Raw genomic sequence first — 64,613 nt, 5'->3', positions numbered from 1 at the left:
GACACAACCAAGAGAGGGATAAAGGCCAAAACTTATTTATTTTGGTCAAAAAAGGTTAAATTGTTTTCTTCTTCTTTTTTTCTCTTTTTCCAGCCCACTTCCTAGCCGTCATAGTCAAAGGCACCTTTCAACGGTTTTATACCGTTCCCCGCGCGATCTCCGCTAAATGTAGACCAATATGCCAAAAGTCGTATCGGCGAACGCTTTTTTGGCGGGAAATTGCATGATCAGCTACGTGTTTGAAAAATTAAACTGAAGACAACAGCAAAACAATCCTTTGTGTTTTGTGGGTATTTTTTTAGCTTAATTCATGTTAAATTACCTCGTAATGTCAACGAAAATGGGCGGAATTATGAGGAAAAGAGCGAGAGGGAAAACGAGAGTGCAGGCGACGGGCTGCAAAGGAACAAAGAGAAGGCGGGAGAGAGGAAAGACGGACTACGCTTAAAACGAGGATCAAAGAGAGCATGTTTAAGTTTATAGACGAGAAGATAAAGGAAGGCTACCTTAGAACAACGGGGGAAAGAGAGAGCACAAAATGTTGTAGGTCCAACAGTAATAGTAAGTCATGTTGCATCGCTGACCTTAAGTACAACAAAGCTTTACTTCTCCTTGAAGTCTCCTTGACACTCCTTCCCATTGACGGCTCCGTTTCAGCTAGAGGACTCAGCATCTGTGAGGAGTCTCTGAGCGTTTTTAATAACTCTTCTCGTCGACCTGTATGTTTTGTTTCAAGTTATAAGTGACCAGTTTAAGAGTTAATAAGACAGGCTTCTAACACCTTGGCCCCGTAAAACGAACTAGCCACAAAAAAGACGATTTAAACAAGTAAGTCGGATGATAAGTTTATCATCGGGGATCATCGGCTAGAAATAAAGAAGGTCATGCGAGGCACACTTCTTGTGTCCCTTCAGTGTCAGTAAGCTTATTAACTTAGCAAGCCACAGTTCAGAAAGCTAAATAAATAGGTTAAAAATAATTTCAAGAGGAGTTTGTCTTAGACTGACGGATGACACCTTTCTCAAGCGCATTTCACTGAAGGACGAGTTGAGTGGTTTGAGGAGTCTGTCGTAACTCGTAATTGGGAATGATTTAATCCTTTTGTTTTTTATCACACGATAAAATTTGAACTGTTGTGTTTCACTAAACAAACCTTCATTGATGGTTTCGTTTCGTTACTTGAGTGCGAGGGAGATTTTTTTTTACCTATAAGTGCATGTCAGTTCATTTTCAAAATCAACTCTCCAAGACGAAGGTGTCCTCTTCAATAAGATGAGTTGTAACTCGCTGAAGCCTGATGCTTGAACCGTGTTTGTCAAGTTACTTAATTTAATTGTGTTTTCAAGACCAACGAACCGTTCCCCAGTTAGCTTGATAGCAGCTAGGGCTCTAAGCAACTTCAAAAAGGGCAAAAAATATATAAGATATATATAAAATAGAAAACAATCGCGTGAAAAAACTAAACCTCAGTACATACTCTAATGATTAGCCATCGCCACAAATTTCTCATTTCTCAGGCTACTTTACGTGATTATTCACGAAATTGGGAGTCACACTGAGGCCTCTTCCGTTGACAAATTTACCCCGCCTTGCCCACGCCCATTCGATCCGCCCTCCACCGTTTATTTCCCTCCCTAATCCTGCCCACGCAGATTCAAATGTATGATTGGTTTACTTATGATCACAAGATCCCTAGCTTAACCTGATTGCAAGGGTTTTCGCCAGATGAGAAGTTTTTTTTAAAATAATGACACAAACACATTCGGAGAGGTGAAAAATAATGCTTGTCTGTTATGTATTTTTGTATATCATCATTTAATTGCCATGTCGTGCTGTATCCATGTATATTTTAAAGGGGTGAAAACTGAAATCAGTGTTTCGCAAAAAATCAAGCGCAAACAAATAGTCATCACTATGCCCAGTGACGACCTTACCTTTCGTTTTGCCAAAATAATCTTGTATGAATGAAAAATGTACTTTCCATGGCTGCTAATGTTATCGGAAACACATAATTTAATAATAATTACATGTATGCTGACTACATTTTCCACTGCGTCATGTTGCTGAGTATTTATTCAGCCCCTTAAGGCTGCGTGTAATTAACTTCCAGCTTTGGTTGTTTTTACGCTACTGATCTTTAAATTCAAGTCACGGTTATCCTACTGAGCTTCAATTAAAGATAATTCTATGTAACTTAACATTTTTGTGGTATACCGGTGCTTGTGTCATACGGTATGTTGAGCGAATTGAAGACCGACTTAGTGGGATTTGGAATGGTACCGCAATAACTATTCAAATTCAATAATTCAGATTTGAAGGCAAAGGTAAAAATATAAATTTCCCCCTCTTTAGAATAATTTTGAAGACGAGAGATTTGGCCCTAGAAAATTATGCAAAATACAAATCACAGTTGCCACTTTTTTGACTCTCAAGTTCATATTAGATTCATACATATTTTAATAACCTCAAAACCACATGCTATCTATTGCATCCAATATAATCAAAATATAAGATAAATCGGCAGATTGTTGAGATTTTTAAAAAGACATAGCAAAAACACTACTGATTCTTTACCTTTTTCCTCTTGAAAGCTCCAGGAAACAACGCATGCGCCTTTCAGGTGCTTGTTAAACTGAGGGAAAAAGAACTATTTCGATATAGTTGGTGTAATTTTCTTATCCACGGACATGTAATACAACGTTACAGTAACTAAGGCCATCTATGTGACTGGTTTTGTGAGAAAATTGTTAAACATAGGTCTATGAGATATGTACAGTAAACATTCTTGTCTATCTCTAAAGAAATGTTTTGTCTACCGTTTGGCTCTCGAAGAATCCTTTTCGTCTCAGAGGTTGTTTAAAGCTGCACTAGTAAATAGCTTTTTGACATTGACATATTATTATTGGAATTCCAAAGCTCTCAAGGTCAACTGAAGATAGGGATTGGATCGATAACAAAATACGGGGCATAATGCCGAATTAGCTCTCGGCTTATCCTTACGCTACGGTGGCTTAATTATACTTTCCAAGCAGTTTCGGCTGTTAAAGAAGCCCCCATCAAAGTGAATGCACATTAAAAACGGCGCAATTATCAGGCAGATGAAAAGAAAATGCTTTCTCCACTCAAGTATTGTAAACAAAACCCCGTCTCACAATACAAAAATAAAGAGCATTGTTCAAAATCTGCAGGAGATGCGTTTTTAATGTCTGAAATATTATTTCGCTTATCTCCCGTTACTTCAGGATCCCGTTAGAAGGCGAGCCTACATTGAAAATTTAAAGAGTGGGCTGTTTGTCAATGGACGCGATGTGCTCTTTCCTCTCGGTCATAACTAAGATCGCATGTCTGGAAAAGCCATCATATTATGGATGGAAGCCTTTGATATTTAAGGAATGTATTAAAGTTAATTGTTTTATGTCAAAAAAATTAGACGTAAACACGGAATAGGAACCGAGACAGATCGATTTGATGTTTCCTGCCGGGGAGTCGAGTCCCATTACCTCTCTCTCACTCAGTATCTGATGGGAAAAAACTATCGCATGTGTAATTCTCATTCTTCAGGTCCACACTCCGTGACGATTTAATCCCTCTGCGATGTTGGCCGTAGAATTGAAGATGTTTTTTAATTTCTCTAAAACAATATCGTTTAAAACAATCCCGCGAGAACAATATCCCATAAAATCACAACGTAACTGACTTGGCGCGAGTGTCAAATTTTAATAGTTTCCTGAACCCTTGTTGGCTGTCGCACGGTTTCAAACCACTCATCTCGTTCAAAATGCATTTTTAAACCACGCACTCTTTTTCCTTCATTGTAATTTCAAATTGAGGTTTTTAATAGGTGAACTCTTCGTGAGTGGGTTGGATTTTATGTAACCCACGGAAATTTTTTGATCTCTCCCAGTTTTGTTCTGACAGGTGGTGGAAGGTGCCAAGCGCGCGCTGCATCTTGGGATATTCGCTGCAAGTTTGCCTCATGAGCTGTGTGTATCTTGTTCTTTTGCGATTGTCAAGCGAATTATCGTCTAAAATTGCGTGAAAAACCGTTTACAACTCTTTTCAGGATATTAAACGTGCAAACAGTAAACGAAGGATCGTCCATATCCCGCAATATGGTGGAAGAATGCACGGATGACAGATTCCATCGGCTGTTTTTGCGCTAGAGGAAGTGTGAACCGGTAACCTAGCGGACATGTAATTGGACGTGAAATCCCTGATTCCCGTCATCTGGTTTTGTTTGGGACTCGGCATTTCGTTCCATCGCCAAAATGATGTGCGATATAATGCCTACGATCTCTGAGGACCCGCCAGAGATTAATTATGGGCAAAATGAAGAGACGAACTTCGAACAACTCATGGTTAATATGCTCGATGAACGGGACAAGCTTATGGAAACACTTCGTGAAACCCAAGATTCGCTTGCTCTCACGAGAGCCAAATTAACGGAATGTCAAAAAGAAAAAGATGGGCTTATGAATCACTTGGAAACTGTGCTAAATAATGTAAGAATCTTTTAAGCTGTATTTTTAATATATATTTTTTCTCCTTAATCTGAGGCCTGACCATTCATTCTTTGGCTTACTCAAATACGCCATGTTTGATCTGCAATTGAATGTCATTTCACCGACCAAGTGTTTACATATCCACAGAACACGGGTTTTACTGTACACGAAGAACAGTCTCTGCAGTATTGCAACAAGAAGCTATATCGATTAACTACATTCTCGTTTATTTTCAAGTAAAGTCGCATGGTAAAAATTCCATAATACGTCAAGAATCTTTAAACTGTCGCTCAAGCTTCCAAGCTGCATTCCTGTACATGTTGTCCAAAAATCTTTCGTAGTTTACAGTCTCAAGCATTATTTTCAACCGAGTAAGATGATAATTTGAGTTTGCGGCTTGGGAACTTCTAATTTGCCGATGTGTTTGTGTTATTTCACCAAAGATCATGCATATTTATGCCTCTCCAATCCAATTCGTTTTGTCACTGCTGATGGAGACTATCTCCTTCATTAATCTCACACGTGTTTATAGAAATTTCTGATTTCATTCGGTGGTATTTCTTTTATTTTTAGGGTGATGATCAACTTATTGAAAGACTGGCTGGTTTGGATGGAATTATCAGCGATGCGGGGAATGATCTAAAACAAGATTCTGATAAAAACAGAGTTCGTGTTTTGGCCGAGGTGTGTGGAGAATTCTGTCATTTTTTTAGCCGCTTGTTTTAATAACACCACGAAAATGTAAAGGAATTAGTTTAATTAGCAGTTCCTTGGTTTTCTGTGGAATAATTCACCCCAGAGAATGAATTTTCACTGTAGAGTTTTGCTGTTGCTTCCAAGGTGTTTGTAAACAATACTGGTGGGAATCTATTGTGAATGCTGTGATCTTAATTTAAAAATTTTACACAGATTAAACGGAATTAAACTTGTTTTCAGCTATATAGGTTGTTTTCCACTAGCCTTCAGGCATAAAAATCAAAATAGAGAATAAAGTTATTAGACTATGGGATTTAACAAGTGCAAAGCTCGAATATTGAGTAATATTCTTCATGTTTGACCTTTTTTAATCGAAAAGAACAGTGAAATCTTTTTTTGCACGACTGAATTCCACTATGAGTGTGATGACGCTTTCATCAACTGTTAGCAAAGTACAGGTCGAGTTTCAGACCACCAAACTGTGATGATTGTAAAGAATGTTTAGTTTTTTGTGGGTAGAACAATTGTGTCATTACAATCTGCATTTAATCATGTGTCCAGTATCATCGATCACGTTAGCGAAAATCACGATCGTGCCTTTTATTTTCGAACATTTCTCCCAGCTTGAGGAAAACATGGTGCTGGAGATGTAGTTTGTCTCTTTGCATAGCTATTGAAGTGCCCGTAGTGTGTAATTTCCGGTGAATACACTATGTGGTATTTTATATCGTACCACATAATTGCAGGTTCGATGCGAATACTTTTTTTTGTGTTCATGGTCTACTGAAACGATCAGTTGCAATTTGGCTTGGAATATTTAAGCGGTTGTGTGCTCAAAGATGGTACTATTTACTTCTTGACACCTAGCCACGGAAGATTTTATTAAAGCCCTCAAATTATCAAACAAGTCCATTTTACCACTTGACTTAACTGCATAAAGAGCTTTACCTTCGAATACTTTCTGTTTTTCTTTTCTCGCGTTGGAGAGGAAATTGCTTGCATACAAGTTGTGTTTCAATGTCATAAACGTCTCGCGAACTGAAGGAAAACCTTTTTGTACAGACAGTAGTATGTTTGCTGAACTCTTTAAGTGTAATTTGCATGAGAATAATTTAGTGATCGGCTTTTGTTGAGTTAGAACATGTCGACCGATTCGTGAATGTTTCGCTCCGTGATATCTGTCATCTGTCCCTCTGCAATCAGAACCTTGTTGTCTCTGTAATGTTGCACGGATATTGATATCTTGTTGATATCTCACGATTAGAGAATTCCGTTTTCGCTTGGTGCTGACGAGCAAGGCTCTCCGCTGGACAACTGGCAAGTTAATACGTTTCCCGGGTTGTGTGCGGCAAACAGAAATCGCTTGATATGTAAATATAAAATGACACAAGTTACGGTGTATGGTTTTGATAAGTTACTTGACACTACTTGTACACTTGGTACATTTATTAACTGACAAAACATCATGTGAAAGGTCTCGGTAATTCTGTGGTGAGAAAGTCGACAAAACTCACTTAAATAAAATAGCACAAAGTGAAAGCCTCTTATGCTAACAGACTACCCGTTAGTTCTAATTGTAGTGTTTATTAAGCTTGGGCAAATGTGTACGTCTTTTATTTTACTGCATGTACTTCGTTTTTATATAGATGTGGTGAATTTTAATTTCATTTGATTCTTACTTGTTTGTGATAAGCTGGCCTTTGTGAGAAAACTATAGATTGTGCAAGGCAGTCAAAGACCTGGATTTCTTTAGAATCAATCTCCTTTCATTTATAAAGTTGTAATTTTGGTCAGTTAATTAAGATTTAATTTCTGTTATGTTAATTAATTGTCAAAACTGGTTCATCTTGAGGATCATGTCTGTAAAAGGATTTTTGTTAAATTTATCCCATTTTGTGTTGTCAATTAAACAAAATTGTGAGTGTGCTTTGTTTATCTAAATTATGAATCTATTAAAGCAAATAAAAATAATATTAATACTATCCTGTCTTGCTGATGGTCAAATTTTAGAAACATTTATGCAATCACAAATTTCATGATAACAAATAAGCTGTTTGATTGTTTTCAAATGAACTTTTATTTTGAATATCTATTCAGAAATTTATTTTGTGAAGCATAGATATATATTTCCTCACTGTTTTCTTTTCCTCATAGAATTTAGACAAATTCTGAAAAATGGAAAGAGATTTTTATTCGAGTTTAGGTGGAGTGTTTAATTTGCTTGTTAATCTCTACTTTCTAGCATGTTTTATCGCTGACCTGACTTTACTTATTAATCAAGGTACAATTACATTCAAGTGTGAAACAATTATTAATAATTCGTCAATCTGCATTACTAAAAGAATCATTTAGATACTCATTAGTTCAAAGTGTATGATATACAAGAATTTTTCAGCAGCAAAAAACGTGATTTACAGTCCACAAAGAAGTGCAATGTTCTTTTTAACATTCATTGTTTTCTTAACTTAATACATGTACATTATAGCAATATTTGGTTCAAAACAATGTGGTTATCGGTAATAATAATAATGTTATCAAAGTATGATATTGCCTTGGTGCAATGCTGTTTTTACCAGAATGTTTTGCTAGTTATCAACAACAATATTATTCTTTGATCATTTTGATTTGGTTATTCTTAGCGGTGCCACACTCTATGATGTTTCAAAATTCTCTTCTGTATGCTGTGAATAAACCAAAAGAATAAATGATTTGCGACAAAACACAGTCAACCTCCACTAATGCCCACCTCTCCTACAATGGCCACTTTTTTGGCAAACAGTCAATGACAGCCACCTCTCCTACAATGGCCACTTTTTTCTGTCCCCAGGGTGGCTGTGTGGGGAGGTTCAGCTGTAGGTGCATATGTTTCTGTTGCCTTGCCTTTTTTGTTGGTGAATGGTTGTGTATCAACATTTCACCAAATTTTATCTCACATTTGTCTTGTGGAAAGTGAACTCCTTATACTGATAAATGTGTTTCCTTAGCAACAACTAGACAAGATGATATTAACCTGAATTTCACATAACACTTAGAGAAGGAAATGTCATATTAATGCACTGTTAAAGCATTTCGTTATTAGGATGTAGTCTTGAACTTTTAGAGACACAAACATGTTACTCAATTAGCTGAGTAAATATCTCGAATGATGATTTTGCATTTGTATTATACCATGGTTAGCCAATAACAGACAACAGTGACAGTGTTTTAGTTATGTTGCAGTTAATTTTTGTTTTTCCTTTGTTTTCATTAGCACACATTACCATACCCAAAAGCAATGGATAAATAGAACTTCACTTAAACAAAAAGTTAACTGCAACGGTTACATAGCCTGCTTGGCAGGTGCAAAAATCCGATAATGTCAACAGTCAGTGCGTGACCAATCACAAGTAGAGGGCTTCTCGGCATGGTCCGAACTTAATTACTTTGTTTACCGGAGACGCTTTTTTCAAGTGATATCATAATGAAGCGAAATAAAACATTTTTACTCTTCTGGATTCTAAAGCAAATAGGACAAACACAGACTACAAGCAGTCTCTCTTTCTTTACTCCTTGCAGTCTACAACAAACAATGATCAGTTTCTTGTGAATACACAGGGCTGTCACTAAGTTTTTAAGTTGCTGGGTAAATACAATGAGTAGGCAGGGATTTCTTTGGCCTTACTTCATCAAAAACAACATTTGTGACCAAGAAGTGAACAATTGCCAGCCTGAGATGCGAATAATGAAAGGAGAATTATAAACATTTGTGAAAATCTCAATGGATAATTTTTACCAAAGCTTCAGCTCTCTCTTTATAAACCATTTAGGAGTTCATTCAAGACGGTATATGTTTTTGCAGAAAAGGCAGTCTTGTGAATATCGGCATTACAAATGTCTGGCAAGAATTGCAATCACCTTGAATTGCAACTCAGTGTTTGGACAAATCCAGTATTCAAAACCTCCTGGGCATCTCTGCCTGCTAAACAAGCTATTACAGTTGGCTCTAGTTCGAGTTTTAATGTGAAGTTGCTACAAGTGATTGGAGTAATTTTGATCTTCCAAAGCTTATGCCACATTTCCTTGATGCCTGCATCATGTTTGTCTCTCACTAATGCACACCAGGATATACCCCAATAAGTTACTCATTACGGCTCAGCCAATCAGTAATTTGCGGGCACCAGTGTCCACAGAAATGAGCAAAAGGAGGTTGTTATAGCAGGTATCCCTTACCCTCTCTCCCCAATCCCCCTCCCTTTTCCCCTTCCTGCCTATCCCTTACCCCTTTCGACTGCTACGCAGGCTATGGTTACACATAGTACTCAACTTCAAATAAGCACATCCCTCAGAGCGAAAAATATTAAATAGGTGCCCCCTTGGCCCGCTACCACATCCCTCCTCTTTGAATATACCACAATACAGTATGCGCACATGTTTTCAATGAATATAGTATAATATATACACGCACTAGGATGACCCATTTAAGGACATCACAGTTGAAGACACAGGTGCCATAGGACAGCAACAGGGCGTAGTGAGAGTCAAGTATATGTGTTGCACTCACACAAATTTGGGTTGTAAAAGAAAGAAATATCCAGTTTACTTCTTTATTGGGGCCAAATTCCAAAGAATAAAATAAGTGCCCTATGGAAATAGGGCCTCCCGATCTCTCAACCCAGAAGATGAAATTAGTGCTATAGTTGGTACTATTTTTAAGCGTTTTTTGTAACCTCGTCAGCATTCTATTTTCTTGTAGGATTTTGCAACAATGGTGAAGGAACTTAACCAAGCCAGAGAGCAACTCCTAGAAAAAGATGAAGAAATTAGTGAACTGAAGTCGGAGAGGTGTAATACAAGAGTGAGTACTAGTGTAGGCATAATGATGGGCTTTAAGGTCATTAGGGTTTCAGCTGTAAGCCACTGTTACAGATCATACGAGAATTGTGCGAAAGGTTTTTTTGCTTATGCCATTTATCTTTGTTTGTTACAGCTTCTTCTTGAGCATTTAGAGTGTTTAGTAGCACGGCATGAAAGGTCATTAAGGATGACAGTTGTCAAACGACAGGCAGCCACAACAGGTGGTGTATCATCTGAAGTAGAAGTTCTGAAGGCTCTAAAGTCACTTTTTGAACACCACAAAGCTCTGGATGAAAAGGTATTAAAAATGTACTTAAAATCAGGTTTGTAGCCTTCACTTTAGGGTATATTTTATAAATTGAACGAGTGTAACAGACTCAGTAATGTCCCAAAATTTTACCTCGACATAATCTTGGAATAAATGTGTGCCTATGCGCTAATTCTTTCAATGCAACCATACCTTCATGATTTGTCGCTCTCAGTTACAAGTACAGATGACAGTTTAAGCAAACAATAAAATTATATTGTCACTATTGCTGCCTTTTGTGTGTCAAAGATTGGAAAATTGACAGGAAATTAACTAGAAAATGATTTTAATCTAAGACATACTGCAGTGTATCTAACAGGAAGTGTTCTCTTTTTTTGTTTTAGGTGCGTGAGAGACTCAGGCAGGCTATAGAAAAGGGTAATGCACTAGAAGGAGAGCTAGAAGAAACAAGGGAAAAGGTGAGGACTTGTCAGTATTTTATTCTTTATTTGCAACTTCTTTTATCACTAAATAATGATGTTTGCATTGTTTTTGTTTCTGCAGCTCAGAGAGCTTGAACAGGAGAATGAAGATATAAGACTTCGGAATCTCAGAAGAGTTAGAACCGAAGAAAAACTCCACACTTCAAGTGAAAACTGTGTAGAAAATGGTGATGAAGGTTCTGATAGGGTGAAGGTTAGCTTTTCATGACTCTTACAGGGTTTTTATTAAGAATTCTAGTTAGGTTGTAGCAGGAGAAAGGTGTAGTGTTACAGGAGAATATTTTGAAAGAGGCTCACCAGAGAATTCTCCAATCTGCAAGGCCTAATTAACACCCTGCTGTTGTACAGGTCATACTGTATGTTTGTTAACACATGCGACACTTGACATCATTCTGTGTTCCAGTAGAACAGGGGATGATGAAAATGTATCACGATTTTACAGTGCAGGTAGCTGTGCTGTTCTCTCTGTGTGTATTTCAGCGACTGTTTTTGACCACACACACACACACACAAGGGGACAGGGAAATGTAAGACCAGCTGTGTAGATGGTCACTGCATGTTTATACTCCATGATATGGTTCCTCGTGGATCAATAAATTTATGATGTTGGTGGATCTTGTTTGTAAGAGACCTGGTATCCAAGATAATAATTATTAAGCCCATAGGTTAGGGTAAGGAGGGACAAATGCAGGGATTTTAAAGATCAGCACAGTTAATTGTATCATTGTAATGGAGTTTTTGTGGCAATATTGCAAAAGGGATTTTGCAGCACAGTAAGGTATCCAATTGTCTTTAAGAACGTGGGACCCGTTTCTTGAAAGTCTTGGTTATCAACGGCCCCTAAAAGCCATTTTTGTTTACATTCAAGATAGAGGTTAAAGTACCGGTAGTTTTGTGAATAACAGGGTAAAACTATCAGTTAACAAGGCAAAGTGCACTGGTTTGTTAGCTAGGATCTGCAGTCTTATTCTTTATATTTTGATTTCAATATCTGATTTTGGACCCACAAAGTCTTCAGGACTTTTGAGAAATAGGCCCCAGATTCAAATCCTGCCTACTTAAATTTATTTTTATTTTGGCTTCTGTCTTGAAGTGGGTGTAAAACAAAATTGCTATGGCATTGACCCCACTGTTCTCCAAAATGTCCAAAATGTTAGTGTTATTTAAAAATGTTGTTGTTATGCATGACATCTATTTGCTGATAATAACTGACTGGTTTGCTTTTTAGCATCTCTCCAATGGTCCTGTTAGTCACGATATAAGTGCACATGAAGAGCAAATGGAAGAGATGCAGTTTGTTCTTGACAAACGAGCCAAGGAGGTTGAAAGGGTAAAACTTTAACTTATTGAAAATAACAGTACTGTAGGCAGTCAGAGTAAGAGGAGGGAGAAGTGCACCCTTTGTTTCTCTGGGTAATAATCTATCGCAGGGGCTGTGCTCTAGCACCACCTGTTAGCCTCTGGAAACTTGCTTCTCCCTTTGGGTGACACGAAAATTTTAACGTTTTGCACAAAACTGAAATACTGGACACCCTTTTGTTAGAGCACGTCCATGGGGAAGTTCTTGGGAGTGTGTTTCACTCACAGACCACTGTTGGAGGGGGCGGGCGAGCATGACTTTCCAGAAAAGAAATGGTAATGTTAAAGATAAAACCTGTCAAAAATTATTTGACCATATATTTTTTACATCTTATTATTGTACAAGATATGCCAGCAGACTTTTAGTGTTAGGTTGGATGGCAACCAGCTTTTATCCAGATGGTGACAGGTTTTTTCAAAGCTGTGCTGTGTTTGTTTTCTTTTTAGCTTACAAGAGAAAATAAAGACTTAAAAGAGAGATGCACAACTCTCGAAGAAGAATTAAGAATATGTAATAAACAACTTGATCGAGGAAATACCTCTATACAGAGACTGGAAAGAGATTTAGATGAGGTATGTTTGCTTTTTGTAGACTTCTAGGCCTAATTATGGAAGATGATTTAAGAAATCCTGCGGTGTGCAGTGTTAAAGTAACAAATTTATTATTACTTACTTCTATATTGGGTAATTATAAGACAATAGACTTGACTCACTTCAACAACAAGCTGGTGTTCTGAGTAATGAAAGCATTTGCAACTTTTATGATTATAGTATTTGATTATGCTAACTTTTATTGTAAATAGGCAGCAGCACAGAAATCAGACATGGAGGATAGAATAACAACCTTGGAAAAGCGTTATGTGAGACTTCAGCATGAGGTTACAGCACTTAATGATGATAATGAACGACTAGAAACCGAGTTGGCAAGTAAAGAAAGTGAACTTATACAGGTTAGCAAGTTACTATTGACAGTGTGACATGTTGTTATGTAAACTACTAGGTCTTGGTACTTAACTACAGTCAAGTTTTCCTACGTTAGCTAAATTATTGTAGATGCAATTTTGAATTTGCTTTATTTCTCCCTAACATTTAGGAAGGGATACAATCTACAGTTTTCTGTTCTTTTATGTCTTTCTAGGCAGAGGAGAAGATCCGGCTACAGCAAGAAAGACTGGAACTTGCTGAGCAGAACCTTAACCAGTCCTTGCGAAAAGCTGAAGCATTGCCAAAAATTGAGGAAGAACTAGCTGTCCAAATGGCTGCTTTGAATGAGGTTAGGCTTCGATGAGGGACATTTTAAGTAAAGCACTTCTTTCTTGTTTCTATACTAAAGACCAGATGTGGGTGGAACTTTTAATTGCTCCAAAAGTGAGATTTGATTCTTTGTGTCTTTGTAATCTCTCCTCCCCTCCTCCCCCCATGCAATTACATGACAACACAAAGATTGGTGGTGTAAGAGATGACCATTCTACCTTTTACTTTCTCAAAGGTTTGGCACTTTTAATCTCCTATTAATCTCAAACTCCCATTTACTCCCATTTTCAGTTACTGCATTTTATTGTATTCCATTTTTATGTTGTTGTATTTTATTGTATACCCTGCGAGCAGAGGTTACATTTTCGCTGTGTGAGCTGGCATGCGAAAAGTAGCCTCTGCCGACAACCATTCAATTTTCTATCGGCATGTGCGAAATTCGTCACCCAATTTGCAAGCAAAATTAATCGTCAGGTCTGCCGTCAAATGGCGTGAGTTTCGCGGGAATAAAAAAATTGCATTAACTCTGATCTGCTATGCAAGATTCGCGCAAGACTTGCGTAATGCTCTAAACCGGTCAAGAACAGGAAAAAACCCATTTTTTAAATTTATTTGTCCAGATTTCCGGACGGATTTGAACGTTGTCGGCAGAGGCTACTTTTCACACACCAGTTAACACAGCGAAAATGTAGCCTCTGCTCGCAGGGTTTTATTGTACTTTGTGGCGCTAACATTTTTTATTTGATATTGTACTGCATAAACAAGTTTCAGCATATTTGGTGTTTTGTTTCCAGGCTGCCGAGAAACATGTCTCTGCTGAAGAGACTTTACAGCAGCTGCAAGCCCAAGTTCAGGATCTCCAGGCAGAACTCAATAGGGTGAGGCACTGGAGACGTGACTACATTCTAATAAGAATCTTCTCTGTACATGACTTTCTTATCAGGCAGTAGAGTATGCAAAGACCACACCACACCCCATTTCATTTAACAGACTTTGGTTGGGAAGGGGCAATTGGGAATTTATCTTTGTGAGTATTCTAATTACACCAGAAAAAAAAATTGGTATAAAAAATTTACTAGACAAAATTGATCTGTACTATGGACAGTATGTAAAGATTCCTAATTAATTTCTAGAGGGTTTAAGTCCTTTCTGAGCTTGCTTCAATATCTGCCTTGAATTGTGAAATTGCTGGTTGTACCCGGTGTTGCTGCCATTTATTTACAGGAGAATATCAATATCTTTGTAGGCACGTGAAAGAGAAAAAATGAATGAAGATCATAATGCTAGGTTATCAAACACAATTGACAAACTACTGGGTGAATCAAACGAAAGATTACAGGTTCACCTCAAAGAGCGAATGGCTGCATTGGAAGAGAAGGTATGAGTATGTGCCCTATACTTAACTCATGCTAGTTACCACTTTGTTCTTTTTGTATGTACACAAAACGGGCTTCTATGTTTACTAACTTTGTTGTAGGCCTTTACCGAATAAAATACATTTGTTCTTGTTTAGCTTTGTTATAAACTAAGTACATGTCACTGGAAATTGTTTAAACTCATGATGGTTCTTAGTTATGTGTAGATGACAATGATCAAGCTTCACTTGTAGTACTGCAAGTGTATTCCCATTTGACTATGGTTCAGTAATTTATTTAAGCATTTTTTACCTTTACTGGGTTGTGTCAAGGAATACCTTCCAACCAAATTGGTGAAAAAAATCCTAATTTCCTTCCAAATAATACTGGTGTATTCAACAAAACATTTTCCATTCTCTTTGCAACAGGCTGCTTTAACTCAAGAACTTACTGTAGTAAAGTCACAAGTTGAAGATCTCCAAAGAGAGAAGGTAAAAGGTGGTTGAGATTATGGAATGGTGTGCTTTAACAAAAAAAATAGTTCTGATCTTATGAAATCCTGGTTGCCTAACACACAAGTTGTACCTAAAACCCATTCAACCTGTAGCTTACAAAGATAAGAACCTTGAAGAAAAGCCAACCCAAATAATAATCTAAGTAATGATTAAAACTGAGAATAGGATTTTACTTACATTTTTATGGTAAGTTTTGTGTAAACATAGTTTTTTTTGTCACCTAAGAGACTAATAAGAGTGAGCTGCTATGACTCACTGGTTACTGCTTACAGCTAGTGCAAAACACTGATATTTTACTCCAGTGCTATTCTATTGTAGTTGGGAGATTTTCTGCTTGAAGCTATGTTAAATGCTCTCATGTCTAAGTCAGTAGTTTGAATTTTTTTCCTTTCTAGGAAATATTAGCTCTAGAACTGGGAAGGCTGAATGAAGAATTTGAAAAGTTAAAATCCAAGGTATAATAATTTATATATTTTTGCTTCCCATGAATATTAAGGTCAGGATAATTTTAAGAACTTTGGGGATTTGCTTTAATCAGTAAAATTGGAGTCCAATAGTGCAATCCATCGCTGATAAATGAAAGTCATTCTTAAAAAAGAGCAGAATACCTTGATCAAAAACATAAACATATAAACAACTAAAACCTTTGGTGTGACAGTTTGCTTTAATGACTGTCAAACTTCAAAGATGGTTATGTTTTGCAGCCTTTTAGAACATTTTTTTTCATCATGTACCCATGCTCAGATGAAAACTACAACTGTACTCATACTCAATCCTGTACTCGCAGCCGATTCTGAAGGTCCTAAATACATTAATAAAGCAAGTCAAAGTGCATAAACACAATGAATGTCAAGGCAACCATTTACACCTTCTATATTGTATTTTTGTTCTCTCTCAAATCAGGGTGTCATTGATGCAACTGTAAATGGTCCTGTTGTGCACTTCAGGTAGAGTACCAAAGTTAAGTGAAATGAATAAATATGGTACCATGTGGAACTGATCATTGCAGAGCAATAATTGTTGGAGAAGACTTTTTAGGGACTGCGAGTTGGTTGTCCTAATATTTTTGTTGTAAATACATTATAGTGAACCCGTCAAACGAGAGACAAAAGGTCGTGCTGGAATAGAGGATTCACCCAGTCGAGTATTCACGCTCAATGAACAGGAATGGCAAAAGCTTGAACAGGAAAGTGTGCTAAAAAATGTTGCCATGGCATTTGACACAAATCGATTGTCTGACATTGAAAGTGATGCTGGTAGTGAAACATCAGAGGACAAAGGTGTAGGCGGTGATGCACAGACACTGGCATCATTGTTACAGCAGCAGATAGATGTTATTAACAAGGAACTCAGGTGAGTTGTAATTGTGCTATGGCTTTTAGCCCTTAAAGCTCAAATACTGACCAAGTTTGTCCCCTTTTCAGTCAATTACAAGAGGAGCACAAGTCAACAGAAAGAAAAGCCCAGGTCCTGGAAAGATCTGCAGTAAAAACACCTATGCATAAAGATATGTATTCAGCTTCTCAACAAGTACATGTAAGTGTAATATCTTTCGCATTCAATAGAATATGTTGAACCATATGTCGGTGAATTTTTTAAACCAACTTTGTGTTCACTTTGACAGCTATGCAAATGTTGCCAAAGGTGATAGATTGAAAACTTTATGTCTGACTGCAAAACATGTAACATTTTGTTTCCAAATCATCATGATATGGCCATGCACACACTGAAGAACATTAGCCAAAATACTTAAAAGGGGGAAGCCTTTGTACGTGTATAGGGATCTGCATCCCTAACTTCAGGAATCATGTAGTGCGTGACACAATTTGATCCTTGTGAGATTGAGCAGCATTGTAGTCATCAACAACGAAGTATCCATCCTAGAATCTGTCATATTGAAATGTAGTACATCTTAAACATGCAACATGAATCATGTTTCTAATTATTTAGTCAAGCTGTGTTGTTTTGTCTTAAATGTTTTCAGGAGCTGGTTGCATCATCTACATCTTTCCCATTTCCTCCTCTTGATCCAATGGACACAACACCAATCTGGGTATGATCAGTTCTTCAGGCACATTTTAAGTGTTTCTAACATGAAACCATTCAGAACTTGCTTTGTATTTGATGTTCATGTTTTACATTTTAACTCCAGGTGAGATCAAGTAAGGAGAATTCACTTAATACTCTTGAAGATGCCCACACGCCACCCACACCAAGCTCAACTGCATCTGATTCAACAGAGAGTTCTAAACCCAGTCAGTCAGGCATAACGTCTAGTTTATCACCGGATGATGCTGCAAATACGGTTCCTTCTACAAATGGCATAATCAAAACAAGGTAGGAAACAGACACAGTAGCAACTGTTTTGTTCTCCTTGGCTATGTAACCTTATCTTGAGCAATGAAATTAGACATGGCTTACTTTTATTATTATAAAGACTCTGAAGTTTAAATGCAAGCTTTCTAAAATGTCACACAGTCAAATGTCATTTTATTGGGTTAAAAGGGTAATTTGTTTGGAGAGTTCCAACCATACTTGCAATCACATCAACAAGTATCAGACCAAGCTGCAAAAAAGAAAGTGACTACTTGGATTGATATACTTTGGTCATGACTCACAAACACAACCTTTTGACTACCTTCAATTAAACACTTTAAAATTGTCAATAGGTTGTGCTTTTGGGTGAGAAACAAAGTATTTTCCTGTGTTTCTTTAACCCATTCGCCCCTGAACCGCCCGTAACCGCCCGTGCGGATCCAGGTCCTTTCTACCCATTGTGACATCATCAGTTTTAACGGTCAAGGACAACTTTCTTCGCTAACTTGTGCAGAGTGAAGAGATCTTTCAAACCATACCAGAATGAGCACAATTTAGTCAAGGACACCGGAGAAACAAGCAAAAAACCACGTGACATTGACCGGAAAATCTCCATGAAAATCTTGTTCCATTACCCACCTACATTTCCTTTCACCTAATCCTAAGATCCTAACAGCTTTCCTAAAAACTCTTCCCACCAAAATGAAGCCTACTAAATGCCCAGCAAGAGATAAAAAAAAATGAGGCAAGAAAAGCGAAAAAAGAAGGGAGGAGAGAAAGCGAAAAGGAAAAGTCAAGACTGCTGTGTCACTTTTAAACCCAAAAACTATCTCGAAATTTTGCTTTCTGCGCGTGCCCGAACTTCGCAAGCTGATATTTTGCATCTGGATCAGAAGGCCGCGAAGTGTACGACCTGTAAACCGGTTTGTGGTAAGTTTTAGCTCTTTATAGCACAACAGTGACCAGAAAACCACTCGACTAGCTTCAAAACGCGTTTTTCGGCAAAATCTCCAGGAGCGAATGGGTTAAATATAATCATCATCCCTGAAAGGAGTGACAGTGGCATTTTATTTTTTAAGTTCAAAGCGTACTTGTGTATAAGTTTCTGTTACTCGTGTGCAAAAGTTGGTATATATCTCAAGTCAATTCAAATCCTCAAATTTTTCAGGGATAGTTCAGCAGACTCTTTGCCAAGTATCACTAGTACAACCAGTAGTGCAGAATCATTATCCAAGAACAAAGCACATAAAAAGGGGATCAAAGGATCTTTTGGGCGTATTTTTGGCAATAAACCAAAAACTAAGCAAAAGGACTCTGGGGAAGTCCCCACAGACTCTTACTTGATGCCTGGTGAACCAGTTCCAGGAGGTTCAGGGCAGCGAGAGTTAGACAGGAGAATAAAAAATAAATCACACCTGTTAGCGGAGGCATTAGCAGCTGGTACACCTTTTGCTTTATGGAATGCACCCACTGTTGTGGCTTGGCTAGAGGTGAGTTGGTATGCTGTGGTCTGCATTTCTGTGCAGTGAGTTTAAACTAGGAGTTACTGATGATTCACCACATTTAACACATGCATAATAATTTTGGTGGCAATCAGTTTACCTAATGTTTATGATGCATAATTTAGACATGAAACTGCAAGTCAATGTTAGAGAATTCTTGGGCCGTACATATCCTTTCTTGGAGAAAATGTTTGAAGGAATTCATGCCTCTTAAGTAAACATTTCCCTCTCTGTTACAATTTCAAGAATAATATTAATGTAATGCGCTTTTGTTTATCACTTTGTTGAGCCGGTAAGTCGATTTATTATTAGACTATAGGAATTTATTGGAGATTGTTTTTTCAATTGTTGTAGTTGTGGGTTGGCATGCCTGCTTGGTATGTTGCTGCTTGTAAAGCAAATGTGAAGAGTGGAGCAATAATGTCGGTAGGGAGTCACACAGTTACCTGTTTTTTTAGGCAGTACAAAGCAAAAGGAAAGACAATAATCCTGTCCTGTTGAGCTTCTTATATTTGTACATTACCAAAGTGCAGGAGAGAAAATGTGTATCTGATGTTTATTTATACAGATGTCGCGTTGCTTATAGCCAGACAAAACTACTGGGGACCAGCCATTAATGGTAGGCTGGGCTCTGTTTAAGTAATCGCTCATCTTGTCCAACAACAAAAAAATGCAACCCGAAGGGTTCTGTGCCTCATCTATTCATTTATAACAGAACCAATTCCATTTCCCAGATGCCATTATGAGAAGTCAGAATAAAACATTTTTTTCTTTTAGGCTTTGTCAGATACTGAGATTCAGCATGAGATTGGGATATCCAATCCTCTACATCGACTCAAGTTACGACTTGCCATTCAAGAGATTGTTACTCTTACAAGTCCATCCTCACCTACAACTAACAGAAATGTAAGTTTTGAAATTGTGTAAGTTACATTTTTTTTGTGCTTGTTGTGCAGTCTGAGGCCAGGAAAATTGCTCTTAGCTTCTGATTGGATGAGGTATCAGAAAGAATACAATATTATTTAATGTTATAAGAAGAAGTCACACTGTTCAGCTTCTTGCTGTAACCAAACTGCTCAGCATCGTGTGTAGAAATGATGAGTGAGATACATGATGTGTGTTCTGATTAGTCATCAGTAAAATTTTTTTCACAAGAAGCCTCGTCTGAAGAATACTATACATGACCAGTTGAAATGTTAGGATTTAAGTCCCTAGTGACCATATATGTTGTGATACATGTACAAACAGTAAAATGATTATTACTTTTTATCAAAACCCCTGACCTCCTGGTTATTTTGCAGTCATTAGTCTATGGTGAAATGAACCACGATTGGATTGCCAATGAGTGGCTTCCAAGTCTAGGTCTTGCTCAATACAAGGTGAGTAAACTCCCTCCTGACCAATTACAGGTGTTATCTGATCACCTAAAAATTTCTTACATTACTGGACTCAACTAAAGATAGAAATTGGGTTGTATAGAAATAAATTACTTAGTGACTTAGTTTTATCCTTTGTTCAATTTTTATTATTATTATTATATTGTTTGTTTGTTTTTATGCTGATGAGTTAAGGGAACCAAAAGGTGTTATTGTTCTTTCACTAAAATCCTACTGCGATAATAACATTAACCCTTGTATGTTGTCTCCGCAGAGCTCTTTTCAAGAATGTTTAGTAGATGCAAGAATGCTGGAACACATCAGCAAAAAGGAATATCAAAAATATTTGAAAGTAGTTGATAGTTTTCACAGGTTTGTATGATGATGCCTAGTCGATGGACTTATTTACTGACTGATGCTTAAACTACTGATTGTTGACTGTTTGGCATTAGTTGGTGGTAATTTGCAGTTGTTATATGTGAACTTTTTGTACATGTGCTGTGCTTTTTATACCTCTAAACATTTCGGTAGGGTTTTCTCAACTGGGCAGGGTAAGATAGCAAAAACATGATAAACAAAAATCTTGACTTGTCCCTTTCATTATCCTTTGTTGGCACAACAAAATCAATCATAGCATCTTGTCATCTGTAAATGTAAATGACAGAATGATGTGCACTTTAAAACGTAATATGTTTTTATCAGTTTCACTCATGAACTTTTTCAACATAACAACTAACAAACCTTTATCCTCTTTTCAGGCACAGCTTACAGTGTGGTGTTAAATGTTTAGGATTTATGAATTATGATAGGCGGGTAGGTGTTTGTTTCTACATTGTAGTAAACCAATGCAAGTGGTTGAGTAGAACAATATCATTATTACATTGTGGTCTGCTTCTCATGAGTCAATGCTAGATTTGACACTTACGTTTTGCACAAGTATATTATTTTTTGTAATATATATCACTTTGCATCTTCAGTAAAATAATGCTTATGAGTGCTTAAGTTAGACAGCTCATGGCAAATTGTTGATAAATGAGACAAAAAAAAAAAAACACACGGTCCAAGTACTGTAGGGACTTTTTGAAACTCCTGAGTTGACAGATCACCAGTCTGAGTTTCTACAGATAACAAGTCTGATCTCTTCACCCCCCACCACCAGATATAAGCCCAACAAAAACCCCTTGCAGCATATGAGATGCCCCTTAAAGAACCTTCTAATAGACGACTTTACTGGATGAACTGTTTTTTCTTTCCCTCGAGTCATTTTGTGATATGAATTAAACTCTGTACCCAGCTACAGTATGATGGCTCAATAAATATTATATCTTTAATTGGCTACTGTCGGTTGTAATTTAAAGTAATGAATAGTGAAGTAGAAAAGAAGCAAAAAATTGTATGTATTACTTAACAGTTTAGAGATATTCTTTTGGCAAATAGATGATAAATGTCTTTTTTATTCTTCAAGTTGCTAGAGAAAAGAAGACAAATGTGTGCAGACGAGTCAAAAGGTAAAAGCTAAACTGGAAATTATATTGTTAACAGTGCCTGCAAGAGTTTATCCCACTGACTCAAAAGAGAATTGCAAAATTGGTTTTAAAAGCAGCAAGTTGCCCGATATGTAAATTGCACTGGCTGCCAACCGTAGTAACAAACTGATTTCTTTAGCTTGTTTCTGCATCCTGAACCATACTAGAGATTTTTTGTAGCTTATAGAGTTCACGCTGGGACACCATTCAAAAACCCTCTTAGCCTGTCACCTAGAGTAAATGTTCAGTGATTGTACCAAAGCGATGTTATGATCATCATTTTTCAGATGTACTTGTCTGGAGTAACGATCGTGTAATTACATGGCTTAAGAAGATTGGACTGTCAGAATATGCAGACAATCTTCCTGGCACTGGAGTACATGGGGCAGTTATTGCTTTGGATGAGACTTTTGATCACAGTACTCTAGCGTATGCCCTACAGATACCCAGTCAGAACACACAAGTAAGGCTTCTACGTTTTATTTCTTATTTAAGCTAAGGTTTCATTCTCTCTTCTTCCATGGTGTCTTCAGTCTCTGTTAAATGTTATTTGGTACTGAGTTTAGTAATGTGGTTTTCAAATGAATAATGCCATATTCCACACAAGTCTTATTTTTATTTTTGTTGTTGTCGTTCAATAGGGTGTTTATCATTTCTTTTTAGTTCTCACTTTTTGTGCAAATTCTATACTCATGTAGAGAGATGTTATGATGTATGAGTTCACACGATAACACCCCACATCTCTCATAGGGTGAACACCATTACTTTGTTAACCATCCCCTGAGCAGAACCACTGTAATACCCAGTTAGCAGGATTATGGGAATTGTGCCCTCTTTCTGTCAACTTGACCTTGTTAATAATAATAATAATAATAATAATAATAATAATAATAATAATAATAATAATAATAATTCCTTCATTTACCGACGGCATTATTTACAGCACTAATGCTAGTGGGACCGAGCAAATGCCTGAAACAAATAATTCAAATTGAACTTAACAGGGTTAAGAATCCCAACTGGCCAGAGGCAAACCAGCTGGCTATTTACAAGCATGGCTGAGGATTTCAACTTGCGGCTACCTAGAACAAATCCAGCTAGTGGTCGAAGCGGGACTTGAACTCGGGGCCTCTGAATTTCAAGTCCGGCGTTCTAACCACTTGGCCACGCTTTTCTCCTGGGTACTTCATGATGCTGAAAACAGAGATGTGTGGGTGACATCATCTCCAACTGTGCCTTTAGTGTTATGTACGCCTTTCCGGTTTTCATGTTAGTACTTAGTCTATGTAATTGATGTTGATTTATTTTGTAGACACGTCATGTTCTTGAGCGAGATTTCAACTGGCTCTTGGCAAATGCCACTGACAGGGAAATTGTAGATGAAGTAAGTTTTGCCATTCTCTGTGAATTTTCGTCTGTTGTGGCTAGTTTTCCATCAGATCTTTTACTAGAGGATTCAACTGAGAAAAAGAGGGGAAGGAGTGGGAGGGTGGAGAAAAGCCCCCCCCCCCCCCCATCGCATCCTCCCAATCGCCCACCCCTATCGACTAGATATAGGCTGGATATGTGAAATCATCTGGCTCTTTATACACAAGTTTCTCACTTGAAAACTATTTGATGCATTTTGTTACTGCAGTGTGTTATTAAATTTCTATGTTAGAAACAATAAAATCTAACTTAAGTTACTTTGCTGCAGCTTGGCAATGGTGGTGAGTTTAAACGTTCCAAGTCTTGGCGAAAGATGTTTAAGCAGCGAGATAAAGGAAAAGACAAGACCAAAGAGAAGGAACCTGTAAGAAAGAACTCCTCTGGATCTGAATCATCACTCAGTCAATCAAGTGTCACTTCATCTCCAAAGACATCAGCAAAAAATACAAAGCATGGTGTAGCAAGTAATGACAGTAAAGCTTCAGGTAAAATATTGTTTTATGTAAGAAGGTGTACTGGCATTCATTAGTGGCCAGAACTAACTCAAGAAAAATTGTTAGTTTCATTTTGTCAGTGCAGTTGAACAGCCATTAAGTCACCACCCTTGCTACTTAATGGCAGTTGGCCGCTCATAAGAGGTTTGTCAGAAATTAGCACAAGTCACTTTATTGGTTTGAGAAAACTGTTGCACAAAAATAAAAACATCCCTTCAAAATGTTGTGATGAAGTTCTTCCAACTTGACACAAACAATACCATAAACTATGGTGATGCCAAAAGCTGACTATGGCCGCTTGGTAGAGGTGGCTGCAGTAGAGATTTAATTTACTTCTACAATAGTATAATGAATGGATTTATTTTAGGACTGTTTACTGTTTCAGGGTACGTTTTTGCTCATGTTATTGAAAATTCATTTTTCCCTTCATAATTAACGTATTGGCAATTGCATACACTGCATAGTTTTTAAATAGTTCTGTGTTTATATAATTAGGGAGACCTTTTCTAACGTCAATTTCTTCTGCCTTAGATGCTCTGATTACAAGCAGCAATCTTGCGTAGCAGCAGTTGGGCAATTGAAGATGTGGCAGTTCGGTAAGGAAGCATTAAATAATCAATTACTCCACAATGATATGGTTAAGGTGCTTAATACGAATATCTCTCCCTCTACAGAGGCTACAGCTAGAATTCTAATAAAGATTAACAAAATGGTAACCGCGGGGAAACAATGGGATGAAAGAAAAGGCCGCCCATCATCCCCCTGCTTTTTTTTTCCTTTCATCTTAGCCTCCTCATGAAACAAAGAGGCCTGTGCGGAGGCGTGAAGCTAAGCTTCGTTAGCAAATATTAACACCAAGATATTTTTCTTCTTTTTTTCTTTCCAGATGTCAATTACGTTGGCTCATTAACAATAATAAATTGTTAATCAAGTATGCTTAAATTATAGATACAAAATTTATTTTTTCAGTTAGACAGGGTTATTAACATTGCCCAACTACACTAGTCAGTTGTAGTGCTTAATTTTATGGCATTGTAACAAAAGATTTATTATGCAAAGGAATTTGCGTGGGGTTAGTGGGGACCAATATTGGTCTCCTCCAATGGTTAAAAGGTTTCCATGAATTTCTATACATATATATATATATATATATAAAACCTATCCGACTTGTGAATATTATTAATAATGTTGGGTATGAATTTAATTGATGAGAATTATGCACACCCTACCTGGGTTTTATGACTTGCGGTTAATTCACAAAAACCCAGCCTCGCCATCAAATAACTCGCCCACAAAAAGTTAATTCGGGGCGAGCTTTCTTTCGTTTGGGCGAAGTAACCAGTTGTCATTTTCCAGATTTCCTCCCTTGATGTTAGCCCTGAAAGGAGCGTGACCTTGAGTATTCGAGAAACATTTTTGTGGTTGGTAAAATAGCCAATTCTCGATTTATTATTTTTTATTTGCAATATTCGTTTCCTATATTTCTTTTCCTTTTTGGAGAGGATAGCTAAGTATTCTTGTATTTAATTTGTTATTTTTATAAGTGTTTGCTAAGTAATTACTTAAAGTTATCCTGCCAACCAATTTGTTTTGCAACAAATTATCATAATTGTTGTTTCTTCACTATGTCTGCATATTGGTAGAAATCTTTTTTATCAACCGTACAATTTATAACTACGAAAGACGTAAACTGGAAACGCCCCCTTAATTAGGTTTGTTGTAAATCAAAGTAACGCTCTTTATTTTACTTTGCCAATCAGACAATTTGCGCATTCTCTGTAAGAAGTTGCGACTAAACTAACTTGTTGTCAAGCAACTTCGTTACCAGGGTTTCTCTTCTTTCTGTCCCCTGAAGAACTACATTGGTTCCTTGCCTCGATTGCAAACTAGTTCCAGGTCACTGCCGAATGTCGATGTTGTAGTGCGTTACCAAAGTACATCCGTTTATTAGTGAGATCTTTATGTTGTTAGTAGGGTTCTAAAACAGCTGAGCCAAGTGCAAAGTTTCCGCCAGTATCTGCAGCCGAGTCTTGGCGTGAACGTATGCTGGTTTTAATTTGAGATAATTAGGTAAATTAAATTAAAAGGGTAATTGTACTTTTTCGAAATTTAATTGAATGAAAACAGTCTCTCCTAATGAATCAAAGGGGGAAAAGAATTATATTGATAAAAAGTGTGACCTTAAAACGCCCTTCACGTGGTCATTATCAAGTAACAGGCATATTTGTTCTATGTACATGTAAATTGCGCCGCGGGTAGACTGAGAGTAGGGGTGGTGGGGCTGAAGCTTGTACACGGAATTTTACGCCATTCTTTTTTTCAGGTGAAATCCTATTGTAAACACTTAAGGCGCAAAACTGAAACCTATCAAGATAGGCGAGAAGTGATAAACACTCGAGCTACACTCATTACTATTTCCACGAGGGAACTGGCTGGTCCGCGTTCGTGGAAATAAAGGGCAAGACTTCTTGGGGAATTCCCTGCTAAATTTCCCCCCTTACTTTAATTTACGGAGAGATTGTGGAGAGAGAATCCTAGTGTCCTTTACCCGTCAGAATTGGTGCGGGGCCTGGAAATGGTAGGGGAAAGCAAATCGAAAACATTTGCTGATCAACAATTCTGGTTGGTAGTTTGAACTACTCTCCAGTTCAGTGCAATCTCTCATGGCGGTTTACTCGAGTTGTGTATCTTCTCGTTGATCTTTTTAGGTGTGCCCTGTTCTTTGCAGAAAAGATATGTTGACCATTTCAGTGTTGAGTGAATTTTGGTCATACTTCTAATTTGTACAGAAACTCTTTGAATATATAGACAATACAAGAATAATTTTGATAACAGCAATTTGTCTACTTCATTAGCTGGCTTTTTCGTAAATTATTGAAGGAAAATTGGGTACTGAATATAACACGGCAAGCATAGTATCTTCAATTCCTCAGAGGACTGACAGTAGATATGGTTTACTATGTGATTCCATCTTATTAGCTCTCCAAATGTGGTAATTAAAGTAAGTCCGGCTTGCATGCGAGACAGCGAAATGTTCGTGGTCTTTTACGACTTCTCTAGAAATACTGTATGTTTTTCCCCTGGAATTGCGGAAATGGTATATATTGCTAAAAATCAAAGGTCTTTGATTACTTAATATGGAAATAGGACGAAAAAGATAACAAGCCGTCACTGGTATAAATTTTAAGTGCTCTACAAATTGTACTCACTTTTAGAAAGAAAACAAAACCACAAATGTCAGCCCCTTTATATAATGGTAGAATTTCCCACTAATCTTGGCATTATTTTTTTTAAAAGCGCTCCCTACGTAGGAGCCACTTATATGTCCTTTCGTGACTGTATTTATTCACAACTGAGAACAGTGTTCTTTTGTTTTTCATTACTGCTGTACATCAGTTTGTAACATACAAATAAAACTTTGTTATCTCTAATGTATATGTACCCAAATATCAAGAACTTGAAATACAGTTATATTTTCTTACAAGTGACCTGCAAGTATTTTGGGGAGGGGTTCGGGTAAAAGGGTATCGTAACACTACAGAAGTGATTTAATACAAGTGACTTGCAATAGCCTGCGAGCAAGCTCTCCGGGGCGCTCTGTCGGCGGGGCGGGAAAAGGAAAGAGAGCTTGCAACTACGTCTCTGGAATTTGAATATCTGCATCGAAAAGTCGACTAGGCTAGACTTGCAAGTACTATATTTGAGAGAGGGCGTTGGCGCTGGGGTGGAAGGGTCTGGTAATACTGTAGTGGTATAGCCTGCGATCATGCCCTCTCCCTTTATCTCTGTAATCTGTGTTCGGGGGGAGGGCGTTAATTTTTTTTCCTCTCGAGCCAAAGAAGCAAAAAATAATAATAATAATAACACCTGATCTCAGGTTAGTAGTGGTACGGTATTCAAATGTCAATACATGTATTAATTTCCCCTGTGGATTCCACAAAAAAGATTTACAAATTCCCACTATATAATAATCAAGTTTTTAGCCGTGAATACAAATAGTAGTAACACTCTTGTATGATATAACGCTTTACTGTTCCCTTAGGGAAAATCATTCTTTGCGGTTTTTTGTCCTTTCTTACAGATGCATTTGTACAAACGAACAACGTGATTAAGATTATTAAGCCAAGTCGTTTAATGCCAGCTCTAGTCGGCAGAAGGTGTTGTTCGTTGCCTCGGTCAGAGATTCCAGACTTTTACGACTGATCAGGTTTCTCCTCAATTTAAGGTTTTCCAGGTTGCAATGGGGGCTGCGGAATGCATGGGGCAAACGGGAAATACCTTCATCGCCGATGTCATTTTGATCTAGAGTCAAACTGTGAAGCTTGCAGTTGTGAATCCGGAGTGATGACAGTAAATCCGTGGCACCTTCGTCACCAACTTGATTGCCTTGCAGATCTAATCTCTGCAAGCAATTGCGTTTCCGGATAGCTGCAGCGAGGAACTTGCATCCTTTGCTGTGGATTAAATTTCTACTTAAATCCAGTTCTTGAAGGGTACAATTTAAGCTGCACAAATTCTGTGAAAGAATTTCCACTCCTTCATCTCCGATCTGATTGCGACTTAGACTCAAATGTTTCACCTTACATGCTGGAGAATCAAACGTTCCTGCGAAGTTTCGAACTCCTTCGTTCGTGATGCTGTTCCCTGCGAGACCTAGAACAGTTATTTGGTTTGATGAGAAAGTTAAAAGTTCGGTGCAGTGTGTTAGTCCTGCGTCTAATAACTTGCAGAAGTTAAGTTCAAGGCGTTTGATTCTGCAACTTGGTGTCATCAAGCAAGGTAGCATTACTTTCAATCCAACACCTTCAATGACATTGCCACTCAAATCAAGTTCCTCTAGGTTTGTCAAAGAGTGAAAGAAAGAGGCCAGGGATTTAATACCTGTGATGGTTATATTGTTCCATGCCAAGCTGATACTGCTTTGACGAATCGACTCCAAACTTGCAACTCCATTATCTCCAATGTTGTTCAAGCCGAGGTTTACTTTTGAGAGTTTAGTCTTCTCTTTTTGAAGAGTCGTGGCTAGCTGCGCTACGCCTTCACTGCAGATGTCGTTACCACTTAGATTCAGTTCCTCTATGGAAGTGTTCAAGTTAAGGGCTGAAGAGAGTGATGAAACACCAACGCTTGTGATACAATTTTCGGCCACATTTAGAATCTTTAACTTGCATTCCCTCTTCTTAAGAGCTTCGGTCATTTCCTTTATACCCTGGTCACCCAGCATGTTTGTTTTCACGTTAAACTCCTCGGTTGGCCCTTTTCCTGGAAGCAGTAGTTTCTGTGTTAATTGTCGTATGCCCATCACTCCTACTTTGTTGTCCGATAAATCGATGCTTCTTATTGACGCAAAGGGAGAGGCACCTAGTACATTTGCAAGGGCGGAGCACTCGGGAACACCAATGTCACAGCACGGAAATTCGACGAAAGGAATAAACCTGCTCGCTACCTCTCGATAAAGCTTACGATCTTTGACCTCCACAACGCACTTCGGCAAGACAATTTGCAGTTCCTTTTGTTTTCTTTTGCATTGCTGAGGTCCATTATCTAATTCAACTGTGACAAGATGAATTGCTTCTCTCTTCGTCTTATCCGAGGCCTGTGGTAATTGAAACAAAAGGCCACAGGCAAATTGAAGCACTTGGTCGCGCTTTCCAGTTGAGTCCTCTTTGACTTGTTCAACCAAGCTCTGGAATTTCGTCAGCGGAATAATCGGAGACGGTGAAGTAGGCTGCTAAAAATTCTTGAAAACAACCCCAGCGGAAAGAGAAACGTGTTTCTTGGTCATCATTGTTCAGCTCGATAGGGCGAAAGTAAACTGGAATGTCTTCCTCTGACAATACACAACGAAGTTCGTCAATGGTAAAGATGGCCTTACCTTCATCGATACTTCTCATTGCTAAAGAGCATGCGTGGCTGTCAATGTTGGCCAGACCAAGTTGAGTATTCTTACTTCCTGGAGATTTTGAACATTGGTTTGTGCAATTTGATAACTGTCCCTCATCTGGTTGTACTGAACATGATGGTTGCTCCTCCTTCAAGGAAATCATTTGAATCACTTGAATGTACAACTGTGTGAGAGATTCTGGAACTCTCTCTCTCTTCTCCACAACAGATGAGTTATCAAGGCGTCGGGGCCACTTTAGTAAAGAGCACATGTAGAAGCAGTTGGATGGAACACAGCAGATGGAACAAGCATCGTCTGTAAATTGGTTTAGCAGTTCAAGTGTGTTCAATTCCACATCTGCTCTGTCGAAATACTTATTGATATATTCTTCGACTGACTGCGGAAGAAATCCCACGATTTCGGCTTGACTCTCGGCACCTACCAACCCTGTATAGCCGCTGTATAATAGCCTGGTCAGACCAATAACTGTAGCGCCCTTTAAAAGTTTTCCGATGATAAGTTTCTCCAACATAACTGAAAGGGGCATTTCTTCGTCTAAAGTATCTGCAAAATCGGATTCTTTAAACTCTATATTCAATTCACCGACGTTGTCAATAATAATTAAAGTGGAACCGGGATTTCCTTGCACAAAATCGTTGAATTCCAAGGGAAATTGGTTGCAAATTAATTCCCTCAGGCAAACAGTTCTCTTGGCGCCTTTCAGAAGTTTAAAATCAAGAAACAAAACAACCTTGATTTTATTCGAAAGCCATGATTCTCCTTTCGCCCATTGCCTGATTATCTTATGAGCAAATGTAGTCTTCCCTGTTCCTGTCATTCCAGTTAACAAAAACGTAGACGACAAATTCTCTTTGTTTTCCGCCAACTTCTTTTGAACAAAATAGTTCTTTGTAGCAGATTTGGGGCGTTTTACGTCGGTGATGACCGGTTTGATAAAAATGTCATCTAGTTTTAAGACCCCACCTTCGGGTAAAAGAAAGTTGTCCACGTATTCGGTTTTTTCTAAATAAAAGTTTTTGATGTCCTCAAAGTATTTATCCAGTTCTTTTTCAGATTGGTTTTCAGGTTCGCGTGGAAGGTCAATTTTTCTCACGTGGAGGCTAAGTAAGATGAATTGTGTGTCGGTTGGTATTGCACAAACGCACAAACATCCGTTATCAAGATGTTCACGTTCATTATTTTCTTCTCCGACAAACACCGTTCTGCTTCTGGACCTCGTCATATTTAAGACGTAAACTAGTTCTACTAAAGGAATCAAAGTCAACACCGCTAGGGCAGTTGTTAGCGTGGTTTGCATGACTGACTTTTCCACACGGTATCTTTCGTTACAACTGATGGTTTTTGGCTTCGAGTAAGGATCAGTAGTGTTCATAAGAGAACAGTGAAGACGCGAGGGGAAAGAAAATTGCACTTGTGTAACGTAAATGAAAAGCATCACAAAGTGGATGAGAAGCTTGGAAAACAGTTGTATGAAATACGCTGTGTAGAGACCACAAAATGGTCTAAACACTTCATGCCTGCGAAATTTTCGTAGCCTCGGAACTGAGTAAGCGGTGTAGAGAAACCAGATGGCAAACGTAAGAACCCCGTAAATTATCGTGAATGTAAATCGGTATTTCTGGGGGGAATTGTCGTAATCTGGACATACCAGCTTGACATTTGGCTGTTTCAAGGTGTAGTTACAGTTTAGGTTGTTATCCATAGAATGAAGTATTTCCATTCCCATCAACGTAGCTAAGTAAGACAGGAGCCATAAGCAGACATAAAGTTGGCCAAAGTATGTCTGTGATTTCCAAACCACCAAAAGGAATTCCCTGAGTTTGACAGCTTCCATGGAGAAATTCCCTTGCTTAAAAAAGAGAAAAAAGTGTTTTGTTAGAGACTTGCAGCTATTTAACCCATCATATCAAACCTGTACTTAGCTTTTAGGGTCTCATTTGCTATCCATCCAACATTCACCATTTTCACATAGACCATAATGCGCCTTGTTTACCTCCCCAAATTTGTCGTAACCATTGTCTTGGATTTCTCTTGGGAGGACTGTAATACCCCGGAGAAATTGGAAACATGTTACCATGTTGCGGATTTTCACATTCTTCTTCCACCAACAGGTCTGAACCATTGAAGGTAATGGTCCATTTGTTTGTTTTGTGACGCTCTAGACTCATATTAGGCGGAAGGGGTCAAAACCTCCCCCTTTTCCTGGCTTCCCCTCTTTAGCCCTGTAAGGTTTTGTTGCGAAAGTTCCCCCTATTTCTCCCACTTCTCACCCCTTTGATCTTCAGATCTCCCACCACCCACCTTTACCTTGTCCGCCCCCAATTCTCCCGAACTACCCCCCCCCCCCCCCCCTCCCAACTATTGGGTTGTTTACCACATGTTCTTAAGAATATACGAAGGAGTTATCAAAATATGATTTTAACGCTGACAAACGTACCTAGTCAACTATCTAGGTAGTCGCATTCTTATGGTTTGGGGATTTTGTTGGATTTACCTCGGAAGTCTGCAAAATTCAAAATTTAACACCCGATCAAATCATAATATCGCCATGTAACAGCATTGTCCATCAAAAGTGTAAGTGATGCGGTGTGTTGATGAAGGGGCCCAAAAATGTTTTAAAAGGTGACCAAATCATTAGAGAAAGCTTGTAATTATGTCCTCCCTCCCTCCCTCCCTCCATACTCGTAGCTGGTTACCAAATCACATCCCTGAGTACAAGTGCCCGCTCTTCTGCCTCGACACCTCCATAGACTACGAGAAGTCTCTCTTTTTTCTGTAGTCCGTCGAGCAAAACGCGAGACACGCAAATGGACACGCGCGTGACTGATGGCGCGAGACGGGAAAGGCACGCTCCCGCGCGCGTGCATTGCTCTCACTAAATCTGAAGAAAAAGAGAGACTGCTCGCAGTCTAACACCTCCAGGGAGGTACTGACATATCAGATATTGCCTGCGTGCAGACGTCTCCTATTTCCTTGAGACGTCTGCACGCAGGCAAATCAGATATGGCATACAGCTGCTAAAATCTTTATCAGTTTAGCCGCCGGAGATATCTTGTCACAGAATGATTTGTCACTTGTGTGCACACGTACAACATAAGGCAAACAAAAGTCAATGTAAATTTAAGTAGACAGTTCCTAACATTGCAACCGCTTTCTTGTTACATCGTTTGACAAAAGATGATCATGACATGTATCGTGACCACTCATGCTACGAAAAATACTTTAACCCACGGCAACCGTGATATGAGAGTTATCTCCCTGCCTCCGACAGGATCAAACTACCCCTTTTTCTACTGCAAGATCATCGTGGGCTGCTGTTTTTAAGAAGAACTCTTCGTAAGACAAACCAAACACTTGAGATGAGGGGATGTGACAGTTTGAAATGTTACTCAACTTTTTTTTTTTCCGGCTAGACAGTATTCAAATGATTTTTCGGGTGTCAACATTCATCATACTGACGACTTCCTTACTTACCTTATTGGTCGAGCTTATTGCTTTGTCGCTTTAATTGCGCATGTGTGCGGGTGCTCCGACAAGGAATCTTTATCAAACCGATGTGGAAGGATAACTTTAACGTTAAGTTAACTTCTACTTAAACACTGTCTGCACAGCATTTGAACCAAGCGACGCTAAACACGTTCAAGCAAATGGTTTCAAATTTCTTAATTTTTATTGAGATATAAGTAATTTAACATGCTCAATTATTGAAATGTATCCTGGTCATATTATTGGAATGCGAGGAATCCTTCGTTTTATGTTTGCGGAGTAGATAAGGTAGCCGATGACCGATGCAAACAGTCCGTGTATCGCGAGAGGGTAAATGGGGGTCAGCAAGTGGTTAGATACGTGCTGTCTTTGAGATGAATCCGCAGATATATTTTCGCAAAAAAATCAGAAACATAATTTTTGACACGATTTGCTACCGTTTTCATTCTGCCCTTGATTCTCAGTTCGATGGAGTACTGTTCGACAACCAAGAACGTGCGTATATTAAGACAGGCGCACGTCTTGAAGAAATACCTGGAATACCGGCGATTCTAGATGCGTGGGGGTACTTCACTGACTTCTTCAATGTTTGGCCCCGTGCCACACAAAAGTTAGGGTACATTTGTACGTTACATGTGTTAAAATTATATTTAACTTTTTTATTATTATCATTATCATCATTATTATTATTATTATGTCCATTCCTTGTAGACTCAGGTAGGATGTTCGGCCCGGTTTATAGTCCTTAGGAGAGGGTTACAACTAGTCACCACGGGTCCCAGGTTTCTCTTTTCTTTCTTCTTACAGGGACAGTACTTATTATTATTATTATTATTATTATTATTATTATTATTATTATTATTATTATTATTATTATTATTATTATTTGATTGCGATCTCAAAGGTGGTAAGGAAAAAGGGAGCGCTAAATAAAACAGAGGTGCAGCTCACGTATGAGACAGACTTTTGGTATTACCTTCGATCATCCTCAAAGAATGACTGGAGGCAAGTTTAACGCTGGGCAGATAAGTTGTTTTTGAAAAGTTGCGATACCATTACGATACTTGATAACTGATTGCAGTTCTGTAAATACCCCATATCGATACGATGACGTCAAAGTTTACGACTTGTCATTGTCCGGGTAGAGCCAGCAAGTCAAATGTTTCTTAACACAATTTACTAGGTTTGCTTGTTTCCATTTCTTTATTTAATCTTGTAATGTTTTACAACTTTAAGACACAAATTAAATTACCCATTTACTGCAGCTAATATCATCGGGCTTTATTTGCAGCACCTTTTTGAGTGTCTAAAGGCAAATTACTTCACTCCTTACTACAAAAGACGGATAGCCAGTAAATAAGTTTTTATCTGTGTTCTTTGTCCCAAACTTCATTTGTACAACTTAAATCACTTTGATGAACCTTTCGCAGTGGACAAATAATGAAAATAAGTTGTCATTTACTGCAAATTACGCTCATTTTCTAATGAATGATTGTGTACTAGGCCTCGCTTCTGTCTCCTCCTTAGAGGCCTCTTTGTCTCGTAGGGAGGCTGGGGAAGAGAAAAGAAAGCACGCTGGGCATGATGGGGAGGGGAAAGAGAGAAGCGCTTTCTATTTTTCCATTATTGCTATTTTTATAGGGATACCCAGCGGAGAGGCCTCGCTTTGAATAAAGGATTAGGGCAACTCGGAAGTTGGAGGGGGAAGGGAGAGTGCGGAAGCTATTGTTAGTTTGGTACATGGTATTGTGCTGTGGAAATTGGAGGAGGGAGGGGGAGTGCGGAAGCTACTATTAGTTTGGTACATGGCGTTGTGCTGTGGCGTGGATACTGCAGTTTTCTTGAGCCCGCTGCTCGCGTGAAAGCTGAACCGAGGTCAAACGAGAGAACGATGGCGAAGGGGGCGAGGAACAGAATGCTGAGAAAGTGTTTTTTTGTTCTTCTTCCACTCGTCAATATTTTGTATTATGTCATTTTGTGATTACACCATCCACAACACCAGGAAATTCCCCGAAATGGGCAATTCAATATGTCTTTGAAGTTAAGGTAAGGATTCCTTACGCAAACCAAATCACCCATTCCCGCACCCCCCCCCCACCCCCCCCCCCCACCTAAAAGTCAAATAGTTGTCTCCTAAGTGTCTAAAAATGTTAGCTACAAGCCCATGCCAACATGTTTCCTTTCTTGTAAAGTGTGAAGATAATGTTAGGCTTGGACAACATGAAATGATTTTAATCGCTAACTATACTAACCCTAAGATCAAAGTGCATATTCCCTTATTTGTTACCATTGAGGAAGATTTGTTTTAATATTGTTACAATGAATAGGTGATAATCGTTCCCTTTATTCTTCTTGCCTTTTTGTTTGCTTAAGAACTATTAAATTAAGGAGAAACTAAATATTAGTTATTTCAAGGCCCTGAGAGGATAAAATTTCCGTTAACTATATTACTTATTCATAACTAGAACTATAATTAAAGTGAACTTCCTAAACGTCTCTCCTTGTTCTACAAATGACTGCCCAATACTATTGTCTATCAGAATAGTATTCTAACTAGGATGATACAGAGGTATGTTTTAAAGTTTATATATCATAAATTCTGAGCTTTGCAAGCAAAACCTACTTAATCAATTTAAAATTCCTCCATCGGCGATTACCATTTTACATTACAGTCGTCCCTGGCCGTGATCAGTATAACATTGGGGCCTATCAAATGCGTTATGTTATAGCGAAATTCCTCTTTCATTAAGCAACTAAACATCATGAGGAGAAGAGCTGCTGTAATGTGATATGTCGACTATCCAAATACGTCTTGGTTTTAGGTTCTTTTGGTTTAATTATCCAAGACAAAAAGGGATACTCGTCAGACCTTTTACGTTGTGACCAAGGTCATTACGGGTGACAGAGGGATAAGGTAAAAGAAAGTCCATTGATTCTTTATTCCTCGCGATAGCTCTCTTATTATTGTTTATGACATAAAGCCCTTTTCGATGCCAAAGATGGATCTTTTCACCGTAGTGGCTTCTCAGGATATGTTAAAAAATCCTGGAAAATTCTATTCCCCTGGTCACAGTGATATGGGCATCCCCATTCCCAAAACTCTAGTAATATGGGCATCTCCTGTAGCCCTAACCTTAACCCAAACCCAAATCGCGAAGGTAACATGAGAAGGGGATGCCCATATCACTAGGGTTTTGGGAATAGGGATACCCACCCTCTCCAGAATCTATATATAGGGGAAATGGGTACAAGCTTTCGGCGCGACGATTTCCGGGATCGCTTTGGTGGACAAGCCTTTCTCATGACTGGTTAATGGTTGTGCTGAATACCATCGACCAATCATAACTAATGTTTGTCCAACCTAACGATCAAAAACATAGTTGCGCCGAAAGTTTGTACCCCTTCCCCTCATGGTTTCAGGAGTGGGGAATTCCAAGGCAAGATCGCGACAGAAACGAGTGTCCTGGAATCCTCCGGTAAATCAAAGTCAAAACTACAGAAAGTATAACGTTGTTTGTGTCCTCCTTCTAGAATGAAAGGTTGCAACTAATGGTTTTAACGGACAGATAATATGTCTCGAAATCGCTTTCAAATTGGCCCATAAGACTCAAGTCAATAATAGTTTACATCAGTGACAAGTTTTTCTTGTATCCAAATAATATAAAGAGAGGAATATTTTCTAGAAATGCCAACTCTTGGTACTTCAAAATTATATTGGAATATTCAGCATGTTGCGTTCTGCTCGAGGCTTGTTTAATACTTGCACCATTCACCTTGTTTCCTAGATTTAATATAATAAGCCTTCTCTTGTCCTCTCTGACCTTGTTTCCTCGTGAGTCATGCCGGCAAAGGCGGTGCAGGACTTAACTTGATGGAAACTCACTACAACTAGAATCATCAATAGCCTTCAGTTGATTAAACTGGCTTTCTTAAGATGCTAACTCACAAATAATAGCCTTTCCGAACGCCCTTTGATTTGAAGCAAAAAACTTCCACAGTTTTAGCCTCGGCTGCTGTCCAAATTCACGTGATTACACGGGAGTTTCAGTTTTTACTCGGACCTCTTCTGTTCCAAGAGTATCAAATGAACTGACTGTCATCTGCCCTGAAGGACTGATTAGGGGTCCGTTAAAGGCCTCGTTAGGTTCATGCATTTCTGATCCGCACTGGCCATTTTCGGCCATCTCCAAAGACTGGGTTAACTCTTCTCGTTTGTAGAAGTAGTTAAAGTTCGAAACTATAACAGGAACAGGAAGAGCGATGGTAAGAACGCCCGATATAGCGCAAATTGAGCCCACAATCTTACCTCCAAAGGTCCGGGGCGTCATATCACCGTATCTGTAAAAGAAAAGATAGTTAAGGAGATGCACCCTTGTTCCCAGGGTTATCCCCTACTCTTCCCTAAGGAGCGAGATAAGGTACAAGTAGGACAGAACTCCGGGAATGAGGTCGAAGGAGGAGGAAAAGCAAAAACACGGTAATATGGGAATCGCTACCAAATTGCTCTATGATGACAAAAAGTTAGCCAAAAATCTAAGTGGATGTAACGTTACCGCCACTTTCCAACTACGTTAACTCTTTTTTTCCTTCTATATTTCTTCTATTTTTCTTTTCTGATTTTCTAATCTTTTTAACTAGGAGTATTCTAATTCCACTCGTTTATGGTAGTTGCTACAAGTTTAGATAGATAGATAGATAGATAGATAGATAGATAGATAGATAGATAGATAGATAGATAGATAGATAGTTTTTTAATGAGGGTTTCACTTGATATCCACAGATAATATACGCGTGGCCCTCAACCAAAAATTAAGCATAAAGAATGAAACAGAAATTAAGCAATGAACAAATTTTGCCTTATTTATATGCCGTATGTTCCCTGGGGTAACTGTCGAGTGTTTTTAATCACCGGGACTTCTTGGAAACTCGTAGGGGACGAGTTTCGTAGTATGGATAACTACGTTATAAGAGAAACTTAAAAGTACGTGGCTCATGTTCAGCAACCCACGGTCTGGCCAGTACTTCACGCATGCGTACAGCAATATCACCCGAGAAGTGAGAGCCCTGGACAGCTATTTCACCCTTATTAGGGCTCATCAGCATGACACAACCGTGGGACCAGCTCTGTACGGTCAAAGCCGTGTTCAGACCCCCCACCATTTACTAGTTGTTTGGACCGATACAAGTTATGAACATTGAGGACGTATTCCTAAACTTATTACTTGCTTGCTCATCCTTCGACCATTTATAATTCATAGCTACGCCTTCTTCTCCATCCTCTTTAGTATCACTCTTCTAAACTCCCCCCCCCCCCTCCCCACGAGGGTGTATTTCCTAAAAATAGAAATTACAATTAGATCATGCTTCTCTCGAAACTTTCTGGCAACCTCTTGAGAGCAGATAATGGTTATAATATATTAATTTGACAAACGAACCAAGGGTTTAAATAAATAAATTATTTATTCGTTTATTTATTCAAAGTGGCGTTATAAGAAACACACAAACTGACCGCGAAAACCTAAGGAAACAAAGGCAACACCATCAAGTTAAGCTTTAAACCCCATCAACTCCAACCCGGCCCAGAACCTCCATCCGTTGCTCATCAGAGGTGAAACAGCGGGTCAGACTATCAGGTCTTTACTGGCCGGCCGAATAGTACTACTTTCATACTAATAATAATTGGGCACAATTCAAACTTGGCAGTCGATGTTTTATGCCTTGATACACGCTCCTTAGATGCTCACGCCCATCTATAAATAGCCTGAAAATCTGTAGGAGAAATGGACGCTCCAATAATCCGCTTTTGGCAGTGTATTTGAGGGTAACTCATCAGGGTGAAAAGACAAAACAGGTTCACATTTTCGTGCTGTGTTTTTATCTCTCCGTAATCCTAGGTATAGCTATATAGGTCAGTAGGAAAATTTATATGGTAAGGATAATTTATAGCAAAAAACATGGTGATGGGTGCTCGCCCACGTCTTTTATATAGCCTGAAAATTAACTCATCAGGGTGAAAAGACAAAACAGGTTCACATTTTCGTGCTGTCTTTCAATCTTTCCTTGATCCTACTGAAAGAACATTATTTATCTATTTATAACCTTGACATATCATAGCTGCGCCTTGGTAAGCAGAGTATGCCACTCCCCAGTACATCTGGACATTTCCTTTATCTCTTTTTGTGCGACACTATCCGCGGCTGAAAATGCCCAAATATCATTTACAATTCATTGTAGCTTTTGTCTATATCCTGCAACGATAAAGATGAACGCAGCACGGTTTTTGTTGTAAAACTGTAGATATTACAGAGATCGCCCTCCTATCGCCCCGTGTAAGGGTATCTGGGAAAATTTTACTTGTGGAATCCGGAATCCTGGGCGTGGGAATCCGGAATACAAGTGTCTTTGACAAAAGAACAAGAAATCAAGTACTCGGAATCCGGAATCCTCAGGGTGGATCCCAGAATCCAAGGCTATCATTCTTCCCTTAAATGGGGCAATTCCTAGGTATAACTATACAGGTCAGTAGGACAATTTATAGCAAAAAACATGCACCATGATACGTCTATACCAATCTCACTGAGACAACACAAAACTTGCTTTTTGAAATTCAAAGATGTCCATTTAGTTTTAAGAAAAGATATTCCTATAGAGGGATATTACATCCGGTGCTTATAAGCCGAACACAAGTGAAGTGTTTCATCTAATATTTAAGGTGGCGAGCAAGTTCATATAATAATCCAAGTGTTTTTGACAGCTTGTATGTTTAGACTACAAGCCGTACCACTCAAGCTCGTTAAATTCGAATTTTTTTCTATGAATTTAATTTTGTTTTAATTTTTTTTTCTGACCTAGCTAGGGCATTATCAGAGTAATTTGCTCAACTAAACGCAGCGTAACTCATCTAGAAGCATCGCAGTGTTGATAATAATGTGCGATCTCCATTTTCAAACGTTTTGCCAAGTTTGGGTAACTTAAACAATGGCAGTGCTTATGCAATAGCAATTAAAATAATTAGAGGTATTATTCAATCTAAGAAGCTATACAAAAAAATATGTTTGTACAAACATGTCTTGGTGTAGAAGATATCAAATCTCTCTTGTGTCTCATTGAGCAATTATCAGTCGCTTTGCTTTCCACCAGTCTGACTGGAAATAAATACTCTTCAGTTGACTCTTCCGCAATTGTCGTTTGAATAAAACAAAACCCCATTTTATGGAAATTATCTAAAGGCAATTTGGGCTCACTAATAATTAAGTTTAATATAGATGAGTATATATAGTACTTTACCTCTCGTTTATAAATTCAAATATTTTACTGCGTACGTTGAATATCTCTTATTCGGCATATTGAAAACTAAACAATTCTAGCCTGTTCTAACAGGAAAATATTCCCAATATTAACTATTTAACATTTTCCGTAAACTCAAGGTTTTATTGAATGCTGTAATGAAAACAACGTAGTTATAAATAAATTTTATGAATTTCAGTTGTTTTTCCCTTTGTAGAACTACTCCGAACATTAAATTTGACTTAATGATGCCAGTTTTTATGATATTATGCCGGTATAAATTAATCAAATATCTTCATAACAACATCAGTAATACCAAATTTTGCGGTCGATCAATACTTGAGATTCTTGAGCTTTTAATCTCTTCACCTTGACGTCTGTGTTTAACCTTTTAAAAAAGGTACAATGTGTCTTCAATGCTCTTGAATAGAGTTTATTACCTTATTTAACCATTTCAGTAGTTTAGAGGCTATATTTAAAACCTCCTTTTCTTACTATTCCGAGAAGAAGGGTAACCCCGGCAACGAGGAATGTCAAGGACAGCTTCTTCTGTTTTTTTTTTTTTTTTTGGCCTTGATGGGCTCCTGGTTTTTGCATAATATTTCTCAAATTTTTAATTAAGAGATACTACCACCACTTTGATCTGTTTTGTGCTGTTTTCTATTCCTTTGTGTTTTCAACTTGAACAACTCTGAGGGAGAAAAGTTCTTTCATGCACTTTAAAAAAAAAACAAATTTTTCTCTTACCCAACAGTTGTCATGGTAACCACTGCCCACCAGAAAGCATCCGGGATGCTACTAAATTTGGTTTCTTTGCTATCCTGTTCGGCATAGAACACAGCGCTAGCAAATAACACCACACCGATCATCAGAAAGAAAATGAGCATGGCCAGCTCTCTTGAACTTGAACGCAAAGTGTAGCCCAGCACTTGCAGACCTTTGGAGTGGCGCGACAGTTTGAAGATGCGAAAAACGCGTACCAGCCGAATAACACGGAGCACAGCCAAAGATGTAACGCGAGTTTCGTTCATTGGAAGTGTGATGTAGTAAGGCAGAATCGCCACTAAGTCAATAATGTTGAGAAACGTGCGAATAAAGACTAATTTTTGCGGTGAAGATAGTAGCCGCACGACGTATTCAACAGTAAACCAAGTGATGCATAAAACCTCAATAATAAACCAAACATCATTTTTTGCACTAGTTTTAGTGTCTGAGGTCGTCACATTTTGGTATTTCTCGCAACTGGGGCCTTGCGAGTCTTCCACGCATCTATATCTTGGTAAAGTCTCCAAGCAAAATACGATGATCGATAATAAAATAACCGATACCGACCACAAGGCTACAAAACGCGCCGGCAGCGAGCTGTCCGGGTACTCAAATAATTCCCATATTTTCCTCTGTGTTTGATTGGCAGGCATTTTTGGTTTTTCCTCGGCGATGTATCCCTCGTCCACTTCGAGTCGCTGGAGATACTCTTTACCGAGTTCAAAAAACCTCACCTCTTCGGCAAAGACGTTAAATGGAACACCACTCGGTCGTACAAGCTTGCCATTTGATTGATAAAAAAATAAAATGGCCTCGAACGAAGACCGATTTCTGTCGAAAAAGTATTCATTGTTTTCGCTGTCAAAGTAGAAGTCCCTTTTTGCCGCACAGCCAAGCAGTGTCGCCGGGAACTGCGAAAGAGTTTTTTCGTACGTTTCAAACCGAAGGCCACTCACGTTGATGATGATTCTTCGTCCTTTATTGCCATTTTCCTCCTTAGATGTCGGTTTTGTTATCAGAGTCATGGAGTTGCGGCTCAGTCCAGCCGAAGGGGTCGGTTGTTCACCGATGTGATTCAATCCACTGTTGATCTCTTCTTCTTCCATTTGACTTCCCGGATTGCAATAAAGCAATCAAAAACAGAGCAATTGACGCTCCTTTAAATTTCACTAAGCGAGTTCGGGAAATAGACAGAAAAAAAAATTACTTCCCCTCGAATGGGTTTTCAATTAGATATTGATCCGCGCAAATTCGATCAAGTTCGATGTTTTCGCTTAAATTTTTGTTCGCTGTACCAAAGTAGGCGACACATACAAGTATGACAGCTGGTTCAAATGAATACAGTTTTTATTGTTTTCTACGCGCTGTCATTTTAGAATTGTAAATTTACAGAAAGGCCAAGCGACATGAATTATTCAAATTGGAAATGTATGCACAACGAGGAGATTTCCTGTTACATTGTTAACTCGTATGAAATCGAGAAATACGCTTTTATATAATGTACGAAAAATATGATAGTAACCTCAGTTTTTGAGCCTAAGGCCAGATTGCAAAAACATGGGAACATTGATTGTAATGAATAGCTATTTTCATCCAAACGGAGACAACATCAGAACGTGGGTGTCTTCGAAGTTGGTTTGGAAGAAAAAGTAAAATATAGTTACATTATAACATGTTTTGTGGATGTTGTGTCAAAACGATATTGCACAACAAAATCAGTATTATTCTGATTACATAGGTTTTCAAAACCTTAAAACACTACTAGGAAACGTACCCAAAATGTAACGAGCTAGTAAAAACATATAAATTCAAGAAGTCAAAAAAGAAATTTGAATAAGAAAAGACCTTTTATACATGTTGTATACAATGTACAACACGTAGATTTTAGCACTTTTTTATTTCGCCAAAGGTTCAGATTAGGTGTTTAAAGTCGTCTTCTTGTTATAAAGAATTTTACTTTAACTTTGGTACCATTAACATAAAATATTAACTAAGTCGTAAATTTTGGGTCAAGATAGTTATGAATAATGAAAACCCATCCTTAGAACCTACATAAAACCTCAACCTTATCTTGAGTATTGTAAAACTATCCTAAAAAGTTCTATGTCGTCTATTTGCACACGTGCCTTTAAAATCAACAATTTTTATGTTACAGGTTTTCTTTTAGCGCGGGAAACTTATAAACTGAAAAAATATACTATAATGCTTGAGAAATCTCCGGTTCATTTCGAGAGCCTCAATAAATTATTAATCGCGACTTTAAGACTAATATTCATATACATCAATTCGTGAAACACTCTGCTAAACTAATTGTAAATGAAAAATGTTGCTGTTTGGTGTTTTTGCGGGTAGGAACAGCATGTCTGCTGAGGTACTTGTAAATCGCTCTTGGTTAATTTTCTTTGGATTGTCTTGCTAATGCAAGGCACTGAAAATTCATTTAACTTCTTCGGTAGAAGAAAAGATCTTTTTATTATAGGGTGACCAGCGAAGAAAGGCCGCATTAAAAATACATCTGTCCCTAATCAATCCTTGTCTTTCCTAGTCTTCGGTCTTTTTGTCATGCTAATTAAAGTGAATAAAACCGCAAAGGGAGTTCATCCTCCCACAACTTGGACAATTCACACGTTACTTTTTTAAAAGCAATTTACGACCGTATATTCTAAATTTCTAGAGCAGTATTTGCCCAAAATTATAATCATTGTATAGTCTCACTCTGTCTGTATAATAGTTGTCAGTAATAATTCCCAGTCTGCTTTTAGTTGCTTTTAATTCAATGAAAATGAGGAGTCTAATCAAACTGGACCTGATTAAGGAAAAAAACTAAATAGCTCATTACAAATTCAATTTTTTAATTTGATTTTTACTGTCTAGTGAAGAAAGAAAGGGGGATGGGGGTGGGGGGCGGGGGCAGAGAGTTCTCAAAAGGAAGAACTACAATATTATTTTATTTTTAGAGCCGAGTTATAACGCCGAGTTTTAAGGTACGATTACACGATACGATTCGCAACGACGATGTTTAGCGCAAAACAGCGTTGCAACGTTGGAACCATTCCACACAATGTCGTAACAATGTTGCAACGCCGTTTTGCGCAAAAAATCGTTGTTGCGAATCGTCTCGTGTAACATCACCTTTAGGCCCCGTCCACACGAATCCGGGCATTTTAAAACCCCATATTTTTACCCAGATTCGTGTGGACAGGGCTTAAGAAGATACGGTTTCGGCGAGCGAATTTACTGGTTTCGCGTCGTCGACGGAAGGTTGATTCGTGTTAAAAAAAATATACGGTTTCAAAAATATCCAGATTCGTGTGGACGGCGCCTGAAACTCGTCGCCAGGGCCCAGACAAAACTTCGCCGCTACTCATGCATGGCTTTCTGGGATCATTTTACGTTTCTAGGAAACTGCCCATCTCCCCCTCCCCTAAACCAGCATTTTGCCTTAAGTGAGAAGTAAGTGTTAATGTTGGCTTAGGGGAGGGGTAGGTGGGCAGTTTCCCAGAAACGAAAATGATCCGCTTTCTGAATTCCCTATTGCAGCATCTTTTGGCAATCAAACTTAGTTACTTGTCGTTAGACGCTGATGAACGAACATTGTAAGATGGCTGTGAAGCATCTTATAAAGTTCGGGGATCACGGTTGTGAGAAATACTGTTTCTAGTAAGCTTCAAACAAGGCAACCTCGTCCTCAGGGCCTTTAACTTGGATAACGAGACCTTGGGTTCAAAATTGAGTAGCAATATCTGGGACCAAGAAGGGAAATAAAGTGGCTACTTTAAAAGAGGGTGATCTTGGAGCAAGTTCTCCCGCGGATACCACTTAAAGAAAGTAGGTATGGTGACTAAAAACTTGGTCGAGCCACCTTAACTGGAAACAAGGTCACTCATATCTCTTCTGGTCCTCTCTCCTCGCAGAGGCTTCCTCTGGGTATTCCAATACAAATAATTAAGGGCCTGTTAACATGGAGGTGGGGGACCCCGGGTAGGTGAGGTAACCTGCCTGACCATATAATCTCTCATATGGTCACCCCATCCACCTACCATGTAAACGTGATAAAAATGAGAGATGATATGAGCAAGCGGGTTACCCAGCCTAAGCGGATTACCTCACCGACCTGGGGTCCCCCGCCCTGCCTCGTAGCAGTAGCGTGCTTCTCTTTCCCCTTCCCATCATTTCCCGCGCGCTTTCTCCCCCCCACCCCCTCCTCCCCAACCTTCATTCGAAAGAAACAGCTCTCTGTAGACCGGGGAGAGAGCCTCTGCGACCTCTGCTACTTCACAAGACCTCACGACACAAGTTTATGTTAAGTTAATCCTTTATTTATTTTGAATTGATTATTTTCGCTTAATACACTCTCACACACCTTTGAAACATCAAAAATTATATTGAATTGTTCTTTCAACCGACTTGACTGATAATTAAGTGTTATTCAGTAGCCATTCATGGTAAAATTAACAAAGAGATTTTATAATAACCAACAGCTTTGAACCGGTTTCTCCTTAACCCAGTTTTGGACCTAGAAATTTTCATACATACTAATACGAAAAACACTAAAATTTAAATCCTAGGGTTCAGACATTTTTCCTCCGGTAACTGGCATTACACCTAAAAAGAGGAAAAGGTCAAAATTAGACACCTGGGCTAAGTTGTTTGAGGGCAGATTGTTCCTAATCTGGGGTCATTTAAACTGTAATAAAGTTTATTACAGGGTCCTTTTCTCTTCTACACAAAAGCAGTCTCCCTGTCAATTTTAATTAGTCAAGAATCAAATTTTAGGCAAATAGAGATAACAGGAAAAATGGTGGTGGGGTCGGTTGTAGTGGTGGCCTGATGACATGGGCGGGCTAAGGCTATGCTTGCTTGCTTAGCCAAGTTCGCGACCCCTTAAATAAATGCAACAAAAATCAACTTTGTTATTACATGACAACCGAACCACTCCGGTTACCTGGGATTCCGGTATCCTGATGACGTAATGTCCGTATTACCGGGATAAAAACGAACGTTTCTCGAAATTCAAACCACACCTTGTTGACTTTATGTTCAAAATAAATAGAAAAGATCAGTACCTCAAAAGGCATGGTGGAATTCAACAGTTTCCTTTCCTTCCTCGACAACAGATACCGGTTGATACGGGTTCTGAGAACCCCGAAGGTAGGTCTGTAGAAGAAAAAATTATTTCTGTTACCACTGGCTCCAGTGCGCGGTTACAAGAGAGAATTTGTTCACTATATGACCGCTTTGATATTTTCATCAATTCTTAAAGCCTCCAATTTCGATTTAAATCAGGCTACATGAAAACTAGTACTTTATTCCACTCAGTCCAACATATCAAACGAGAGTGGTGATGCTGTGATAAAACTTACATTGGCGTGGTGAGCCTGTGTCAAAACTACCATAGGTGTAGTCAAGACATTATTGTGTAGTGAACCTGTGTCAAAACTTACATGGGCACGACAAAATCCATTTCTCTTCTCTCCCTCGCTAGCACCTTTGCCAATCCAAACAAAACAATGTTTTCCTGAATCCAAGATGAAAACTGAAAAAAAAACTTCACACGTCAGTAGTGGTAGGGGAAAAAAACGACACACGTTGAAACAGCACCAGTGTGTTTGTTTCTATGTCATTTATAGCTTTGTATTCGCTGCATATAGCTTTTGAACCGCAATTAACCCCTCCTTTAACTCCACCATTGTCATCATATGATCTTCCTAGTCCCTAAGATAAGAGGGGGACCGACTTCGAAAAGATTGGCCTAAAAAAGGTAGGAGCCCGGGGGGGGGGGGAGGGGACGGTTCCCTGCCTCCCCTAGATACGTATATGGGATATGATCAATACACTGTTCCAGACAATGTAGCTGTCGAAACTACTTTTGTTTCTTTCCTTTCGCACTCGCGAACATACGTCCATGGCCTCCCGAGCTAATCTGTCAAATTTCTTTGAAGAACAGTTAACTTAAAACCATCCACAATGCCTTTCGAGATTGTCGCGTGCCTTTTTTCCGATAACCTTTCTTGAAATAGCTTTATGTATCAGTGTATAAAAACACATTTGATTGTAATTACAGACTACAGAGAAGTACTTTGTGAGGAAGTTTTGATCTTTTATATCAATACATGTAAGGAAGTTATGATCTGTTTCACTGCTTTTTCAGCGTGGGTCGATTTTTTTAATTAGACATTGAAAATTTAGGGCGGGTACTGTGCGATCGGACCGACTGTTTTTTGTTGTTGTTGTTGTTGTTGTTGTTTTTTTTTTGCAGTATTTTCTTAGGATTTGCATGTTTAGGGCCCAAACTGTTCTCTGAGATCACTGTCTTTGTATTACTATTTTTTGTGGAGCTTTGACAAAGAAGGCATACCATCATCACTTTGCAGTCGACTCTTTGTCACTTCCTTTCCTCGAGCAACTTCCTCGAACGTCATCTGAGCTGATGCATCTGACAACCTATTGATTCAATGAGTTTCAGAAAAAAAACTTTTGCGATTTGAGCAAACACATTTTTTGTTACAAGAAAAGTGAGAATAGCGTCTTATTAACTGGGTAAAACCCTAAAGATGTTCCCGGATCAGATGATTTCCGCTGCGGGAAGTGAATGCAGGTATGACAACCGTAAGACCCTTCAGGCGGCGCCTACCAACTAACTCGGCGGATTCTTCTGAAACGAAATGACCCCTGACTTCAGGCGGCGCCTTCCACCATGTTCAGTGGATTCTCACGAAGCCTCTAGACAAGACAGAGCGTTTGTCTAGTATTCTGGCTTAATCCAGCAGTCTGTTCTAAAGTAATTACAGTAGCCGAAATAAGGGCTGGACTTTGCTGATCACGAGTCTTCAGGGGCGTAGCCAGCTTTTCGACTAGTTGTAGGCATGGCTGACTTTCATTTCCACATATCCTGAAAATTGAACGCATGACTAGTATGCACTGACCTCACCAACACTTTGTCCTCTTAAGCTTTTTAGCTCACCCCCAACAACCCATAATTTATTAAAAGCGGTAGAGTGATCAAACCAAAACTTTGTAGGCCCGGGCCTACAGGTCTATGGGCTGGCCACGCCCCTGCTCTCGGTAGTTCTAACTGATAAGTCAATAAAAAAGAATATCTGATACAGTGTAATACAGGCTAACCTGAATAAAACTTTTTCGTAGCCCGAACCACTATCGGTCTAAAAAGCAATATAAGAAATATGTTATTACAAGAAGTCACTTCATATGGTCTGGACTATAATCGATCAGGAAGAATTGTGAATACCGAAGCTACGTTAAATGTGCCCAATGTTTCATATTAAACGTAAAACCTTTGACAGGTTTGAAACAATTGCTCGTGTTTTTTTAATGCAGCAACGTAGCTGAAAAAACACAACTGTTTTCCTCCTATTATTTTGTTTGATTTAAGTGTATAATGGATCTAGTTGATGTCATTCTGGTCCATAAAATGAACACGCACTTTGCTTTTCATGGACCAAAGTCTTACCATACGCCTTTTGATCAGATTACGTGTTTGTTTATTTTTCTTTTATCAGGTTGAACCGACAAAACAAAGACGGATTAAAATTCTATTTCTTTTCTTCTATTTTGATTTTTCCAAAAACCCTGAAAATATCGCTTTTAGAGAAGCTTACTTCATTTTACTTTAGCCGTCACGGTCATATATAAGGATCTAAGGATCACACTTCGCAACAATAAGATAGATGGTGAGCTTCGCGCTTCCGCCGACGCTCCCACCGCTCTCTCAGTCCTACCAGACTCAGAGAAGAGGCTTTTCGAGGGAGTAAGGGACGGACCATTAGAAACGTTATGGGGGGGGGGGGGGGGGATTTCGAGCCGCAGGAATTTTTTCGTTATAAAATTCCTTGTATGAATTTTTTTTAGGCCATAGCATGAATATTTTTTAGGGTTAACTGGCGTGCAAGAATTTTTTTCATTTAATTTTCCCTTGCGCGAATTTTTTTTTTTGTACTTCGACCGCCCCCCCTCCCCCCCTCCCATAAGTTTTCTAATGGTCCGTCCCTAACGCGGGCTCATTTCCCAAGCAGGGGCTGGTAACCGCGGGCCTCCCTGTGGTTGGCCTGTGGTATTTTCCCGCCATTTTCACGACTGACGCGCGGGCCGCCCAGAAGCAGACATGCTTTTGTGGAAGCAAGAACGCTGAAAGCCAGGAGAGTTTTCTAAGTGCGAGAAGTTATAAATGACAGCAAAAATCTTTAAAAAATGGACAAATCATCAAGGAAGGAGGTAAGAACGACTATGTATTAATAACTAAGGGTTTCTGTCACTCGCTCCAAGTTTAACCTTGATTTAAGTGTCAATGCTTCAAGCAACTTCCATCTGCCTCGCGCCAGGTGTTGTCGTATTTTTGTACGAAATCGTAGTGAAAGAAGAGTTTTAAAATGCGACATTGTTTATAAGCTTTTCAGATGTGATGTAGAAGTTCCAGTTACGTTTTTAGATTTTTCACACCAGACAAAAACTCAAGTAAACTAAATAAACGCCTGTGGTCGATATGCGACTTTTGCCTACTAAACTCATCCGCTTAACTGGAAAAAACATTCCGTAAACACAATATCAGTCCTTAATTTTATCACCAAAAATGACGATACCTCTGACTTCATCTAATGTTAACGTTAAACAAAAAGTTTGTTTGTAAACAGCTATACATAATTATAGAGGAAAAACCCGCGAGTAAGACTAAACTGGTTCTTGTATAGGGGGTGCCTAATGGGCAAATTTTAACCTAACAGCTTCTAAACACCACTTGGGTTAATACTGTATCATCTCTACATTGAGCATGTGCATATGACAGCCATTTCTAAGCTCTATCTTTGGGCGACATATTGACTACCAGATGAAACATCATTTTCATCCCTTATGAAACACCTTGTACCCATAATTAGACTTCAACTACAATAATGCATTCAAGCTGTTACCTTGTCTTTAGGTCGCTTTGTCCCTGCCTCTCCATCATCAGAAAATACATCTACTAGCTCTTCTGGCAAATCACTAGTTACGGCATTATCTGTGTGTTATCATTAACATAAGGTTAAAATTATTATTGAATGAGGCTAAAACTAATGTGATGTGAATAATTTTGCAGAGGAGGATGTTTTGGCCTTACTGGATAGTAGCTTCTGAGATATGCATACATTTTGAAATTCTCTGCATCATACAAAACCCTCACATGATAATTACTATTGTTTTATTATTTTGATTTTTCTCAAAATATATTAAAGTTATTAACAACCTTACATCCTTGTAGACTTTCCTCAACCATTTGCCTGTTTCTTGGCATAGTTTCAGGATACAAAACAGATTTTTTTTCTAACAGATACTTCGCAAACATCCATCCAGTAATAATATTGGTGAATTACTGCATTTATTTAGTTCAGTTTTAGTCAGAAATTTGGCTGTTTTGCCTTTGGATAGCAGTGAACTCCTATTTCTTTAGTCCAACCAAAAGTAAACAGCTAGGCTGCCGCACTCTGAAATTCTGCACAACTGAAGTGGTTACTGCTGCAAAATGAGGCTGCTAGCAATATACCATGAAATCAATAGGTTATTCTAGGCTGTGCCTTCCCAGCAAAAAAACTAAAAGGAAGCCCTGGTGCTCTATGTCTGTGAAATTCAGGGTGCTTGGCATGTGATTTCTATAAAAGTACTAAGATTTTCTATTATTCAGGAGCAAATGTTAGATGCCAGGGGCCATTGAGGTCTGCTAGATGAGCTTAAATTAGCTTACAGCATAAATGAAAAATGCATGTGATAATTCAATATTATTAACTGAAACTTACCTAAAACCTCAACTGTTGGTTTTCCCCCTCTTTCAGACTAACAAAGAAAAACAAAAAAAGGTTAAAAACTTCAGATACTGCATACTGCAATTTTATAACTTTTGAAGACATCATATCACACACTTCCTTTTAACTTGTGATTGCAACATAAAGTAATCAAATGCAAAATGATAGAAATAAAAAATATTTAATATTTAAATATTTTTAAGAAGAAATTTTTCAAGATTGTCAAGATGTTCACAGTCAATTTAGGGTGCAAAGAAAACAATTATTATGTTTGTAATATTTCAGACAAGCCATTGCTAGCATGTACTAGCATTAAAGTCATCTTAACACCACCCCCCCCCCCCCCCGCCCCAGATCAGATCAGATAGGATCAATAATTATAAATTATAAATCATGAATCATTATTTTTTAATTAATTACACCATATTTAGTTAATATACAACTTGCTTTACTTATTTCCAATGATCAGCTGTAATTTGGTGAAATTATAATCAATATAAATCTACAGTGTAAGTGTATAGAATTTACCTTATTGAAACGAACATGGGAATGTAAAAACCAGAAAGACCAGAAACACTTCTAAATCTCAATTAATTTTTTTCACAAGAGTTCAGGACCAAAACAATTTTCTGACCTTCCTTACCCAGTGAAGCCTTAACAATTAAGACAACTACCTTTTACTGAAATATTTATTGATTAGCAAGAATTAGTCACACGTAACTTTACTTTTAAGGTACTTTTCTCTGCTTGTAAATGGAAGGTTGTGTGGATCACACATCATTTAGGCTGACATAACACATAATGCGATGCTTGTTTTTCCATGAATTCACTTCTTTAGATCAGCTTTTGGTCCACATAAATTTTAATATTAGAAATTTAAGCAATATTTATCTTTCAATGTTTCTGTAATTTGAATCCTCCCCAAAACTCACTGGCCTGTCTGTCAGGCAAGTTGAGGACAGAATGTATTACACTACTTTTACATACCCTCAGTGCGTTGCAATATTTGCCACCTTCAAATCTCTCATTCTTGTTACTACGATCTCCATTCCACTACAAAAATGACAATAACAAGGTCACAAAGATAGAAAAGATGCAGCGTGGCTAAGAAAAGCTGTAGTTAGAACACTGGATTTGTAATCCAGAGGCCCCAAGTTCAAGTCCCGCCCTCACTGCTAGCTAGATTTGTTCTCGGTAGTCCCAAAGCAGTTGACCAGCTGTGGGGAAAATAGAGCAATTCCTTCAAGAGAGATGATCCTGTTTTAGGGAGCAGTCTATTCCATTTGATGGCATGTTTCTAAAATTCTGTTTAGACAGATGTGAGTCGTAGGCTGCATTTGCAGTTTTATTGAAAGAAGACTTTTCTGTCTTCACAATGTTCTCCTGACTGTTTCATTGGAATGTAGACATCTAGGTGACATTTTGATGTACTCAAACTAAACATCTCTGGCAGAGTTCTGAAATTCAGTGAAATTAAACCATGGTAAAATTGTCTAAATTGAGTCTATCTGAAAGTCCATATCTTGTGAAATGAGGAACAGAGGCACAATGTTACTTGGAGGGGGTGGATTTTTTTTGCATTATTTTTCCCTTTCAAAGTCAGCAAAACATCTTCAAAATGGCTTTAACGAGGGCTCTAGATGCATATGCCATTGGATGGCTATCTTTATCACCCAAGAACACATCATGTTGAACCGAGTCTTCTTATGCACAATAAAAAACTTAAGCTGACCCTGGTGCTTGGTCATAACTTTACTCTCTCTTGATACTTCCATGGAGTTCCTGCTTCCAAACAAGTTTTATTTTTCTTGACTGGCTTGATCAAGTTGACAAGGCCAGGGGCAAACTTCTGCACATAAGTTACAATGCCAAGTATTCTCTGGACACCATGAAACTGGCCCGAGTCTGACTAGGCTTGTTGATTACAATGCCCACTTACTCACTGCAAGTAGAGCCTCCTTTTGTCTTCTTGATGAGGAGGAAAAAAGGAGGCTCTACCTCCACATTCTATTGATCAATGTTTATTTTAGATCTTCAGAATGATGGCTTAACACTGTTAGATTACATAAAATGTGAACATCATAAATACTTGGGCAATCAGGTTTGGTGTGACTGAACCATGATCAGCAATAAGTGTTTGTAGTTTATATTTGGCTTAGGTGACTTGATCTCAATGATCAATATACATGTGTTTTCTTAGGGGGTGTTTACATGACACTGGGGCGACTTTCCCGCCAGGGCGAGATCACTCCAGTTCCCTCTCATGGCTTTATATTTAATTTGTTTAAACGATACCGCTACAAAATGTCATGCCGGGGTGAGAATTTCACTCCAGGACGAAATCTTGCAACAGTATCATGTAAACGTGAAACAACCACCCGTTATGTTGTGAAATCGGTCTTCCGGTAGACTGGAACAGATAGCCATGCGTAATGTTTGTGATTTTATCAACATGAAGTATACCTTCAAATTTTAAGATATGAAGTGACCCAGTCATAATGTAAACGCGATACGAAATAAAAAAGTCATCTCGATATGAAACTCGTGCCGGTGCGAGTTTTCTCATGTAAACAACCGCTTAGTTTGGCAGTAGAAATGTACCTGGAAAATCTGTAGTCCCAAGTCAATCAAGAAAACATCTTCATCATTCAAGTATTCCTTCTTGAACTTCACTTCTTTAACTGTTACTTTATTCTGAAAGTAAAAGGATTCCTTCAAAATTATATTCAGGTTTCATGCATTCAAACGAAGACTTTTGCAAGAAAATGGCACCCTGAGTCAACTATTTCTGCTAGCAAGAATAGTGGTGCTTGAAAGAAATGAAGTCATAAGGGATAGTCGTACACTTAAGACATAATACCTTTTCACCAAACACATGAAGAAGACGAGGAGTATACTTCTTCGCTTCAACTCTTCGGAATCCTGAATCAGCCCTGAAGGACATATATAGTAATTATATACAATGCTGACTTGTCCTAAATCAATAAAAACCTGAAGGAGTATCCACTTTATAAATAGCTGTATTCTTAAAACAGCTTCTAAGGTGATGAATCTGATCATCCTGTCGCTAACAGTGAGTTTACGCAACAGGGCAGCAGGAAGAAGAGGACAGCAAAACACTCTTGTGTGACAAACCTGACAGGCCTATTGCTTACATATTTTGTCACGTTCTGTTGTGTACGTTCACTATTATCTCATATGAGGTTAATAAGGGGGCAGTTACTGTTATATCAATGCTTGTATTAACCCATTTTCCTCTGAACCACCCACACAGATACTAGCCCTTGCATCGCATATATAGAGGATATTACATGGCTGCGCGGAGATACCAAATTTCTCTTTGAGTGTTGAAAAATATTTCACAAGTGAGTACAGCGAACGAATGAAATATTTTTTCAACACGTCAGAAGAGAAATTTTGTATCTCCAAGCCGCCATGTAATGTTCTATTTTATTATATAAACACCAATGAACTACCAAACCATTTCACTTTAATAGTTTTTTGGTGTGAAAGGTGCGATTTATTATGTAGCCATAGCAATGGTGATATTTTCACATGTGAAGATAACATGTTATTTTCACATGTGAAGATATCAAGCTTTTGTGCAAAAGCTCACCTGGTATTTCATTGGTGTTTATATAATAAAATGTTATCAGTTTTAATGGTCAAGGACAACTCCGCCATATAACTAGTGCAGGGAGAAAAGATTTTACCAGATTGAGAATAATTTAGTCCAGGATGCGGGAAAAAAAGGCATAAAATAAAAAATGCTTAGTTGACACGAAAATTCCACCTGCAACTCATTCCATCAAATCCTACAAATAATCCTAAAAGCCTTCCAAAAAACCTTTCCTCAGAAATGAAGCCTAAAAAATAACCAGCAAAAGAGAAAAATAAGGAGGCCAAGAAAAGCAAACGAAGAGAAGAGGAGCGAGGTAAAGCAAAAGAAAAAAGTTGAGACATGTGTGACTGCAGGCTGTGTCACTTTTAAACCCCAAAACTTTGAATTTTGACTTCTGCACATCCTTAAATTTTGGAAGCTGATATTTTGCATCTGAAACAGAAGACTGACCAGCAAATGCTTTTCAGTTAGTTTTTGCTCTTGACAGCCAGGCAGGTTTAAAAACATGTTTTTTGGCAAACTTTCCAGGGGCAAACTGGTTAATACGTTTATCTCAAATTATGGCCACATGTTTTATCTGCTCCTAAAATTAACAGCAGTTAATCATACCGGGTTCATACAGATTTTTTGGTCCAACATTCATAACTTTTTCCAGATGTTTTACATTTTTACATTTCAGAAAAGCTCTTGAAAAATGTAGAAACCAATTTTTTTCTATGATGCACTTCAAACAGTAACTATGGCCGATGCTGACATAAGAAAGTTCTAAAAATTCTAATTCTTCTATCGAAGTGTCTTAGTTATGGGTGAGATTGATTGAGATTTGATCACAGTACAAAAAAAAACTTATCAAGCAATTGAATTAGCTTTGACCTTTCATCATTTTCCCGGACTTGATCTCTAGTTTCCAGACTTTTAACATGTCTGGAAAATTGCTCTGCAAATTTGAGAAAACTTGTGAAGAAAACTTACTGATACTGCTACCTGTTTAGTACAGAGTTACCACTTAACAATGTAATATGTGGTTCACTTTTTTGGGAAGATACTCAAGGCAAAACTTCATGCAAGCTTTTCCACTGAAGCCTGTAGGTTAATGCATGGGCTGCACTCACCCTCCTTTCCACTTAGACATGACCTTGAAGTAGGACTTAAAGCGGTCAGATTCATAATCCATCACCTCACGATGCTGAACAGGTTTATCATCCAACTGCAATCAAGGCCACATCACGCAAAAATTTGTTAGCTCTCAAAGAGTTAAAATTTGTAACTGCATTTGCTTTTTCAGTTACAAATGAAAGTCATCCCTAAACATGCAGTAAAATTTGTGTTGTATATTTTTTACACAAGTTACTTGCGTTGCAAAAATAATACTCATCTGGACTAAATATTTTATACCAATAGAGCGGTTTTCACTTGACTGTCGAATTGGGATTGGTTTTGGATTTGGTTTTGGTTTTACTACGTCCTTTGGTTGGCTAGTGTATTTACTTTGGTTTTGGTTTTACGACAGTCAAGTGAAAACCGCTCTATCACAATGGAACATGTGCTTACATAGGTATCAAGCTCAACAGTCTTGTAAGCTGCTGTACCATACTCATCTTGGGTTGAGTGTTTGCCGATCCAAAAATGGACATCATGGTCCAATTCCTATGCATCAAACAATAATGAAATGCAGAGAAACAGTGTTACAACAGCTTCTGGCATAAAGGGAAACCTTTATCAGCTCCAAACAACACCTATTTTGTTTTCATTATGTCTTCAACAAAAATGGCTCTTTCAGTGTGATAACTTTCCAAGACTTAAATGTAATAATGTTATAGACGTACATAATCTATCACTGATGTTACTAACTCGTCATTAGCCAACCCACAAGTTATGATAATGGCCACATGATCTGCTATGTCATCTGTCACGCCATTAGTCTATTGTCAACCACATGACCAACCAATGAAAAAAACTCACGTGACTATAAAAGACATTCATCACATGTCTAAATCAAACGTGATGTCATCAACAGATACTTGTACTGTTAACTGATAATAATTTTCTCATTCAAAGCAACAAAAAGTAGCATAGTACATATATAGATGATGAAATGTTTTCTCAGGTCATGTGATTAATATCTTAATAATTATTAGTCATTTGGGTGTTGTCATAAGTTTGTCACGTGGGAGACACTACTTGTCTCTTTTCCACTCCCTAATTTCTTTCCCCTCCTTCCAACCAAGTTTATTTCTTCTTTCTTTTCTTTTCTCTGTTAAACCTCCAATTTCTCTCTTCCCCTTCCTACCAAGCCTAATTTCTTTCTTTCTTTTCTTTTCTCTAATGCACCCCCAATTTCTTTCTTCCTCTTCCTACCAAGCTTAACTTCTTTCCTCTTCTCTCTGCAAACTTGACACATAATTAGCAAATAAATATTGTCATTAATACCTCACTATTGGGGTCCTTTTTGTAAGTGTTAAGAACAATGTATGAGTCTCCGTCATAAAACGATCCATAGTCCTCTGATGGCCAATCTGTTACCTGTGGTAAGAAGGCATCAAGGATTAAAATATTGACAGCAACAGAAAGAGGACTTCACTTCTAATCTTTGATTTGGTACTGTAAATATGATCATGGGAAAATTTAATCAGTCGGTTATTTAACAATTACTCCTTGTTAGTCAAAAATATCAAGACAAAACAACTTTAGTGAATGCGATTCAGCTGCCATTCTTTTGGTTTTCAAAGCCAGCACTTTTCGCTACTAGTGGGCTATAACATATAGCCTAGTAGTAGCTCAACCAATCAGAATGCAACATTGATAATAGACCACTAAGTGGTCTATTATCAATGTTGCATTCTGATTGGTTGAGCACAAGTCTTGTTGGATTTTACAAAAAGGGATAGGTATAGTTATGGCATGGTATGGTTTTGGTGGCATTTTTTGCACTTACATGTATTTGATCACTGACATGATTACTTTGCCACACCCATCTTGGTCAATTTGTGATTTGGGGGTAAAGGGTCAAAGGGTGAGTTATGTCCCCGCAAGGGGAAGGGGGTTGTGGAAAGGAGACAGTCTTCAGACTTTAGATCTTTTGAGGTTGGGATCTCTGGATAATGATGAATAGAGACTTGGTATAATCAAACAACCTTCACAAGTCTCAGATGCAACCTTGATATATTTTGGTATAAAGGTGGTTAACCAGGTAATATTTTACTCTTAGGCAAATCAGTACAGTCACTCATTGTGGCAAAGGGACGAGTGCAGTGAACCAACAAGGAATAAGGTCAGCCCCACTTGTCCATTTGCTTTGCTTATATTCTAAGTATGTTTGTAATATCTATTACCACCATATAAAGCAATAACTAGGACTTCTGTAATCAGATTACGAAGACCAAAATCCATGGTGAATTTTGAAAGATTTAGACAAATGCCATTGGTACATATAACCAAAGATAAAATAATGGGCATCAAATCAAGTGAAAGTTGGTAAGGAACGTGTTTGATAACAAACAAATACCGCGTTTTATCTGTAGACGTAAATTAGTCGGGGAAAAAAAAACAAGACTACATTACTATAGGATATATCGATACTATAAATATATTATAAATTTTATAATTAAAAGACGCTCTGTAAGATATGTTGTGGTAATACTTGCCTTAAATTTTACGATCCTCCATATCCTCAGACCGACTTTCTCTCCAGCACCCTTCCAAGCTTTCTCTGTCATAGCAGATTCCTTTTTGACCTGGTGATCGTGAAATAACGTACGTTTAACAAAAATGCCATTTTAATTTAATACTAATAATACATACAGCAGAAACAGCACAATTGATGATCTGTAAAATAATATCGTAGGAAACTTCCAACTGCTTTTGACTCATGGATTATTTTTGACGTTTGAAGTTTGAATCAACAGTGTTTGCCTCTAAACATTTGATGTAAATTAAAGCGACTGAGTCGTATGTAATGTGTGTAACCGTAGCGCCAGCGGTGATCCAAAAACAGGGATCCATAAAGACCACCTCGGGTTGCGTCTAGAGTTTCTCTAGACTCGCTCCACTACGTAAAATTCGCCTCGCTGTGTTCTGTATTTCTAAGATGCCCAAAAGGTCCACACATATCAAGAAGAACCTGAACCATTTTAAAATCTTCTTGCTGTGCAAGAGAGAACTTACATTTCTCTCCGTGTCCGAACCAAACAGAGCCAAGTTGGAGTCCTTCCAGTCATATTTCTTCGCCTTTACAAGACCCGTCATTTCGTCTCTTTTGAAAGTTACTTCTCAAAACGCTGCCTTCCGCGGATGGGGCAAATAAAGGAGTTCCCTCGATAGAACAATATGTGCAGCGTATCCAATCTCAACTCTCTCTCATTGGTCACGCTTGGTTTTTATGTTGATGTTTGTTCTCTAAACTAATTAACGTATGACGTCAACTACCGCTTTGGCTCCATCCTCGGGGCAGTCAGTCGCCGACTTTCGTCGCGCCTTTCTTCGAGACCCGACTGACTACCCCTTTGGGGATGCTTCGATGGTATGAATGTAGCTACTAGACCCGTTCTTTCTTGCGTCATTACTTCCAAGTGCCTGCTGCAAAGGCTAGTTGCTCTAGTGCTTTAGAAACTCGTGAAGGATATCGAAATGTGATAACGCCCACTGAGGGCAAAAAGTTGGCTTAAGGGAGGGGTAGGTGGACAGTTTCCCAGAATTGCAGAAACGTATCATGATCCCAAAACAACAGGTAATCGAATATTTAATTTTTAAGTTACTTAGGACATTTTTGTACTTTTTGCGTCTCAGCCTCTGGTCAATCTTAATTTCATAACATAATGATCGTGATTGGTTGTGCCTAGTTGTGGGCGTTTTCTGGGAAAGCGCTAGACTATAACGTATGTGAAACACACCATGCGCCGCTTTTATGTTTTTCTTTTTTGGTCATATACTGGTTGATTTCCAACTAAAGAAGGCGGAAGAGGCTCCCTTTCCAGACGCCTTCCTCCAACACTATTTCTTGACAAACTCAATTCAGTACTCGAGGGGCTAGCCTCCCCGCAGACGTCCTTTGAGGTTCGTTTGAATGCGTGACAAACGAACCCCAAAGGACGTCTGCGGGGAGGCTATCGAGGGGCTAGATTACTTGGCAATTGGACTTCCGCCATCGTCGCGGCTTCGCCGCTCGCCCCTTTCGCGTGCTCTTGATCTACTGTCTCAAAAGAAAAATAAGAGACTGCTCACGGTCTAGGCAGGCGTCGGAATGAGTAGGGGAGGAATAAAATGAGGGAGAGAAAGCGAGCTCACGAAATCTACTCATCGCGTGACAGGTGCGATTATGATATTGAGCCGATAATCATACACTCCCTTCTCACTTACTTCCTTGGGCAAACCGTAAATAATACTGATTAAGAAATCATCCAGCCTTTCAGAATACTGATAAAAATGAAAATTTAAATTCACTATTTTTATGGTTCTAGAAGTTCTCGAGATGGGGGAGGGGACGGGAGTGAGCTCTTTTCCTTCTTACATCCTTGCCGGAACTTGTTAGCAAGTTCAAATTGAAAGCGAAAAGGTGTGGCATCAGTGAGATCAGTTCAGCGCTAAGACGCTGAAAGCCCTTATACAAAACGTCAGACGAGGTAATGTGACTGCCAGGTCTTATTTATGATCAAAATTCTTCACATTTGCATTCCTTCTACATGCGTATTCTTTTCAACTCCACTGCGTTGGGAATCGTTACTGCAAAACTTCGCAAATTTACAATTTCAAAACGAGTGTTGAAATATACTCGTTTTACGTAAACATGCATAAGAGCTTTTATAATCCACCAACGAGTTTTTAAGATCAACATTATCTTGAGGCTAATATTTGCATAATTCGGCTTTTTAACAAACAGACAGACTAACGCAAAAACCTTTATTATATTTATAATAAAACTCAATTGATGCCAATGCCGGACAATTTACATAGTGTCATGCAGGTGGTCTAATTTGCAAAGCTGGTGTTATGAGCAACTGCAAAAGCGCTTTAAAATGTGAAACTTCGGTACTTATAATGCATATCCTTGCAAGTACGTACAAGACCCATGCACCTTCATAAGGACTTATGGCTATTTTGTTTTTATATCTTGGATAGTGTCAGCTGTAGAGTGTTTCCTGAGGGCAGTTTCGCAAGAAATTGTCAACATTGCATTATATATACATTATAAACCTCACTAGACCCTACATCTCACATTGCACTTACTTCCCTTTCGGTGTCGCTTCCAAAAAGCGCCATGTTAGTTTCTTTCCATTCGCGTTTCTTTGGTTTTACAAGCCCTGCCATTGTGATCGATAGAATTACCAGCCTGGACAATGGAGGCCAGCTCTGTAAGCTCAAAAGAATCGCCTTCTAAAATGGCGTGAAAACTTGATCGAGGGAGAGATAATTATGAGCCTAATAATACTCAAGTGGGGTGTAAACGATCCTCAACCTGATTGGCTCATTCATTTCTATTTTCGACATATTAGCTGAAATTTTACACCTGGCTGATTAACTTTGTTTTAGCACAAGGATCCACAAGGTAATTTTTCAAGGGGGAAGGGAGAGAAAAAAAGTGTTTTTTCAAATCTCCTCTTCTTAGAGAAATTATGACATGACGAGGATCACGCGCGATTGAGCAGCGAGAGATTAAGGCACGATTTCCCCGTCTCATAAGGTCTCATAATTCCCAAAATATGGACAGCTTGCTTGCAGGACACTATTTTTTAGCCTTCGGGCAAGCCCTCCCGCGGGCACGGGGGTTATCAGCGACATTTTGCAGATTCTTGGCGATTAGTTCAGTCACTTGTTCAGTCTGGCCTTCTCATTAAAAATTAATTTATGTGATTCTTAGCAGTTGCATTTAACATAGTCTCCCTCAGCGACGTTAAGCGAGGAGAAACGTCTGCCTTTCGCAGGCTGCATTTAACAGCTTCATGGGTAGCCTGCGTAGCTAGCGTTTCCACTCGAGTTCGTCGAGAAAAGATGGGACGAGAGCAAAAAAAAGGAATGACGGGGGAGGGTGAGGGGAAAGAAGGAAACGCTTGCCCGCAAACCCCACGATTTTGAAAAACTGCGTTCGCCCACGAACGCAGCTCCTGATTGGTGTGGTGCTGGTGGTGTTGATTACTTAGCACTCGAAACATCAATCAAACCAGGTATACTTTGCTTACGTGCGCCACAGATCTAGCCTGCGACAACATCCGTTTCTTCTCGCTCTTCGCCGCCGGGGACATTTCGCGCGAAATGTCCCCGGCGGCGAAGAGCGAGAAGAAACGGATGTTGTCGCAGGCTAGATCTGTGGCGCAAGTAAACAAAGTATAACTGGTTTGATCTGGTCTTTTCTGATTTGTGGTCGCAGATTACAATTGCTTTGGACTGATTTGAATCGTGTTTGTGCGAAGGTTTATGAGATCGAGCAGTGGAGACTAGTGAAGGCCATGAATGCGTGACAAACGAACCCCAAAGGACGTCTGCGGGGAGGCTACGTGCGTATCTGACTGGAAAAAATAGACTGTTTGTGGAGATAACATCAAGTGAACGTAAATCAGAACATCCGTACTCGACACTAGCTAAAGCCGCCATGGACAAGCGATTTGTCAGCTTTTTGAAATAAAAAGATTTTTTTTGTTTATTGGAAATTTAGCGGCATGTATTGTAGAGAACGTTTCGACACGGGCTGAAGAGCAGCCGCCCTGCAAAATTTATAGCCGGGGGAGTGAATTGTTCCGGACAAATCATTTTTGACGTTTCGACAAGGTTTCAGACGAGATAAAGCCACACAATAAAAAAAGAAGAAATTCCGCAGCAATTGCTTAGAGTTTTGACCTTCTTTTATCGTAAACCTTTTTTATTGCAGTTTTTGCGATCGCCTGGAACGTGTTCTATTAGAGAACAAAGCGATTTTGCAAATCTGGTAATCCAGGGGTAATCTGTTCGTTATACTTCTATTTTGGCGAGCTGTCAGTTTACAAATGAACCTAACCGTGAAATATCAAGGGGCGTTTTCCGGAATCGTGGGGTTTGCGGGCAAGCGTTTCCTCTTCTCCCCTGCCTCTCCCCCTTCCACCTTTTTTTTTGCTCCCGCTCTAACTTTCGCGCAATAACTGGACTGGAAACGCTCGCTACGCAGGCTGCTTTATGGCTTTTTCAGTCAACGATCTTCCTCCTAAGTCTCCTAACGACTACTCTGGAGGTCTCTCAATAAGTGACACTGTCTTATGACAGCAATGACGACAAAAAGTGATCCACATAGAAGCACTTATTTAATAAATTCTGTTAATAATAAACTTATCAGTTTGAATGAGATGAAATTTGGTGAACCACAATATCTCATTAGACCATGATAAAAAAAAAAAACATTTACTGTATACAGTAAACACCCGCGACTAAAAATCTGGTTTTTAAGAACCTGTAAGGTTAAAATTTGCCAGTTAGGCTCCCTCTGTACAAGACCCTGTTAAATCACTGTTAAGCCTAAAGTTTGAAACAGGTTCTTATTTTCTAAAATCTAAAAACAAATTCTGTACACTTGGCAAATAAGACAAGTCAACATTCAGGATCCCCTATGGAGATGTAGGTGCTTTAGTTCTCCAACTGCAACTGTAATGGTATGCAAGTTAAGGAATGCTACAACTTAAGAATATTAAGAACTTATTTAACAAGCTAAATAGCCTAAATTTGTGCGAATTGCCATTTATGTAAGAACTTGTTTAGGCTAACTTGGGAAAATGCAGGTCAGGTTCTTAGTCTTAGGATTTTACTGTATCTTAATCAACCACTAAAAAGTCCTCAAAAGGTGGGGATGGTGGGGGAGGAAGGGCTTTGCTTTTCGCTTGCTTTGAACGGCGAAATATAATCCTAAATGCAGGACACCATTCAACAAAGAGATTGAAAAAAAGCGTAAACGGCGTAACGAGAATTTCTTCTCTTTTTGCAAAGAGCTGCCCATTTATAGTTGAATTGGTATTAAACGAAGTAAGCTCTCCAACAAAGCTGATCCTTTCTAGTTCGTAAGCTAAAATCTCCTGACAGGGGTGAAGCTTCGCAATATACGGACATGCCTCTTCTTTTTCCAGCAGTTTTAACTAAAAGCAAGGAAAAATATAGTAGTTTAATTTTTGGTCCGGATAGCAGGGTCAAAAGAAAATAAGTGCCTTTCGTGCGTTCTCCTTTGATTCTTCCGCAAATCCCCCCTCGTACGTTATTCTCCCTACCCCTCCCCCATCAGCAAAATTTTAATTGAGAGGAGTCTGGGTAACCACTAAATCCAACATGGCGGCTGATTATCAAGGCAACGAAGATAAGTAATGATTTGTTGTAAAAGTTCTGAATCTTTAAGCCGTTTGGAAGTAGGGCATTTTCTATTCAGTTGAGAAGTGGACATTTTTTTGGTAAGCAGTAATTTTAACTCTAATTCAAATTTTAAACGTGAACTTTAATAACCTTACAACTGATACATGGAACTAAAATAATTTTAACAGTTTTCTGTACGAAAAAAAGGGCAATGACGGGTACCTATGGCCCGAAATATAAACGTTTGATGCCGTGTGCTACGAGGACAATTATTGGAAAAATTTCTGTAGAACCCCATATACTAATTATGCATCCTGTCTCATTAATTATGTATCCACCTTATTGTCTTCCAAGACAATGGCAAATAGACCTTTTCACGGCTGGGGGGCGAACACGGCTAAAATTACAGTGAATGTATGGCCCACTTGGAACCGCTATAACACTGCTACAAAGAGGTGGATTTCCAACATTTGCCACATCTTTAAATAGTTTTATTGATATCATTTATTCTACAGAAAATAAGGCTATTACAGTGAAACCACATGAACGTTTGTGTA

General features: G+C 38.6%; 4 protein-coding genes across 5 annotated transcripts; 1 reads left to right on the top strand and 3 right to left on the bottom strand.

Moving 5' to 3' along the window:
• Nucleotides 1-3,942: 3,942 nt before the first annotated feature.
• On the top strand, nucleotides 3,943-27,390 carry LOC140941800 (liprin-alpha-1-like). Its single transcript, XM_073390814.1, has 31 exons — nucleotides 3,943-4,502; nucleotides 5,076-5,186; nucleotides 9,931-10,032; nucleotides 10,165-10,329; nucleotides 10,683-10,757; nucleotides 10,843-10,974; nucleotides 12,010-12,111; nucleotides 12,588-12,713; nucleotides 12,944-13,090; nucleotides 13,279-13,413; nucleotides 14,189-14,272; nucleotides 14,641-14,772; nucleotides 15,178-15,240; nucleotides 15,660-15,719; nucleotides 16,168-16,211; nucleotides 16,351-16,617; nucleotides 16,689-16,800; nucleotides 17,249-17,317; nucleotides 17,417-17,601; nucleotides 18,749-19,070; nucleotides 19,437-19,508; nucleotides 19,860-19,988; nucleotides 20,384-20,461; nucleotides 20,733-20,830; nucleotides 21,217-21,271; nucleotides 21,924-21,966; nucleotides 22,272-22,447; nucleotides 23,297-23,368; nucleotides 23,681-23,897; nucleotides 24,438-24,502; nucleotides 24,793-27,390. Exons 1-30 carry the CDS (start codon nucleotides 4,269-4,271, stop codon nucleotides 24,467-24,469), a joined length of 3,639 nt encoding a protein of 1,212 aa, XP_073246915.1. The 5' UTR covers nucleotides 3,943-4,268; the 3' UTR covers nucleotides 24,470-24,502; nucleotides 24,793-27,390.
• A 409-nt stretch (nucleotides 27,391-27,799) lies between these two features.
• LOC140940476 (NACHT, LRR and PYD domains-containing protein 12-like) lies at nucleotides 27,800-33,848 on the bottom strand. Its single transcript, XM_073389451.1, is given in 3 exon segments — nucleotides 27,800-29,607; nucleotides 29,609-31,660; nucleotides 33,286-33,848. Coding segments are annotated over 2 exon segments (3,621 nt in total). The 5' UTR covers nucleotides 31,646-31,660; nucleotides 33,286-33,848; the 3' UTR covers nucleotides 27,800-28,023.
• Nucleotides 33,849-36,531: 2,683 nt separating this feature from the next.
• LOC140940477 (potassium voltage-gated channel subfamily A member 2-like) lies at nucleotides 36,532-42,695 on the bottom strand. The gene is made up of 2 exons (XM_073389452.1): nucleotides 41,332-42,695; nucleotides 36,532-37,635 (listed from the first exon to the last, which is right to left on the bottom strand). The coding sequence occupies exons 1-2, from the start codon at nucleotides 42,453-42,455 to the stop codon at nucleotides 37,329-37,331; spliced, it is 1,431 nt and encodes a 476-aa protein (XP_073245553.1). The 5' UTR covers nucleotides 42,456-42,695; the 3' UTR covers nucleotides 36,532-37,328.
• Nucleotides 42,696-45,646: 2,951 nt separating this feature from the next.
• LOC140940385 (gelsolin-like protein 1) lies at nucleotides 45,647-61,179 on the bottom strand. Of its 2 annotated transcripts, none has more exons than XM_073389352.1 (15): nucleotides 60,985-61,179; nucleotides 58,407-58,496; nucleotides 57,193-57,285; nucleotides 56,314-56,409; nucleotides 55,875-55,969; nucleotides 54,001-54,073; nucleotides 53,742-53,834; nucleotides 52,128-52,193; nucleotides 51,135-51,171; nucleotides 50,274-50,362; nucleotides 48,475-48,512; nucleotides 47,708-47,793; nucleotides 46,794-46,885; nucleotides 46,416-46,506; nucleotides 45,647-45,954 (listed from the first exon to the last, which is right to left on the bottom strand). In XM_073389352.1, exons 1-14 carry the CDS (start codon nucleotides 61,063-61,065, stop codon nucleotides 46,417-46,419), a joined length of 1,119 nt encoding a protein of 372 aa, XP_073245453.1. In that variant the 5' UTR covers nucleotides 61,066-61,179; the 3' UTR covers nucleotides 45,647-45,954; nucleotide 46,416. The 2 variants fall into 2 exon arrangements, with proteins under 2 accessions (XP_073245453.1, XP_073245452.1); XM_073389351.1 differs by lacking the exon at nucleotides 60,985-61,179 and adding an exon at nucleotides 58,927-59,150.
• Nucleotides 61,180-64,613: the final 3,434 nt, after the last annotated feature.

The sequence above is a fragment of the Porites lutea genome, chromosome 6 (genome assembly GCF_958299795.1).
Source record: "Porites lutea chromosome 6, jaPorLute2.1, whole genome shotgun sequence".
In the NCBI taxonomy this organism is placed as follows: Eukaryota; Metazoa; Cnidaria; class Anthozoa; order Scleractinia; family Poritidae; genus Porites; species Porites lutea.
This window is presented reverse-complemented; position numbering and strand designations above follow the sequence as displayed.

What these genes read in the sequence shown, in the direction of transcription:
- LOC140941800 (XM_073390814.1), top strand. Translation starts at nt 4,269, where the DNA reads ATGATGTGCGATATAATGCCTACGATCTCTGAGGACCCGCCAGAGATT. An exon ending in GAGTTCGTGTTTTGGCCGAG is followed by an intron (nt 5,187 to 9,930) that starts GTGTGTGGAGAA and finishes ATTTTCTTGTAG; the next exon opens with GATTTTGCAACAATGGTGAA. An exon ending in GTGTGCAGACGAGTCAAAAG is followed by an intron (nt 21,967 to 22,271) that starts GTAAAAGCTAAA and finishes ATCATTTTTCAG; the next exon opens with ATGTACTTGTCTGGAGTAAC.
- LOC140940477 (XM_073389452.1), bottom strand. Translation starts at nt 42,455, where the DNA reads ATGGAAGAAGAAGAGATCAACAGTGGATTGAATCACATCGGTGAACAA. An exon ending in GTTACCATGACAACTGTTGG is followed by an intron (nt 37,636 to 41,331) that starts GTAAGAGAAAAA and finishes TTTCTTTTACAG; the next exon opens with ATACGGTGATATGACGCCCC.
- LOC140940385 (XM_073389352.1), bottom strand. Translation starts at nt 61,065, where the DNA reads ATGGCAGGGCTTGTAAAACCAAAGAAACGCGAATGGAAAGAAACTAAC. An exon ending in TCGACTGCAAAGTGATGATG is followed by an intron (nt 46,886 to 47,707) that starts GTATGCCTTCTT and finishes TTTTTTTTTCAG; the next exon opens with TTTTCATCTTGGATTCAGGA. An exon ending in ATGGATTTTGTCGTGCCCAT is followed by an intron (nt 46,507 to 46,793) that starts GTAAGTTTTGAC and finishes TTTCTTCTACAG; the next exon opens with ACCTACCTTCGGGGTTCTCA.